The sequence below is a fragment of the Phoca vitulina genome, unplaced genomic scaffold (assembly GCF_004348235.1).
Source record: "Phoca vitulina isolate PV1807 unplaced genomic scaffold, GSC_HSeal_1.0 scaffold32, whole genome shotgun sequence".
NCBI classification, from domain to species: Eukaryota; Metazoa; Chordata; class Mammalia; order Carnivora; family Phocidae; genus Phoca; species Phoca vitulina.
This window is the reverse complement of record NW_022589735.1, coordinates 22,202,239-22,274,327: the sequence shown is the minus strand read 5'-3', so window position 1 is coordinate 22,274,327 and position 72,089 is coordinate 22,202,239. Positions and strand designations below refer to the sequence as shown.

The 72,089-nt window shown below is 43.3% G+C and overlaps 2 protein-coding genes across 3 annotated transcripts in view; both read right to left on the bottom strand.

The window, feature by feature from the left end:
- Positions 1-13,156: 13,156 nt before the first annotated feature.
- Positions 13,157-38,036, bottom strand: FEM1C (fem-1 homolog C). The gene is made up of 3 exons (XM_032425220.1): positions 37,740-38,036; positions 36,178-36,911; positions 13,157-17,841 (listed from the first exon to the last, which is right to left on the bottom strand). The coding sequence occupies exons 2-3, from the start codon at positions 36,719-36,721 to the stop codon at positions 16,532-16,534; spliced, it is 1,854 nt and encodes a 617-aa protein (XP_032281111.1). The 5' UTR covers positions 36,722-36,911; positions 37,740-38,036; the 3' UTR covers positions 13,157-16,531.
- A 26,451-nt stretch (positions 38,037-64,487) lies between these two features.
- TICAM2 (toll like receptor adaptor molecule 2) overlaps positions 64,488-72,089 on the bottom strand; it is a 12,263-nt gene continuing 4,661 nt past the window's right edge. Inside the window, exons 2-3 of one of the 2 annotated variants that reach the window (XR_004301914.1) lie at positions 65,903-67,677; positions 64,488-65,420 (exon numbers count right to left, since the gene is read on the bottom strand). Coding sequence is in view for 1 of the 2 variants with exons in the window: in XM_032425199.1 (XP_032281090.1) it covers positions 66,905-67,621 (717 nt within the window). In the remaining variant the exon portion in view is untranslated. Of the gene's footprint in view, positions 67,678-72,089 lie in introns of both variants that reach the window. The other variant, XM_032425199.1, reaches the window with a different exon arrangement.

The window sequence follows — 72,089 nt, the reverse complement described above, 5'->3', positions numbered from 1 at the left end:
CTGAGTACAAGGGTTTCTACCCTGAGCTACTTAGGAACCCAGTTACCCTCCCCGGGGAGACTCTCTCGAGGGTGGAAGGTGAGGAAGGGTATCTGACAATGTGGTGGTGTATGTAACAGGAACATAATTGGAAGGGACCCTGCAGGTCCCGACCATGTCACCGGGGCTCCTCTGTCGTACCAGACTTGCACAGTCGCTGAGACCGTTCCAGCAATTCTCAACTCCCTGTACCCTACCGGTCTTTGGCAAGAATGCACACGCACTCGAGAACAGGGCGGGAGCACCTGCTCTTCAGCAAAGGAAACCACAACTCAAGGCCTTCTGAGAAATCCAGGCCTGCGTTTTGACGTTATGGAACCTGCCCGCTCTCACCAGCTGCTGGGGCCTCACCCTATCCCAATACAGTCTCTACAAATGGGAGCCCATCTGGGGGAAGGATCATGGCAAGAACGCCACATTTTGGGTCAGAAAAATCTAGGTTTGAAGTCATGAGCACTTGACACTTCACAGCCTGGTGACTTTGGCCAAGTGGCCGATGAGCTTATTCTCTTCCCCTGCTACAGGGGATATGATACCACCCACTTCACGGGCTCTCCAGGGGTGTCTGCAGGATCCGGCCGCGGGGGAGCCTGGCCCACGGCCGGTGCCCAAGAGCTCAGAGCGTGGCAGCACCTTCCCATCCTTCAGACTCCGGAGCTCTTCCCTCTGTCCTCAGACACTCGCAAAAGAAGGATCCGGCAGCATGCCCTATATGCTTTCTCCAGCATCGATATCTAGGCTTGGAAGGTTTGTTTTCTTAGCCTCACATAATCAGATGAGTTCTGCCTAATCAGCCAGAGATGTGGTCTTCCTTGGATAGTAACAGCTTTCGATTTTGCGAACACATTGCCTCTGCTGCATTTTATTCTCAGTGCATCACTAAAATGACAAGCTGCTTGCCTCAGAATGTATCAGGAATTCTGTTTCTTAGCAACACCCCTCCCACAGGCAATAGAAGACAGAACATAATTCCCTTTGGGCATTGGGAGTCGGCTCGGAATACGGAAAATGTGGCCCATCTCCCTGTCGAGGCAGAATCAGAAATCAGTTCGCCACCTTTGAAAGACACTACAGCGGAGATCTCTCAAAGGAAAGCTTTTGAAAAGCTTAGCACATTTCTCTTCCCGGCCCCTGTGGTTACGGGCCTTATTTTTTAAGGTGTTACAGAATTTTCGTGTATCAGTTTGAGCCTTGCTCTGCCTGATTCAAAATTAAGAATGAAGCTTTTCTGGTGCTCTTTCCTGTTACTACCTTCAAGTCCATCTTCCAGGAAAGTATAACAGCTTTCTTAGCTGCCAATACCAACTGCCCTCTTCCGTTTTATAGTCTGGATTTCAGAAAATAAAAATTTTACACTTGCGATCAAGTATACGATATGCTCGTTGTGAACGTCAGGTTCGTCTAAAGGTTAGATCCAAGCGAATCTAGCATTCATCTTCTCACCTACTTTTCCACCAGACGGTAATATTAGCTACTACATTTATGAGCAAATTATGTGCCAGGTGTTCTGTTTAGCACTGTAAAGGCTTTATTTACTCCTCGTAAAATGCTTGTGAGATCGGTATTATTAATTCTCATTAACTACAGAACTGAGGCTTCAAAAAGTTAAGTAACCAGCTCAAGGTCACACAGCAAGTAAGAGAGACTCATGCACTTAAGTAATACGTTAATTTTTACTCTAGAATATTTTACTCATTAGTTTCCTTTGTGATTTTGTGTTCTGCTCATCGCTGCCTTTGACCTAGTTTGCTGAATCTAATCGAGGGAATAAATAAAACCACGTGTGATTTTTTACATTTCTAGAAAAGGCAGTATTCAGTTGTGAGCACTAAGGACACGTGAACACATTTTTAATTAATACTAACCCCTTTGATGCTGCATTTGTATGCTACAAAGAGGACATAGTGAGTGAATCCAATGCAGTAACCAACCAACCAACCAAACAAGAAACTCCGGTGAGCTCAGACTTATTTTCTGAACCGATCAGTTTCTCAGCCACCAGCGCTAGGGTAATTTACTATGTCTTCTCCGTGTCTGTGTCTGCGATTCTGTCATGTCCCGTGGGTAACTAGGAGACCGGCAAAACAAATGTGGTCACGATTATTTAAAGTGTGTTCCCATCTGATGGATCTAATTTTTTCTTAGACACCTGACATTTGAATGGCTATCATATTCTATGACTAAAAACAGTCTTGTGATTATCATTTAATAAGCCATCCTTAACTTCAGCACGAATACGCCAGCAAATGTACTCTCTGGTATGCTGTCGACCCAATCCGACAAGTGCATTACCATTTCACTCTACGTTCAATAATGTCTTGAGAGGGATCACTCTCTCTCTGTATATATATGTGTGTGTCTATATAGATATATCTGTAGATCTCTAATATAACATGTGTATATATATAGTATATATTACATATATATATATAGTATATATTACATATATATATATAATGGAATAATGCTGGAATTCCAGTATTCCGGCACAAATGGAATGACACACAAGATCCATTAAATACACATTTCTTCTTTTAGCTACCTTGAGACATCAGCCCATTGTTAGAGGTGTATGACATTCTCTTAAAGGGTCATGAAACACTCAATGCTTCGCAGACATGTAAATAGGGATAAAAATAGAACTTGTACTTTGGACACCAAAATAGCCCATGAGTGAATTTTTCTAGTAAAGTAGAGAAAATGCGCTATATGAAACTTTCACCCTCTCTTTTGCCCTGGATGTTAAAGGCAGGTTTGTGTGAGCAAAGTCTGCAGTCTGCTACAACAAAATGAAGACCTACCTTTCTGTGGCTCAAAAGATTCTCAGCCCCAGATCTTGGCCTCATTACAGGTTGCTCTAAGCAACTTTGTTTTCTATTGTGGCAGAGGAAAAACAATGTTCACATTCAGAAGTGAGTCCCGTGGGCATTCCCAAGGTTGTCTACAATTCTTAGCAAAATTATAATTCCATGCTTTTCTGATCCATTGACAAAGTACAACAATTCCAGGGAGAATATCAATATAAGAATGACCTTGACTCACCATTAACTCATAAAACTGAAAATCCTCTAAAACCCTTGGACTTCTGACCCATCAGTTTGAAAATGAGGCTGGTGGTTTTGCTTAGTGCAGGGTGTTCTCTAATTACAAACACCTGGAGATAGACTGCAGCTAAATCTACCACCCCTCCCACCTTAAAATTTTTTTTTTTTTAATATATAGCCAAGCTTGAAAGAAAGAAAAACTCTTGAGGTGCCTGGGTGGCTCAGTCAGTTAAGCATCTGCCTCCAGCTCAGGTCATGATCCCAGGGTCTTGGGATCGAGCCCCGCATCGGGCTCCCTGCTCAGCAGGGAGTCTGTTTCTCCCTCTCTCCCCCTGCTCGTGCTCTCTCTCGCTATCTCCCTCTCTCTCAAATAAATAAATAAAATCTAAAAGAAAGAGAGAAAAACTCAAGTTTCAGAAATGAAGAGGGGATGCAAAGCCAGAGATTAAGTGCACAAGCTAATACCAACATGGATGGCGGTTAGGGGGTTCTCCTGGTTAGGGACTGAGGGTTCCACACCCACAGAAGGCAGCTCCTTGAGTCCCAGTTAGACCGGGAGCTGGAAATGAATTTTGCACGTAATGTCAGGAACCCTAGAAGACTAGTCCATAAGAATAGGGGGCCAAGAAAAGCTCAGCCTCCTAGTCCAGAGAGGCAGCAAGGAGCCTTTGTTGTGTGTTCATTATTCTGCATCAGGTTAAATAACAAAAGGCTCTCATGTGAAACTAACTTGAAGCCCACACGCTGTGCACAGGATCCAAATTAATTTCACCCCTTTTGTATAGGGCTTTCGAAAATTTAATGTAAAAATGAATTCTGGAACACCTGGGGCCCTGGTTGCTCTGTAGGGATATTTCCTGGATGCATAGGTCTCACACCTGAAGAACTACCACCTGCTGAGGACAGCTATAAAAATAAAATTACACCCTTCGGGAGGAAAGGAGGTGTCACCAAGAGAGAGCACCATACACAGGAGGATTCACACCCCATGAACTCAAGACAGTCTAATGAAAAGGAATCATGAAATAGGAACGTTAACCCAGTGGATGGGAGAAACTGAAAAAGAAACAAGGATACTTGAACAAAAAGAGAACTTCTAGAAATAAAAATAGATGCAGTGAAATTTAAAAACCTAATAGGTTGGACAGCCGATGTATCTAGGAGATCTTAGAATTCGTGAAGGGAGGAACGGTTCAGGAAAATGAGAGTCTAGTAGGGGGATAGTGAAGAGGTAAGAAAAGAGACAAAGAAGAGATCACAAAAGTCTAACAATACGTCCAATAGCAGTTCCAGAAGAGAAGAAGACAGAGAATGAGGAAGAGTCAACATACAAAGATACAATGGGCGATAATTTTCCAGAACAGAAGAAAGATATGAATCTACAGATTGAAGAATCATACTCTCACAAGCAGGATAAATAAATAAATCCCAACCTAGTCACATCATCAAGAAACTGCAAAATGCTGAAGACAGAAAATCTCAAAATAAATGAGAAAAAAAAAAAAACAAAACCAAAAACCCAAATCGATCACCCACAATGGAACAAAGAATGACTGAACTTCTCAGCAACTTTAGAGGCCAGAAGACAATGGAAGAGTATCTTCAAAATGCTGAGGGGGAACACTGTTCATGGAAAAGCTGTTAATATACATCTTTAAAGTGTTTTCTGGGGCGCCTGGGTGGCTTAGTCAGTTAAGCGTCTGCCTTCGGCTCAGGTCATGATCTCGGGGTCCTGGGATCGAGTCCCGCATCGGGCTCCCTGCTCATCGGGGAGTCTGCTTCTCCCTCTCCCTCGACCCCTGCTCCTACTCTCGCACACGAATACTCTCTTATAAATAAGTAAAATCTTTTTTTAAAAAAAAAGTGTCTTCTGTATGCTAGAAAGAATTTTTCCCAAAAGGAAGTGGGCTGCATGTAATGAACAGTGCTGTTTGTGAAACTGGTAAATAAGTACGTTGGAGCCCAAAGGAAGACAAGAAAATGATTCACGTGTATGGGAGGAGAGTTAAATCCCAGGTGAGCCATCCTCTGAGGAGGGCAACGACCGGAAATTCGAGAGGGAGGGGATAGAGTGCAAACGTCCCAGGGTGTGCGGAGCTCTGTTAGGCCAGCATGTATGCTGTATGCATTTTCTAGGGCTGCTGCAGTGATTTACCACAAACTTGGCTTCCAACAACAGCAACTGACACTTCCACAGTTGTGGCCGGCAGAGTCCAAAAGCAAAGTGTCAAGAGGATTAGTTCCTTCTGGAGGATCCAAGGAAGAATCAGTTTCCATGCCCCTGTCCCAGCTTTGAGTGGGTGGCTGCCCCCAGCCCTCGGGGTTCCTTAACCTGTAGCTACAACCCTCTGATCTCTGTCCCCAACTTTGCATCTTCGTGCATGTGGCTCTGACTTCACATGGCTTTCTCCCTTCCTGTCTCTTTTAAGGCCACTCTTCATTGGATTTAGAGCCCATCCTAATCTAGGATGATCTCATCTTGAAATCTTTGCCCTATAAATATATCTGCAAAGACCCTTATTCCAAATAAGGTCACCATCTGAGTTTCTGAGTGGACATATGTTTTGGGGCGACAATTCAACCCAGTATACATGTTTAAAAAATGTAAAAGTAGTCACTAACAAAGTTGTTTTTTTTTTCTTCTTTTGAGTGGAATGTTAAAAATTCTAAACAAATAGAGGGAATAAGAAATAAAGAGAACAATCTCCCTGAAGGAGGCAAGGAGACCCCAAAACCAAGTAAAAGTATGGTAAAAGAAGATGGCAGAAATCCAAATGAATGAGAAATTACTTTAAATGTAAATAAGTTAAGATGCAATTGTTAAAAGACAGATTCAGATTAGGTTAAAAATGAAACAAACCTAAGCCAACATAGACCATTGCTGATGAAAATATTTGCAGACTTGGGTAATATTCTCTTCACTATCTTCCTCAGCGCCATAGCTTAGCCAGAAGTACTGCATTCTCATCGGATTAATGTCCTGAAATCATTTTTACCCGTGTCAACATTAAGAACAGACTATGGGGGCCCCTGGGTGGCACAGCTGGTTAAGCGTCCGCCTCTTGGTTTCAGCTCAGATGGTGATCTCAGGGTCGTTAGACCGAGCCCCGTGTCCGGCTCTGCACTCAGCGCGGAATCTGCTTGAGATTCTCTCTCCCTCTCCCTCTGACCCCCGCACACCCTCTCTCTCTCAAATAACAAATTATTAAAAAAAAAAAAAAAAACAGACTATAAACAGAGGCTACAGAACCAAAAAAAGGAAAAACATTGCTTTCAAACCAAATTTCTCCCATTCTAACTATAGCTAAGAAGTTAATTTTTCTGGCTCAGTTTCAAGATTGTTTAAAAGTAGTTTTAACAATAAAAAAAAATTAAAAAATAATAAAAAAAAATAAAAGTAGTTTTAGATGGCTTAAAAGATTAATGAAAGGTTAAAGCTGTGAGATGTATTTTTGATCCCTCATTCATCTTTATTCTTCTTCCGATTCTACATCTTAGTTAAAAAAAAAAAAAATTCTCTGAAATTCCAGACTACGGAGAACAGATCTTGTTACCAAGCCTGGTGGACGCTGACTGATTTTCAACAGTGGTGAGCACACATTCTGAATGCACAGTATGCGCCAGATTGAACGAGTTCACAATACAAAAGAGGTCACGTGCATGCACACACACACTCAAAGCTCCTACGATTTTCTGTAAGAAGTACACATTTCAAATAAGATAGAAAGTACAAATTTTAGCACAATAATGATGTCAAAAAGACGAAGAAAATTCAGTCGGTTGCACTGCGTACTTTTCCTCTAAACCTCATTTCGATAAAAAAGATGAAAAAGCCAGTCCTAACAGTGTGAACTATGGTTTGATGGCGGGGGGCGGGGGGGGGAGGCGGTGGTGGAAGGTGCACATTGTAATATAGAAGCAATTTTCATTCAAGATCTCTCTCAATTTTTATTAAACCTAAAAGTCAGAAAAACCCTCTGCCCTCCGGAACCGTTGAAAATTAGCTCTGTTTGCCTCTCCCCAAAAGACTGCTCCCTCTTCAATAGCAAGGCTGTGTTTGGACTGTTTATTTCCCCGGCTCACTGTATCGGGCTTGATGGTCAACACATTTACTGAACGTGTGACTTTATGTGATAAATTGCCCCCAAATTTATTTTCCTTCCACCATAAAGACTCCTTCTCTTCACCCTTCAGTACATTGGCAGGCTGGAGGAGTTTAAGTTCTGAGAGTCGGACCCAACAGTGTCCCTTCAGTATTTTTTTTTTGGATTTTTTTTAACCTTGATTTTCACACCACCACCGCAGAATTTGTGTAAACATGCTGCACATATGCATGTTTATAAAAGCGCAGGTACACAGGCAGCAGTCTGATCTCCCATAATACCGCAAAGACCCTATAAATATAATTAAGTCTTTCCAGGGGAGTTAGAGACTCCATGGAAGTCTTTTGAATTCCTCTTTACCGAGAAGAGGAATAAAAAGAGCCTCTGGAAAGGTATATATGTTACATTTAGGTTTTTACAGATTGGGGAGGTAAAATGAAGAAACCCATAGTTGGGGCCTCAAGAAAACCCAGTTCAGTTAATAAATACAGAGCACCATGTGTTATGAGGATTACTAGCAATTTCCTCATTTTGGCTTTCAGCACAAATTGCCTAAGGTGTTGGAGTATGCAACACATTCTCACGGAGAATAGTATCACTTTAATAAATACCCTTGAAAGGCTAATTAAAAGAAACACTCTTCCCTAACCTTGCCCCCGAACCCACTCCCGACCACCCTCGAGCATCGCTTCGTTTTTAAGGCCTATTCAACTGGCAGGAAGACCAATTTCAGCAACTGGAACTTGTGATTCTATTTCAGTAATCACAACTTCTAAATTTAACGTGAAAAAGCGAGGCAATCAGCAAAAGCAGTGAAAAGATACTAGAGTCAGCTCTGCTGAGGCAGGGAGAACAGTGTGGGTTTGGCAACAGGTTAAATGTTTGTGTTTCTACTTTTGTACATTATGTCTCTTCTACATTTCCGTGTTTTCGATGGTGAGGCACTGCTTTGCAGGCAGAATCTTCCATCACACACAAGTTTTGTTGAGCACGAATAGTGTTGCCTTAGGTAACCTTGGAAAATGATCATCTGACTGGATACTGCAAGGCCGAGGATAAAAAGAAATTTAAAAAAAAAGAAAGAAATGTATATGAGCCCTGTGTTGTGGGAGGTCGAGTTCTTGCAGGGGTACCGGGTTAGCATTTCTGAAACCACTTTAGATGTACACCAGGGTTGAAAAAAATAAGTAAAAGAATTACAGTTAATAGGAGTCGGGTTTCTCACAGACAGAAAGAAGCTGCAAAGCACAGGGACAAAGCTGGGATGAATCCCGGGGTTCTGGATGAGGAGTTGGAGACAGAAGCATGAACTCAGATTTATTTTCAGCACTACAGACAGAGAAGTAACTGTAGATATGTGTGTGTGCCTGGGTCAATATACACTCAACAAGTGCATCTGACCATCAAGGCTTGGGTTCTGAATACCATTCCCCAATAAAAAGAACGGGGCTCCTTGGAGAAATGGCCGGTTCTTTAGGGCTGGAGTGGACAAATACAAGATAAGCCTGGTGCATTTTGCATGTCAGAAAGTAAGGAAGCCTTGGGGCGCCTGGGTGCCTCAGTCGGTTAAGCGTCTGCCTTCGGCTCAGGTCATGATCCCAGGGTCCTGGGATCGAGCCCCATATTGGGCTCCCTGCTCGGCAGGGAGTCTGCTTCTCCCTCTCCCTCTCCTGCTACCCCTACTTGTGCCCTCTCTCTCTCTGTCAAATAAATAAAAATTTAAATAAAAAGAAAGGAAGCCTCAAAAGAAAAAAAAAAATCAAAAAGATGTGGCTCCCAATGGCCAAAGCTGTAATGATCTGAGCGATGAAACATTAATTATAGTATTTGATTGTAACACACAAAAATACATATCCATGAGCCTATGCTGAAAAATGACTGAATGAGGGAAAAGGGACAAATTTCCCTTCTATTAAGAATTCCAAATAATAGGGGCACCTGGGTGGCTCAGTCGGTTGAGTGTCCGACTCTTGATCTCAGCTCAGGTCTTGATCTCATGAGTTCAAGCCCTGCATTGGGCTCCATGCTGGGCCTGGAGCCTACTTAAAAGAAAAAAAAAAAAAGAATTCCAAATAATATATGCAGATACCCCGCTCTAGGAAGTGGAGCTTAATCCCCCTTCTCTTTGAGCAAGACTTGAGCTTACGGACTCACTTCCGAAAAAATAGCATACGGAATGGAAAAATGGTAAGTCTCCAACAGAGAAAGAAACCTGCCAGACACCATCATAACCAAATGTTCAAGGTTAATATCACCAGTGGTACATCACATCAGCATCATATACCCCCGGGAGATGTAATGAGAATGGTATATCACCTCTGTGGTATTCTTCCCTAGAAAATCACAATCCCAAGAAAACATGAGAAAATATCAGATAGATCCACATTGAAGCACTTTCTACAAAATATCTGACCAGGACTCTTGAATCATGTCAAGGTCTAGGGAAACAAAGGTTGAGAAACTGTTACGGACAAAGGAGACATGATGACCAAATGCAAGGTGGTATCTTAGATTGGGTCCAGGGACAGAAAGAAGTTTTTCCACTTTAGGAAAAACTGAAATACAAATTAAGTCCGTAGATTTGGCTAACTGTATTGTACCAATGCTAATTTCTTAGTGTTGACAAACTAGGTTTTCGTAAATAGGTACAGTGTACCTCGGATGTTAATATTAGGGGAAGCTACATGATGGGTATGCATAGGAATATTGCATACCACCTTTGCCACTTTTCTGTAAATGCAAAATTACTCCAAGAGTTTAAAACATTTTGTTGGAGTATTCAAAGAAAAATATCCTATAATTCTTACTAATTTGTATGCGTCATCTGTGAAATAAATAATATTCACAATTCGACTATGTATCAAGACCCTGAGAGAAATATCCCTCATTTTCCCTTAACACTCCAGGATAAACAGGTCACACTCATTTAAATTCATTCTTGACCTAATTCTATTTTCAGCATCTCCTGAATTTTAGCTACCTCCCACTAATTTAAGAATTTGCTTGTCCTGAACGAATTTAAGATTTAAAACGGAACAACAAAAGATCGAGAACACACCTTAGCATTAACTGTGTATAACTGGGAGGCAAGATGGGTGGTTTTCTTTTTGCTTAGTTCCCAAAGTCTTGGATAGTGAGTGGATATAATCATCATCATTTGGCATAGTGCCTGATACAGCAGAAATCTGATATTATCGACTCAACACTGAACTGGTTATGACAGGTACTATTAAAGAATCAAGGTGAGGATTGCTCCCAGAACCGTGCCCCAGCCTCCGGCCATAAAGGACCGGGCCCAGTGGGGGTGCTCTGTGGACCAGAGGCTTCGGCAGGAGATGATGAGCCTCACCAAGTCCGGCAACAAGGGAATTTCTGCCTTCCCTCCATCAGACCATCTCTGCAAATGGGTGGGGAGCATCCACAGGAGAGTCTGGGGAGACCTGAGGTAGCAGCTCTCCCTGGGGTTCCCTAGTTGCTGCTCTCACAGCATGCCCATGGGGGAAGCCCCCAAGCCCTGCGACCCCCACCACAGGGGCACCCCGGTCACGGAGGCCTGGACATCCTGGAGGACCGGGGGCCTGCCCCGCGTAAGTTAAGGACCATCCAGCTCCCCAAGCAGAGCCTCCAAGCCAACACCGGCAGCCCTTTGTGAACACGGGTTGCTAAATTCTGGGAACACCCACAACCCTGAAGTACCTGCAAGAAATGTCCTCAGAACAGGTGTCCTTGCAACAGCCCTGACCCTGGCTGTCCAGCCTCACTCCCTATGTTGTCTTTTTATTTCTCCCTAGATGGTCTGCATAGGACTCTGTTATTTCAAGCCGTGGGGTAATTTTTCTCTTTGGTTTTTTAATAGTCTCCAGTTAAGCCCTTGTAATGAATATATTAAATAAACACATTTTTAAAAACAGAGAATCAAGGCGCCAGGTGTCTGCTAAGTTTTTTGGTTTTTTTTAAAGATTTATTTGAGAGAGAGGGCGAGTGTGTGGGGGAGGGGCAGAGGCAGAGAGAGAGAATCTCAAGCAGTCTCCACGCTCAGCACAGAGCCAGACACGGGGCTTGATCGCACAACCCTGAGGTCATGACCTGAGCCCAAACCAAGATGACACTTAACCAACTGAGCCACCCACGTGCCCCCACGGAGCCTGCTAAGTTTTAGAACTAAGTATCATCACAAGTGATATTATCATCTACAAAGACATTCAATTATAAGGATGAAAAGATTTTTAAAAAATATCATTCCTAGGATCAATTAGTCCTGGTTATGTGTTATGTAAATAAGGGAAAGCTGCCATTAACAAAGTTATATTTGGTCTTTCGGAAAAGGAAAAGAGTAAGTTAATGGATAAGGCTCATATAGATCTAAAATAACCAAGGAGACCTCACATTAGAACAGACTGATTACTGGGAAGTTTTGCATATAATTTTTCTGTAACAGATGCATTTTTTTTTCCATTTTAAAATTTTTGGCAATAATGTCAAATACTTTAAACCACTCCACTCACCTGACTCACACCAAAGTATACAGTGGTTAATAACCACCCCAGATGTTTTAGGGGGACTAGAACTCACCCAAGTCCTTCTTCAGTATGAATGTGTGTCTTAAATGTATCCTTTCAGGTTACATTTTCAATTTTTTAAGGCAGGGCTCTGTATTCACTTTTGAAATCAGACATAAATATTAGATTAGGAAAATAAAACTGTGATAATTCTACTAAGCTGAGCTAATTTTAGGAGAGCAAATCTTACTTAAAATTACCTTTACAATAAAATGTGAGGGAACACGGTGGCACCCAGGAACCAATGATTTTTCAACTCCCACAATCCCCAAATTACTTAAGAAAGAACATTCTGGAGGGGATTGTGCTAAGTGAAGTAAGTCAGAGGAAGACAAATACCATATGACTTCACTTCTATGTGACATCTAAACAAAACACAGATGCTAAAATGCAGAGAACATACTGGTGGTTGCCGGAGTGGGGGAGGGTGGGGACAGGCAAAATAAAGGAGATTAAGAAGAAAGAAAAAAAAAAAGAACATTCTGACAGTACAGAGATGGGAAAAAAGGATGAAAAGTATCTTGAAGAAACAGTATCCTTAGGACATAAGACTTTTTCTTGTTCAAATCCTTAAAAATATAATTTTCTTATCCTTATACATTTGGAAGATTTCCTCTTAAATACTGGTGGTGGTCAGGGGGACCGCCATAGAACCAAGGGTAAGGAAGACTAAGGTTTAAAAGGGTTCCGTCAGAAAGATGACAAAGTCTGTACTTGTTACTGGTAAAGCAGGTTAATGATTCAAGTAGGGAAAGCCTATACAGCTGGAGATTTCAATTTATGGTTAGAGTTTAGAAATGACAGCCGGAGCATTTTCCGGACCTATTAAAACTTTTTGTATCAGTAAACTTACATATAAGAAAAAGACAAGGACTACCCAGGTTTTACAATTTAAAAGTGGTGGAAATAAATTGATGAAATTTACCTGCACAGTAATGTATTTATGACATACTTCTGATACCTAAAACCAAACCAGTTAAAATACAAGAGTAAGAGTTAAAAGCAGCCCCTCTCCCATGCACTGAACAACAAACAAGTCTTTCTGTATCTTAGTTTCTGTGGTCTTCACTGGAAAAGAAATCAGAACAAACTGTACAAAACCATTTTTTACAGAAGTATGAACAATACATGCCATCTCTAACAGTTCTGACTGTAAATTACCAGGTAGGTATTTTCTGAAACAGAAGCACAAGCATTATGACATCATCAACCAAGTATGAAGAGTTAATACGAGGGGTGCCCAGGTGGCTCCGTCGGTTGAGCATCGGACTCTTGGTTTTGGCTCAGATCATGATCTCAGGGTTGTGGGAGGGAGTCCCACGTCGGGCTCCGTGCTCAGCAGGGAATCTCCTTTAGATTCTCTCTCTCTGCCCCCAGCCTTCCCTCCCCCCTGCGCCCCGCTCTCTCAAATAAAATCTTAAGAGTCAATACAAATACGCTTGTATTTGGTGCAAATTTAATTTTATTAAACCTTACAATGAATGTTGTGGCATATCATTTTCCATTATGTGACAATTTATTGGCTGGCATCTGAATACAGTACTTCTGAAAAATACACAATGGGAAGTGACAAAAGGGAGAAACTAGTTGTTTAGTGATATATATGAAGGCGGGGGGGAAAAAAAAATGAAAAAAGGATGACGACCAATTAGTCTCTTCAGGATCTAACTCTAAAATGGTTAAATTCCAAGCAATAACACTGCTGTCGCAGTATGCAAAAATATGGTATTATTATCTCATCTGGCCCCCACAATTCCGATAATTACAAGGATCATTTTACCTGTAAAAGTCAACCTAAGTTTTCAGCTGGGTGATAGGATTTTAAAGAGCGACCTTTTCATATAGAATTTAAGGAGTCTTCCCAAGTCACAGTAGATGGGGGGGAGTCCTCTAAAATATTACACATTAAGGGAGTCGCTTTACAAGTCAGCAATCACTTAACTTCAAAATCAGAATGGGCACCAAGTTTATTTTTTGCTGATTTGGGTGTTTTACGCCCCTGTCAGGTTTATGGGTAAGAAAAAGGACTCTTTTTTAAAATCTAGAATCCACTTGTCTTTATAAAGTAGACTGGTATCTTATCTGTGTAAAATGACCATTTCTTTTCCAGGAATGATCAATAGAGGAACATCTAAAATTCAGCAGGCCTTACAAGGCATTTTTACAGAAACATAATCAAAACTTATCAACTCCAGCCTACAAGTAGCTCATTAAGTATTAGAGTACTCACTTGTGGTTAAAAAAAAGTAACACACGGACGTATCTTCTTGATTCAGTCAACAATTTTGAGAATACTTTCTGACAAAGGCCTTAACAGTGTCTGAGGTCACGTTTATTAACCAACCTCCTCCAAAATAAAATCATGGACTATTCTGAGCTATCAAACAATTTGTCAAGAGCTCCTAACAGCGTTTGGGGAGATGGCTAACAGAGGAGAATTGTGTCCTAACTGAAATAAGGCATTTCAGTTCTCAAGACTGACAACAGTTTTACGCGATCCATCTTTAGCGGTGGAAGATACGCCACGGGAGGAAATCCTCAGCTGCCCTGGGGTTGTTGGATTTAGGTTCACCCGTCAGGTAGTGTGAGGTGTGCCTTACCAAACTCTTCTCCCCGCCCAACAAAGGAGGGGGGTAATATTAAATCACTGAAAAATCCAGTTGCTCATCTTTTACCCCCAAATTATTGAGATCTACTAGTGTCGATTTACTGCACATACAGTTTCCTTTTAAAAAAAAAAAAAGCTCACGCATACGTACCACAAGGGTAAGAGGCAAATGATTTCAAAATGTTGATGTCTGGTATTTCTAGAAAGTGTGTCTAAATCACAAACGGGTTAATCTATGTGGCAGCTCAAACGTTCCACCAAATTTGCCCGTGGTAAAGACGGGTTTTAAAGCCTCTTCATCCAAAGGCTGGAGAGCAACCATGACCAGTTATCTCCCATTCACCCTTTTTGACAGTGAAATTCCATTCCCAACCTAGTAAAATATCTTTTAAAAAAGAAATTAAACCTCAATTATTTAAGCAGAAAGTAAGTCTAATGCTTTTTATATTTACTACTATTCATCACGAGTTTTTGTTTTGTTTTGTTTACTGAATAAAGATGAAATAAATCTAAGGTGATTCTTTGCAGTGATGACTCCGTAAATACCATGACATCAACCCTCAGGATAAAATGGGAGCAAAAACCCAAGTGGATCCACTTCATTCAACTCACAGGTACACTTGAATTTTTTTTTTCGTCAAACAAATAAGGAACTTTTTATTCAGAACAATTTCATTAAGACATTTGCAGGGCAAATGTGCCATCATAAATTTTATTCTGAATAACAATAAAGTGCTGAAGGATAATTACCTGAATCTTTTTTTTTAGTACTTTTCACTTCATCTTTTCTTAAAAGAGCCCTTTCTGTGGCATTAGCGAAGCTGTGTGAAAGAAAAAAACCAAACCAAACCAAAAACAAAACAAAACAAAAAACCATACAGAAAGAAAAGCAGAGCAAAGGTAACTTCCAGTAAGGGGACAGGAAGCACTGCAACCTTTTGTGTTTATTAACTAGGGTGCCGAATAACTGAGACCAAAGTAATTCATGCAAGTTACCTTGAAAGGAAGGACACTGTTACTGACCTTGGATACTATGGCAGTAAATTGCATACAAAAATACCTTAATTATCCTAGATGCCTAGATCGGGCTCAGCAAGCATCATGCCCCTGACATGCTGTAGCTCTTTTTGTAACTAAAAGTGATCGATCGCTGAATAGTTCAACGGGACTCATTAAAGCTGTGTGATCAACTCTGAGGTTAAATTGAAGCAAATTCTCTAACACCTAATCACATCATCAGCACAAGCAGGACAACGCTAGAGCAGCATGAAAGGTGGGTCACTTTGTAAAGATTCTTCCTTTTACTGCATGATATATTAAAATGACAGACCTAAATTTCAACTGGGTTAATGAGTTAGAAGAGATCTGTTTCCCAAATTTAGCACACAATACTTTCAGTGGATTAGAGAGAGAAACCTCGGAAGAAGAAGAAGAAGAAAAACCAAACAAACAGAAAAGCCTGAGCTCAGGGAGCTAAGCTGTAGCTCTAAAAAACGGTCATGCTACCAAGAGTACTACTTTCAAAAAAATGAACTTTGTAACCAACGTAACAGTGTTTTGAGTTGAAGCTGACCAACTGCTGCATAGAAAATGTGCTAACGGACAACAGTCAAGTTTCAGCCGCTGCATAGAGGAGATAAAGCACTTATGGTAACTGCAAATGGTAACAGGTCCATGAAGGGCGTACAACCCAGCATGGGTCCCTAAGGGGAAAAACCGGTAAGCAGAAATGGTGAGGAAATAAATCAAGTGGAAAGAGGGAAGAAGCTTGGACAAGGGAAGGAAGAAGCAGGGGAAAAAAAAGAAAGAAAGAAAGACCTTCAATTGTATAAAATTCACAAACCAGTAAAGTATAAAGACACCACTGAGAAACGGTGACCTCTGTCCCAAACGCCCAACAGCAAACAGAACCAGAACAGATAAGCCTTTGGCAGACAATTTTAGAAATTCGAATAGGACATTACATTTCTCAATAATTCACAAACAATATATTATATGGTATATTTATATTAAATACTGGGAAACCAATCCTGGAAAGTTGATGCTTCTAATGCTTTAGCCAATGACAGCACGAGGACATCAAGCTAAGTGAATGCTGGTGTTCTCACAACAGTGCTCACGTATGAGGCAACTGTCAGCGATCCGTGCTTTCAAGAGTGCGACGCGACAGTCAGATTATCATCTGTGAAGTGAAACAAAGGTCTCTAGCTTTTCTGGGATATGCCCTTTATAATATATTCTATGATTCACTATGACACGAGCAGCAAGACACTGCAGGGTGGTATGATTTATGGGCTGGATCAAATTTTTAGCGATTTCCTTCTCGTCCAGCAAGTCACTAGCAGTCTGCTTGTGCAAGTTTGTGGCATCGAAATGTGCACCTGATTTGATAAGGAGATTCATGATGTCGGGATGGTTGTTCAGAGCAGCGATGTGCAGGGGGCTGTTGTCGTCGGAGTCTCTGACGTTCACGTCGGCGCCACACTCAATCAGTATGGCCGTGACTTGCAGGGACGGGAATTTACACACGGGGTACCGGCCGACACAGGTGGTGTTCTTGTCCACGGCCAGGTGAAGCGGGCTGAAGTTGTTCTTCCCCCTCGGATGCAGCTTAAGAAACCTGTAGATAGTCTGCTTTTTGAAATGGTCCTGTTCTAGAGTACAAGGAACTTTTTCTAACAAGCAAATCAAGTGCAAAATAATGGAAAGAGCCTTATTTAACTGTAACGGGTCAGCCGGACACTGAGTTTGTTTGATAGCTCGCTCTATTTCAAGGACACTTTTGCACAGGATGCCCATAAGATCGTCAAACGTAACGGTGGTGCCCAGCAGGCCTTTAGCCCTATCCTGGAGCATAAAGGAGAACAGTTCTGCAAAAGATAACAAGCTGCTGGCGGTCATGGGGCTTAAAGGATCCAAATTGTTCTGCTGCATATCCAAAGCATACTTCCAGAGGTTGATGCATCGTTTGAAATTTCCAGAGTCTGCATAGACAGCGCCTCTGTATCGAATATAGTAAGAGGTATCAGGATGAGAAGGACCAAGAATACGTTCTCTAATTAATAGGGCCTGCATTCTCATCTCATCAGGGTCAGCGATAAGGCCTTCCAGTTCTTCTGCACTGTTCACCTCCTTGGCATAATCGTAAGCCATTATTAGTGTCTGTGGTACCGGTTTGCTAATTATATTAGTCCTATCACTGTACCTCATGTTCATTGCCTTTTTCCAGTATTTCAAGGCCCCAAGCAGATCTCTCTTTTTGTCTACAAATGTAGCTCCCAGAAGCTCTAGAGCATTGATCCGTTCTGTCTTGCTGGTCTGTGCATGGTGAGTCAGAAAATCCACAATATTTGTGTGACCAGTAACACTCGCTGAGAGAAGGGGAGTCATCCCATAACCATCCTTTTCCATCTTGGCACAATACATAAGAAGCATCTTCATGATGTCCAAACTCCCAGATTCTGCGCAATCATGCAATGCAGTATTACCTTAAGGAGAGGAAAAAAAGAGATAACATATTTTGAGGGACCAGGAGACAATGTAGTACATGTACGTAGCCTAGGAACCTCATACAAAGCAGGCGGCTCCAGGCTGACCTTAATGGGACATACTTTAATCTGAATACAAATGAGGAAAAAAAAACAATCCTCGGCACTTAAAACTAGTGTGACCCACTGCAGGGGTTAAATAAATACTTGCTAAGTTTGTTGAATAAATGACCAAATTAGGCATGAAAAGATCATCAAAGTCACTAAGGAAATTCAAAATGAATCCACGGCCTCTTGGGTTTTTTCAATAGCAACTGCAAGTGCATATTCTATGACTAAAAAGCGATGAAATGCAATTAACCAGCTAGTCAGCTTTGCAGCCAGTCACTTAAACTTTCTGGGTCAGCTTCCACATTTATAAGCGAGAAATCTAATCTAGAACATCTAAGATTCTCCAGTTTGAGTCTAACAGGAGTCAGAAATTATTTTTTCCATATTTCTGATTGCCAAATAAACTTCAGCTGTCTTAGTCAAATTCTCGGTGACAAAGTACTTTTCCTCAGAAAGCTCCCAGGAGAAAAACAAGTCCAGTAAAATGTGAAAAAACACGTGGGTGGTTCAACTGGAAATTTAAAAGGAGCCATCTGAAGTGTCCTTTCGTAATGGATTATTTCCCATTGTAATTTAATTTTGTACATATTCTCTGAAGATGTACTAAATGTTCCAACGCTGTCTTGTTCTTCCCACACGTGGATTCAAACGGACAACACACACTGGCACATCCGGAAAAGCCCGTGTGCAACATATGGAGACATTACAACCACACAGGTGTTTTAGCTGCCGAAGTTTAATGCCAAACATCTTACTACTTATCATAACAAGAATTACCACACGGACCTTTGATATTTACCTACGGTGTTTACAGAAAACTCCCACAGTGAGTCACCGGAGGCGCGGGTGCAGTGAAGAGTTACGGGAGCCCGCGACACTGGTAGGTTTCCTTAGAAAGAACTGGCTGCCCGGGGCCGGCCCTCGGCTCCCGTTGGAGAACTCGCCTGTTCAGAAAACTCGCCCTCCATGATAAGGGGGGCTCACTGTCCGTATGAACAATACAGTTTGGGCTGAGTACCTGCTTTCCTTCTGGGAGCCTGGAATTTGGGGTATCTCAGGAAAGGGTGCCTCCGTGAACGGCATCCAATAAAAACCCTGGGCTCTGAGTCTCCTAATGGGTTTCCCTGGGCAGAAACTGCTCTGTGTCCCCTGTTATGAGGACACGGCATAAAAAAGCCTGCACACAGATTCCTGTACGCCCCCACCTGTGCCTTTCCCCTTTAGGATCCAGCTGCACGTCCTTATCACACCACTGTAATAAATGTTAGCCATGATTACCATTCTCTGCTGACTCACCTCCAGATACGGGGAAGGCCTTGGGGGACCCCTGACACAGCATGGATGTTAGAAAGTAGTTTAAACCTGAACACTTCCCATAACAAATCTGTAACTAAAATTCGAAAGAGCCAGTTATTACACACTGGGACTTGAATCCCTCCACAGGTCCCTCCTGTTTAGTCTTCCATGACACCTACAGGAAGTACACGATCACCTGCATACATTTGTTCTGACTCAGGATTTCGAAGGTCTATAATGGAATGGTGTCTGATGGCATGTTTTAGCAATGTGTCTGTAACCAAGCACAGAGAGAGCCCAGAACTTCTGCCTACTAATACTAATGTTCACTTGTTCAAAGTAATCTCAAGTAAGCAGAGCTATTACTAAATGTATTTTTAAGGCTCTTTTAAATTAAGAATCGCTTTTCCTCTAAGGAAGAAACAATATAAGAGAAATAGGAGGTTTAGATGGCATTCTTCTCCATTCGGTCACATAAAATCAAGAGTGAGAATGCAAGAGAAGCCAGTTTTTTAATTAACCTAACTGCTGTATCAGAATACACCAAACACGGGGGGAAAAATGTTTTTTTTTTTTTAAATAAAAAAACCTATAGAATACTTTCACATCTAGTAATGGCAGAAGTGATATGATCACCCTCCCCAGTAATAACTTAAAAAGCTGAAAATGTTATTTTTAAAAATCTGTTTGATAGCATGTAAAGAGCTAAAAAGAGGACAACATCCAGAAGAAGAAAGAAAATCAGAGAGGTCCAGAATTTAGGGAAGCTTCCCCCAGTGGCCTCTTCTGATTCTGGAAGCACCAGTGAAAACACTGAGTGGACCTTTTGACAACTGTGCAGGGCTGGAGGAGAAAACTAGAGTCCAGAACCCACGAAGAAGGGGACTTTGAAACCCCCATACACTCCTGAGTTAGAGCTCGGAAGGGCTGCAACGTACTTAAAGACAAACTACAAACAGACCAGCAACTGGAGGAACCAAAATCCAATTTAAGATCATGTCAACACTGAATTAAAGAAATTCAGGATTGCTAGTGAAAGTAGTCAAAAGCCAAAAGCAGATACAAATACCATTTACAGAAAATATTATCTAGATATTATCTATTTACTAGGGCCCAAATTATTTTTCATATTCTTTATATCTAATGTTTGGTATCCAATCAAAGGAACCGCAACACAAAACCAAAGGAAATAAGAGCTGATGGAAAAGCCCAACAGAAGATACTGCTCATACAGTCATCAGACACAGACTTTAAAATAGTAATTATGCTGAGCAAAGTAAGAGAGATTAAAAAACAATTCTGAGAATTAGACAGAAAACTGGAAACTACAAAAAGGAACAAGATGGATGTTCTAGAATTGAAAACCTCAGTGGGTGGCTTTCCAAGCAGATTACGCATAGCTGAACACAGAATGAGTGGCTGGAAAAATCAGCCAGATGAAAATACACAGAAAGAAGCATGGGGGTGACAGGCTGGCAGAGCGGAGACACTGAGAGGCCGAGGGAACGACCGAGGGTTAACGCTCTCCAAGCCAGAATTCCAGAGGAAGAAAATGGGCCCAAAGCAATACCTAAAAGATAAAAGTCTGAAAATTTTCTGAAGCTGGTAAAGTATTATAAATGTAGTAAGTCTTAGAAACACCAAGAAAGAGAAATACAAAGAAAATTGCCTAGAGGCACAGTCCAGCAAAACTGCTAAGCACTCAAAGAGAAAAATTTCACAAACAAGGAAAAAGTGGAAATGACCTGCACGAGAGCAAGAGTTCAGCTGATGGCAAAGCTCTCACCAGGAACAGGAAGCCGGAGGACAACAGAATGGTATCTGTATCTTGAAAGCACTCAAGGAAAATAACTGCCAACTGAGAATTTTATACCCAGAGCAAGAATCAGGTGAATGAAGGACTGTTTGAGGTGAGAACAAAAAGAGAAAACCCATTATTACTGGCAGACCTAGTACTACAGGGTGTTCTCCAGGCAAAACGAGGATAAGCCACATGGAAGCACAGAGATATGGACATAAGCATCAACAAGAAGGGTAAATTTGGGAGAAATACTGACTTCGAAAATAACAAGTGACTCGCAGGGCTTGAAATACATACAGAAGTCAAATGCGTGATAGCAAGAGCATAAAAGTAATGAGGGCAATTGGAATTAAAGTATTCTAAAGATTTTTGCATTGCTTGGACAGAGATAAACTCAGAAAGTTACATTATTCCTTTGGTAAGTCGAAGTAGTACAATAACCACTAAAATAACAGAGGGTATGCATCTTATTACTACATACTCTCTAATACAGAGAAAAAAATGAAGTAAGAAAAAAATAATTCAAATGCAGACAAAAAAATGAGAGACCAAGAACACAAACCAGGTAGGACAAATAAAAATCAGAAAGTAAGAGAGTAAAACCCAAATATATCAGTAATTACATTAAATGCAAGCAAACTAAACATTCCCATTAAAAGACACAAACTGTCAGACTGAAAATAGAAATATGTAAAACTCAACTACATGCTGCTTACAGGAGACACAACCTTCAATACAGGGACAGAAAAAGGCTGAAGCGAAAAAAATGGAAAAAAATTATACCCTATGCAAAAAGGAACCATAAATAAGAAAGCTGTCTGATATTAAGATATCAGACTAAGGAGACGTTAAGGCAAAAAGCATGGTTAGAGATAAAGGGAAACATTTTACAAGGATATAAAATCCAAAAGAACATAAAGATACAATATTTCCAAATTTGTTTTTACCTAAAAACATAGGTTTGAATTATATAGAGCAAAAATCAACAGAACTCCGAGGAAAATCAGACAAACCCACCCGCACCAGACACTTGAGCCACCTTTTTCAGGAGAGAAGAACAAAACCAATACGGGGAGAGAAGATTTGAACACAATGAACAAACTTGATTTAACTGAGGTATATAAAGGAACACTGGACTTAACACCTACAGAATACCATTTTCTTTCAAGGATATAGGAAAGAATACACACACTGACCACATTCTGGCCATAAAGTGAGACTCACAAAAACAGCAAGGGACTGATATCACTGATTATCTTCTAAGTCCACAGTGCAAGTTAGAAATCACACACACACACACACACACACACACACACACACACACACCAATAGCAACAACAACAAAACACTAGAAAAACCTCCACAGATTTGAAAATTTAAACATACTGCTAAATAACCTATGTGTCAAAGAAGAAACCCCAATGGAAAAACAAAATATTTGTAACCGGATGAAAATGAAAACCTTAAGTAACAAATCCTGTGGGATGTGGCTGAAACTGTGCTTCTATGTGCACCCTAGAAAAGAAAGGCTTTAAAAAGATGGCTCAGTTTTCATCTCAAGAAAGTAAAGGAGAAAAACAGTAAATTAGACCCAGAGAAAGTTGAAGCGAATCATAAAAGCAGAGATTAATGGAGAAGAAAAAGGTATCCAGGGGCGGGGGCGGGCGCGGAACGGGGAGGAAGGGAGTTAAAATAGCCATTCACTCAATAAATCCAGTTCCGGGGGAAAAAAAAAAGGTATCCATATGTTAGCACACCATTTTTCTCTTTTCCTGAATCTGATGTATTAGCGGTTGCCCCCTCGTAATCCCCCTCGTAATCTTATCTTCATAACTAGGCAAAGCAGAGAAAATACTTATTCTACAAACAAAAAGCAGGGAAACTGGTAGTAAAACATAAACCCATGTCTCCCAATCGCCACTGCAGTGTACTGTGCATTCCTGGGGTCATATTTTAAATGCTAGTCATACTAGAATCTGATGAGTAAGTTCTATCTAATATAAGCCAAACCTCATAGTGGAACTCCACCGATCATGTTACTTTCCAACTCAAAACCTTTCATGCTTCCACAGTTGAAAACCTTTAAGATGGCTTTCAAAATTCTACAACACTGATTCTCAAAGCACTATCCGTGTAAGGCAGGGGGGCAAAGAGAAAGAAATCCAGAGTTTCAGAAAACGTTATGTGAAGTAAAGCTTAATCTTGGTTAGTGGGAACATACACAAGGTGCACTATGAGAAATGGATTTTAAAAGGCTGAGATCTTATTTGCCTACCCTACTTGTCCAGCCTCATTTTTCGTGTCCAACATGAACGCTGCACTGTGAATCTTGCCAGGAGTTGGCCAACGTTTTCTATAAAGGGCTCGATGGTATTTTTAGGTCTTGCAAGCCGTAATGCCCCCGCTGTAACCACTCAACTCTGCCATGGCCAGAAGTACCCGTTGGCAATGCATTCAATGAATGGAGATGGTCTTGTTCTAACAAAACTTGACTTATGGACACTGAAATAGGGCTTTCAGGGCATCTTCATGTGTCATAAAGTATTATTCTTCATTCCATTTTTTCCCCCAACCATTCAAACACGACATCTTCACTGTCAGGCAGCAGAGAAACAGGAGGGGGGCAGGCTTTGACGCCTGGGCCCTAGTCTGCCAACACCTCCTCTGGGACGTTGCCCGTGCCTGCAATTCACATGGCGGAGACCCTCCTCACGCTTCCCGTCCCTCCAGCCTAAGTGTCCCTGCCGGCACGGGGGACAAGCCTGCTCACTTCAACCTCCACGCCTCTGCTCTTCGTTTTTCTATAATATTACTCTTTCTTCTTTACCATTTTAACTTTTTGTCCTTCAAGTTTCAACAGCAACATCAGCCACCTAAAGAGACTTGCTTGTTGATACCACACCAACTTGTCATTTTGAGGCTGCCTGGTGAATAAATGTGTCACTCTTCCTGGTGGGTATTCCTATTACATGAACTAATACGGTATTATGTAATACCTTACAGTAAGTACAATGTTACTGCCACAAACATCAGTTTTCTTACCTAAACGGTCTATTCCTAAAGGACACAGATCCTATATAATATTTCCTTTATATCCCAACTAGCAGTTAGCACACTGCTAAGGTTAAGGTAAGAGCCTTAAATTGTTAATACTTGATTATCAGAAAAAGTGATTCAAACTTAGCTTCTGAGGATAAAATAAGTTTAAAAAGTAAAGTCTTAGAAGAGAGATCGTAACTTCTCTAACAAGTTAAGTATATGCCCTCAAAGCCCTAAAAAAGTGCTTCTGAATTATAGCCTAGATCTTGCCTCCGAAGTTTAGAAAAGAGAAGCTTCAAAAACAAACAAAAAGCTTAATTTTAAAGCAACTATAATTTTTGTCTCAGGTCCCAGTCTCTCTATATAGATGTTTTGATAAAGTTGTAATTAGTCCATATACAACTGTTACCTGCTTTTCTCCCACATCTTAGTCATTTTCTCCTGGTAAGTGACCAGTAGGTAGTCTACATGAACTCCACAGATAACACATCATCATTCTTAATGGCTTTATGGTAGAAGTTCAAGTAAGGAGGCATGTCCAAGTTCACATAAACATTTCCCTGGCTGATGGACATCTGCACTGCTTCAGAATTTTCACTATTAAAATTAATGCCTAAAAACCTAGAAGGACAGATAATACGTGACTGCCAGGGGTGGATTCTGGGACAGAAGTTGACTGCAAAGGGGCATGAAGAACTTTCTGTTCTATCTTCATTGTACTGCTGGATAAACTACAGTGTATGTTTATCAAAACTTACACAACTATATACTAAAAAGGATGGGTTTTATTGTGTATAAATTATACTTCAATAATTAAATGATGAAAAAATTAATGCCTAATTTAAAACAGAATCACAAGTATGTGACAGCTTAAGATACATCTCTAATTCATTCCACAGGAATTAGACAATCTTTTAAAAGATCCACTTTTATTTTTTTTTAAAGATTTTATTTATTTATTTGAGAGAGAGAGAATGAGAGACAGAGAGCACAAGAGGGAAGAGGGTCAGAGGGAGAAGCAGACCCCCCGCTGAGCAGGGAGCCCGACGTGGGACTCGATCCCAGGACTCCAGGATCATGACCTGAGCCGAAGGCAGTTGCTTAACCAACTGAGCCACCCAGGCACCCTAAAAGATCCACTTTTATAGTATTCTTTCCGGCACTAGGATTAATTTTGAATTTTAATTTATATTACTTCTGTACCTAGGTATATAGGACATTTTTCCATGTCTGTTCACAAACTTTATTTTCTTTTATGACAAGTCTATTTATGTTCCAGTTTCTGTAATTATTAGTCTGACTTTATTCATCTTATAAAATGATAATCAGCTATCTGCTGTATTTGCTCTAGTAACAGTTTCATTCAAGAGAGCTATGCTTTCAGGATGAAATGCAAGTTCTTGTGAAAACATATAACAAGGTGAATTTAAAAATCAAGTTACTATGTTCTTGTGACCAGTCTGTGCTAAGTTACATGCCAAAGACCAATAAAATCATATATAATTTTTACTAAGTAACATCAGTGATTTAGATTTTTGGTGCATAACATCATATGCCAAGTACTACTGAATATTCAACTCAAGCATTTTCCCTCAGTTATGTGCCTCTATGTTTCCATAATACGATGGAAGATTTGGTATTTCTACCTCATAATGTCTTAATTTTGTATCCTCAGAGTGAGAAAGACAATTAAAAATAGAACACAAAGTTCAAAAATACTACCAGGCATCTTAGATGAAATCAAGGCTATTTAGCACTGAAATATAATTCACCTTTAAAAAAAAAAGGAAGAAAATAAACACTGTATTATACAATTCTCAGTGTCTGACTCAGAACATGTTCATTTGGAGAAAAAATAAAATTTCTGACACTGAATTCATTATGGAAAATTCTCATGATTTCTCAAAAGACATGTTTGTTAAATGGACATTTAAAAATCAAGCTAATGGTCCTTAAAGTGTTAATTCAGTTAAAGTATTTATACAGAAAGTTAAAATAGTATGATCTAAATATATTAATTTTCAACTACGTAACTTAACCTTGAAATAGTGCTAAGAATAAAAAGTAGCCATATTCGTTGAGATGCTTCTGGGATGGATACTAAGGGAAGGAAATGATGCAAGTGTTTATGCACAAAAACATGGTCACCAGAGGGGAGGTGGGTGGGGGATGGGGGAAACAGGTGATAGGGATTAAGCAGTGCACCTGTGATGAGCACCAGGTAATGTTTTAAAGTGCTGAATCACTGTATTGTATGAATATTACACTGTATGTTTATAATGGAATTAAAATAACTTAGTAAAATAACAAACAAAAAACATGGTAGTATTTCTCAAGAAGACCTATCTAAAAGTACCAATCTTAGTTGCTGTTAATTCTAAAGAGACTTGCAATCTTTTGATAGCAGGCATATAAAAGATAGGGATTTGTGTAAGTGCCTAACAAAGGGGTGAGATTTTCCTAAAATAAGTAATCCCAAAACATACCAGTATTTTGAGTAATAACTAGTTGGAGCCCTTAGAGTGCCCTCGCTCCAAACCAGATGTTTGGGTTTGACTAATTAATAAGTAAGTGATTGTTTGCATGAGATTGTTACCAATCAACTAATGACTTAAATCATACAAGAACTTCAACACAGAATTTATAAATATCTCAATTGGGTAAGATTACTTAGATTCTCCAGGATTAGAATTAAGTCAGTTTCTAAACCACTCCCAATTTCTATTTTTAATGAAACAAAAATGTTCTCACAAGGGCTGTAAAATATTTTACAAATACAAAATGTCTATTATAATTTCAAGTGCTTTTTCTAGAAATATCAATTCAACAGATTCTGCTATTTTGTAAAGTCCTCACACACTTCAAGTTTTGTGTGTTTGTTTTAGTCAAATACAGTTGTGCTTCTCAAACTTTAATGTACACAGTCACCAGAGGATCACAGTAAAATGTGGATTCTGATTCAACTGATCTAGGGTGGATCCAAGGGAAGCCCATGCTGCTGGTCTTTGCTACTTTGAGCAGTAAGGAAATAGAGGAGGAATCTTACTTTCTTGTTTGCTATATAGGCATCTGCCATAAAGCTTAGTATGTAATAGCTCTATCAAGTCATATAAAGATAAGTTGAAAAGAAGGGTTAGGTCACAGCCCTGTTTTACACCACACAGAAAATGAAACTTCACCATTCCTCTTTATGCTAAATGAAAACATTAGATGCCAGAGCAGGAAAAGGGTGTGCTGTACAACTAGATTACAGTCTGACCCACAGAAACATTTCTGTCTATGTAGTAAAGGGTATCAGTAAACTCTGCAGTGTTTTCTTAACAATTTTCTTGTTTAGGTCAAATCTAAATGATCTACAGTTGAATATTTCAAAAATTAGCTTGTAAAATAAAATCCAAGTTGCTGTAACCAATACCATCAAAAGAGTGAAAAAAACAATGTAAACTGGTGCAACCACTGGGGAAAACAGTATGGAGGTTCCTCAGAAAGTTAAAAATAGAAATACCACACAACCCAGTGATTCTACTTCTGTTTACCCAAAGAAAACAAAAACACTAATTTAAAAGATACATGCACCCCTATGTTTATGGCAGTATTATATATAACAGCCAAGATATGGAAACAACCTCAGTGTCCACCGACAGATGAACAGATAAAGAAAATGTGGTGTGTGTGTATATATACAATGATAATACTCAACTATAAAGAAGAATGAAATCTTGCCATTTGTGACAAATGGATGGGCCAGAAGGTATTACAGTAAGTGAAATAAGTCAGACAAGCAAAAAACAAATATACGGTTTCGCCTACATGCGCAATCTAAAAAACAAAATGAACAACCAAACCAAAACAGAAACCCATAAATACAGAGAACTGGTGGTTTCCAGAGGGAGGGTGTGAGAGAGGATGGGTGAAATAGGTGAGGGGGATTAATAGGTAAAAACTTCCAGTTATAAAATAAGTCATAAGGATGAAAAGTACAGCATAGGGAATATAGCCAATAATACTGTAATAACATGGAATGGTGACAGATGGTAACTACACTCATTATGGTGAACACTGCATATGTTTAACTCAAATTACTACATTGTATACCTGAAACTAATACAATATTGTGTGTCAACTATACTTCAATAAAAAGGAAGGAAGGAAAAGAAATGGGAGACATTTTATAATCACCTCAGTTTTTACCAAAAAAAAATTAAGTTTGTGACCAGTACTCATTTCACTTGTTCCTCTTCTTCTTACTGGTGTATCTGACTCCCTTTCTGTTACTCTTAACTTCCCTTGTTTTCTTAAAAAAAAACTAAATTTACTTAAAAAAAGAAAGTGAAAAAAACAATCTATAGAATGGAAGAAAATATTTGCAAATCATATATCTGATAAAGGACTTGTATTCAGAATATAAAAATTACTCTTACAACTCAGTAATAAAACAATAACCCAATTTTAAAACGTGCAAACAATATGAAGACACTTCTCCAAAGAAGATAAACAAATGGTCAATAAGCACGTGAAGAGATGCTGAACATCATAGCACTGAAGAAATAAAAATCAAAACCACAATGAGATACCACTTCACACCCACTAAGACGGCTATCTCAAAAAAGAGTAATAACAAATGTTTGTGAGGGTGTGGAAAAATTGGAACTCTCCTACACTTTTGACAGGAATGTAAAATGGTACAGTTGAGCTGTTTCTTAAAAGGTTACACAGAGGGCGCCTGGGTGGCTCAGTTGGTTAAGCGACTGCCTTCGGCTCAGGTCATGATCCTGGAGTCCCTGGATCGAGTCCCGCATCGGGCTCCCTGCTCGGCAGGGTGTCTGCTTCTCCCTCTGACCCTCCCCCCTCTCATGCTCTCTCTCTCATTCTCTCTCTCTCTCAAATAAATAAATAAAATCTTTAAAAAAAAAAAAAAAAAAAAGGTTACACAGAGTTGCGATATGACCCAGCAATTCAACTCCTCCATCTCTGTCTCAGAGAAATGAAAACTTATATCCACACAAGAACCTGTACATGAATATTCGTATTAGCCTTATTCTAAGAGCCAAAAAGGAGAACCAATCCAAATGCCCTTTAACTGATAAATGGGTAAATGTGGTCTATCTACACGAGGGATTATACAATAAAGAGACTAAAGCAATAAAAAGAAATAAAGTACTGACACGTGCTACAAAATGAATGAGCCTGGAAAACATCACACTAAGGGAAAGAAGCACACCACAAAAGACCACGTATTATGCTTCCATTTATTACGAAATGTCCAGAACAGGCAAATGCATAGGGACAGAAAGATTAGCGGTTACCTAAGGTTACTGCATTCGGGGTGGGAGAGGAGGGGGGAATAAGAGTATTATTACTGGATATGGGTTTTGCGGGGAGGAGGTGAGGAAAAGGTGGTTGCGTCGACAGCCACACAACTCTGTGAACATACACTAATGTGAACACTTAAATGGGTGAATGGTATGTGAATTGTGTCTCAAAGCGGTTTTAAAATCAAAGTACTTGTGTTTCTGGTAGAAGTGTAAGTTTTGACCTTTAGAAGCAGCAATTAAAGGGTCTCTTACTGTAACAGATTTGCTGGAAATGCACAAAAATAATTCTCACCTCTCCTCTTTAGCCTACTGTGCTTGCCATCCATTCTTCTTCAACTTTGTAGCTGGGACTTGTAAGAGGCCCACTTCCAAAGATGGGGAGGGGCCTGCGATTCAACTGCAGAACAATGCTGATCCCAAGTATTTTATTCCTGGAATAACTAAATGGTACGTGTTAAGGGAAGAAGTGAGAAGGGGTAGAGAGAAACACTTCAGGATATCCAAGGAGCACTAGAAGGTTCCTCCACTTAGGATGTTTCCCTTAGCCGTGTATATCCTAACTCTAGAGATACTCAAGGACAGGAGTTCAAAAAAAAGGAATCAGAACAGAATCAAATACAAACTGTGCCAAGGTTACCATGTGCCTTCCCTTCATTAATTGTGTAAGGCACTGAGTTCGGAGCATATGGAAATTTAACAACACAGGCCCTTGAAGCTCACAACAAGGTTAAACACTAAAAACATCTGCATCTAGAGGTAAGATGAATTCTTATGACTCAAAGGGAAATCAGAAAGTGCCTGGGAGATGGGTCTTGACATCTAGTGGAATTTTAAGGCTAAGAGGAACTGAGCTAAGGGATCAGGACTAAAGCAAATATTAGTGTAATTGGGTGAAAATTACACAATGTCAAAACATCAACATTATAATTCAGACTTCATTAAAATTCCCTTTCCGGCCGTTGTTCTTCCCCAAGCGTGGGGGACAAAGGGAAGAAAGATGTTTTTGGCAGATTTGCCACTCCCCTGTGACTTCTTTACCTGGGCCTTTCCCCACCTCTATCTTTCATCACATACATTCCTGATGTCTCAATAGCATACTTCTCCAGAATGCCAAGGGCTTCCGGAATTGTGTTTTAAAGAAACAACTGTAATCTAGGAAAATCTGATAAAGATGAACTCAGCAAGGGAACCACTCATACCCAATGGTCAATAAGTAAAACAGCCTCTGTCTTAAGTTCGTGCGGCTGAAAGGGCAGGAGAGTTCAGGATCTACTTATTTTCTCCACTTCAGTTCAATTGTGAGGATTCACAGTTCAAAATCCAATCTCCAGGCCTAGAGGAACGAGATGAGTACTTCCCCACCGCACTCAATCTACACACTTTCTACCCTGGGGACACGGAGAAGTGTGCCGGGGACACAAGAGGGCAAAGACGAATGTGCACAACTCGCAGGAGCAACCTGATGAGGGGGGATTAAAATGTTAATGAATTCAACCAGTAAGTCATTTAAACATTATTACTAAATCAAAACAAACACAGATACACCACAGAAGAAAAGAAGTTTTAAGTCCCTCTCTCTAACTCTTGGAAAGCAGGTGTGTGGAGGTTGACCAGCAGCTGAGTAGAACCCTGGAAAGTCAAGAAAGAATGGACAACTTCTGCTTCCAACACACAGAAAGTCACGTACAGTAGAAGAGCCTACTGACAGGACAAGGGTCATTTTCTTGGTCCCTGATCTTAACACCAACCGTTCTTAATTTACAGGGGAGATTTTCTTACCTGAGATTCCTTTGCACTTACAGTGCGTAAAAAAAAATAATGGGATTTCTTTCTTTTTCACATTGTCTTAACTGAAATACATCTACACCCTAAAATGCCTATACTATGGGAGACAACTAATATAACATGCCTGGGGTTTGCTTTAAACTACTGCAGAAAACAAAAGGAGAGGAGAGAGAAATGTATTTTTTAAAACCTTGGCAAATGTGGGTAACTGCTGAAGCAAGGTGATAAGTACACAGTGGTTCAAGTCATATTCTTCTCTCCACTTACGCAGAAATTAGAAAATTTCCATAATAAAAAGGCAAATAAACTGCCTGAACTAGCTCTCTCTCAAACCCTTTTAAAGCCAGCTCTACTTATGAGCCTACCTGAATTTCTCCCATTTCTGGAGTTCTACCTGTACTGCTCATTCTTCACAATTATGGCCTTAATTTCTTACTTCACGTCTTCATGTATGGATTTATTTCCGTAGTGAAAGAACAACAAAACAGTCCTTGCCATCAGGGAGTTTATAATCCTTTCTCTCTTAAATCCAACCTATTTCATTCAACAAACTTCATTTACCAAATACCCACTATGAGCCACTCTAACACCACATGGATACAAACACCAGGCCTCTAGCCTTAAAGAGCTCACAATGTAACAGAATTAGAATGCAGTTAGATGGGTTCCCCCCCCAAAAAAATCCCAGTTATTTCTCAGCTGAAAACTTTTCACTAGCTTACCTCTGCATAAAGAATCAAACTCCTTTTCCTAGAAGTCACTGTCCTTTATAATCTAGTCCTGAGTGCCCTTTGGTCCAAATATGCCTACTTTTCCACTTCCTGGATCCTCCAAGGTTCTCAATGTGCCTTTCCTTATGCCATTTCCTAAACCTTTAAAACTGTATCAAATGCACTCTACAGATCTGAACCCTGACAATCCTTTCAAGGCCCAGTTCAATGTCTCCATGAAGATCACACTCCTAAAATCCATCAGCAGAGATTCACACTGCAACGTCCTTATCTTCTCATAAGCCTCCACAATGTCCAACACAATGTCTTGCCTACAGAAAATGCACAGTGATTATCTTATTACCAATTTACCTAATTACCTTGGGTATTTAAAAAGACTAACCCATGCAGGAGGACAGCCTGTCCTCTTAGGGCCAGTCTCCCCAAACCCAACTCAGAGAAGCTCTTCTACTGGTCTGTAGTACTCAAAATCACTGCCCAATGGAATGTGGGTGTAAAAGCAGAACTGAAGGGCTAAAGCAACCTTACCAGAGATCCTATTCTGAATCCAACAATAACATTAAAAAAAAAAAAAGAGGGAAAACAAAGCAAGCCAAAGATGACCGTAACCATGAAGTGCTGAAATCAATGTGGTAGCTCTATGGGCTTGTCTAATCACTTCTGATTTGGGGTCTATGGTTTTAAATAGCAACCCACTCTCCTGCTGCAAAAATCAACTGCTGTGTTAAACTGGAGAAGTATTCCTAAATATCTCAAAGTTTTTCTCCTCTTTGTGAATGCCATGAGAAAACAAAGAACCCACCGTCCCCGCAGGTAACGAGCTGGTGGTCGGTGATAAAGTATTATCAAGAATCAAATACAAGAAAGCACTCACTGTTGCTGCACTTAGCCTACTATGGTTTAAGTACCTACATACGAACCTGTCTCTCCGACCAAACCATGAGCTCAAGAGCAAGGAGTCAAGGACTGGAAAGGCTGTCTTACTCAGCTCTGGATATCCTAAAGTGTAATAGCCTGGTACACTGAGGGACTCAGGAAGTGCTCTCTGAGAGAATTAGGGAATGAATTCCATCGTTGGCTAAAACCTGTTCGAAATGCCAACAGCCTGTTAAAAAGTCATGGGAAAAAAAAAGTTAAAATAGTATATTCAAATGCCAACTGCCTGTTAAAAAGTAATGGAATGCAGAAGTCATGTGCATTTGATGTTTAAGCAGACCAAGCATAATCTACTGGTGGTTTCTTCCTGCACAACAATTTCCAACAGCTGACATATACCATTCCCTAAGAAACTATTTCATTTTATCCGTAATCTCATCACTCTTTTCTACTACTTCTTGGATAGGGCGAAAATGTGTGTGTGTGTGGGGGGGGATCCTTTCTTGATGCTCTATCAGATAGATCCTTCGCCAGTGTTCCTGCCTCAGTTTCAATTGGTTCCTGCTTTTTTATTATGCACCGACCCATTAAAAAAAAATCTAGAGCCAGTGAGAGAGTGATTATCAAAGAATGGAAGCTTCGGGATCAAAGTGGGGGAGGGTGCATATACACTTTAATCTGCCCCCAATTTAATTAAGAGTCACTGTCAAAATTAAAAGGGACCATAACAGGTAAAAAGCACTGCACACATATACACCCACATATTTACATAACATAGATATATGACATATATTTGTATGTATACGAAATTGAGACTATCTGAAAACAACTTCTGGTATAAAACTGTTTTCTCATGTTACGTGTAATTTTTTTGAAAGGCACAGGTACTAGATACTGATACAGGGGGTGGGGGTGGGGTGGAAGGACTCTAAAATTAGATCATTTGACCAAAAACAACTCTAGAATTAGATCATTTGACCACATCCTCACATACAAGGCTGTATGATGATGGTGATAAAAGGAACATTCTTCTGAAAAAGCAAAGGTAATCGAGTTAGAGACCATTCAGTTCATCAGGGGAAAATGCTCACAGGAACATGAGCTACTTACAGGACAGTTCTCGCACACATTCTATCTCCAGAAGAGTATACAAAGCAACTTTGAAAACCATAAGGGAAATGGTACCACTACTCATCTCTCCAGTGACCTAAGAGTTTAAAACAACTTCACTTAAATATGTAAGTTCGACAATCTGTATTTTGAATGAATAAAAAGCCCAAAACAAAGAAACAAAAAATCCAACAAGCCTAAACAAACAGCCATACCTTTTAACACTCTCTCTGCTAGTTATGATTTCAAAGCATTCCCGATAATAATATGGTCACATAAACAGTAACTGTTCTCTTAAAACAGCATTCTTTCAAGGAATAAATGTTTAAAACAAACAAAAATGTCACACTGTCTTCTAAGCCAACAACCCACCTCAAAGAGATAATCAGGAACAAATGAAAAAATGTCTAAGAAGGAATGTCTACAGAAACATTTTGTCTCCTACTGAAAAACCAGAAGCAACAGAAAACTCCATTAGGAGAGTATGCAGCTACTGAAATTAAAGGGCTATAATTAATGCCATTAAAGATATTACTGATTAAGCTTAAAAAAAAGGTTATAAAAGAGCATATAAAATCAAATTACATACATCTATGTATATAATAAATTCAGAAATATCTTTGGAACGATTATCTCTTAAGTGGCATTTTGTGAGATTTTTATATTTTCTCTGAAAAAAAAATTTACAGAAAATCACAATGAGCCTGCATTTTATATCAAACCTTTCAAAAAAAAAAAGACCATACTAATTTCAGTAAATTCTGTCCAATAACTACGTACTGTCCCATAATGGTGTGGTTTAGCCTCTCTGAAAGGCAATCAGACACCATCACAATGATAAATGCACACTTTGATTCAGCAATCCCACTTATAGGTATCTATCCTACAGCCATTCTCACCCAGGTGTGCAAAGACACACTTCTGTTCAAGAATATTTACAGAAGCACTGCTTGCACTGGATGTGACCTAACTGACCATCAACAGGGCCTAGATAAATTACATAGATTCATACAATGAAATACTGTGCATACACAGAATGAGGCAGTTCTGTGTGTTGGAATTGAATGACATCCAAGATAATTCAAGGTTTAAACAACAACAACAACAGTATGTATCAACTAACAGAAGGGAAAGGGGAAGGAAGAGACATAGACAAGTGTACCTATGTTCCCACAGACCATCTCCAGGACACACAAAACCCCATAAATAGTGCTTATAAATAGTAGCTTGCCAGTGGGCTGGAGGTCTAGAAATCAGGGGTGGTAAGATTTTTTCATTGTGAACACTGTCAATCAATTTGCATTGTTTGAATTTTATTTTTTTACCATACAGGTAGGCTACTTTTAATAGTTTGGTTTTTTTTTTTAATGGGGCAGCTAATTACTTTGCTGTTGTATAAATAAATATGAAGGGGGAAAAAAGGTTTCCAAGTATCAAAATATGTGATCAAAACAGCTGTTTTTAAAAGTTTCAAAAACAAAATTCTCAACTATCATTTGCTGCTTTAGGCTTATTACAATCCCTGAAAATTACACCCAACAGTAAACCTGAGCTCTTCTTTTGGACAAAGGTGTTTACACTGTTGCTAGCCAACAAATCCAAGTCTGTCTAATCCAGTCCTTGTTTTGCTCTCAGGATTGTAGCAGTTTTTAAAATCTCTTTTCTCTCTTGCTATATTTAATACATGTTCTATGTGAAAGGTTTTTCTATTGGCCACACAATAAATAGAGAATAAGGGAACAGCTTTTCTCCTTTTCAACTGGTATTAATCCTTCCAGGTCAGTGTGGCCTGGCCTTCCCTGACAGAACAACAAACGAAATGCCTAGCTAAGACACATAAGACAATGACTCACTAAATATAGTAGTTTCTACTCCACCGGTGTTCTTAAAAAAAAAAAAAAAAACCCAAAGCTAAGAAAAATACATTACATTGCAGTATATTCTCAAGTGGATTCAATGCAAGCCTAGGGGCTCAGATCAACTGCCACTAACATCCCCCCTAACTCTGGGGAACCCAGGAATTGGAAGGGACTCCAAATCCGAGACAGAAAATGCCCCTTAACATCGCGACTGAGGTCTTTGTATCACACGCGTTCAACATATTCTCAAAGACCGGAGACACGGCCAACAAGGGTGTGCTGGAAGGGACACCTCATCAAGACAGGGCTGTCAGTGTGGGCTGGCTCAGCAGCCACTGCTTAAAGAGAGGTACCAGACTTCCTGAAAATAACGACAAACACTTAGAAAGCCGAAACGAAGACGGTGAACTCACCTTTAACGCTTTTTCTATTAACATCTGCCCCCTTTTCAAGTAAATACTGAGCAATCTCTTTGTGTCCTTTGTAACACGAAATCATCAAGCACGTATGGCCGTGTCGGTTGGACACTTCCAAGTCAGCTTTGTGCTCCACAAGGTACTTCACTATTTCCAAATGGCCATCGAAACAGGCAGCTCGAAGAGGAGTGGAATTGGTTAAAGTTGTGTTGTTGACAGACGCTCCGTGATTTAACAGAGACTGCACCACCTTCAGATGTCCCGCGGCAGAGGCGGCCCACAACGGCGGGGCCCCCTCGATGGTTTCGCCATCAAAATTGACCGAGCCCCCCACTTCTATGGAGGCACTGCACTGCTCCAGGAGGAACTCCACCATGTCAAGGTGCCCATACCTGGCGGCCATCAGGAGTGGCGTGGCTCCATTTGTTTTTTCAGAGATCAAGGAGGAAACCTCCTCTTTGGATTTGCTTGCCAACAACTTGGTGAGAAGCCGGAGTTTGCCATCCCGAGCTGCGTTAAATACTGCTGTCTTTAGATCCATTTATGTCCAGGTGAGAGGCTGCGCTTTTCTTTATCCTTCAAGGCAAAACTCCCCAGCTTAACTCTATCGACACAGGCAAGAGTTACAGGAACCGAAGTTCAATGTTAATCGCCGCACCCCAAACGGATATAAAACCACGGAGAGTCTGTTGTCCTACTGCCTTCCAACATCTGACAACCAGAGCACCGAACTAGAAAAAGGAAAAGTAGCAGTTTTGAATTTTCCAGAGCTAAAGGCAAAAGCACTATTTAGGTTTTCTTTAATTTCTACTCCTAGGCGGCGGGGGATGGGGGCGGCATACTTTAGGGACTCCTCAAGCCACCCAAACACGGTGGGGAAGAATACAAAAAGGTGCACACCGACCCAAACGTTTTGGTGGCAGGCGTTTCTCTTCTATACACGGTAAACTGAAACACTACAGGCAACCGGTTTTCTCGCCTCCCTAACCAGCCTAGCTCTGTTCCAGTTTTCGCTTTGCACACGCCCAGGAGAGTACAACCGAAAGAGGCAAGAGACGCGGGTTCAGAAATGCTTCTCTCTCTCCCTTCTGCAGAGAGCGAACCAGGGGCGCGAAGGCCTCGCGGTGGCCAGAATGGGTTTCGAGAAGGAACAAAAAGGTCGGACACAACAAACCGCGGCCAGCTCACGCCAAAGCCCTCGCCCTACGGCTTCTCTTTCCTTTAAAACTACTCGAGGCTCTCAGGAAATCCGGCCGCCTTGGAGCGAACTTCGCCCGCCCCATTTTGATGCCCCCCGCCCCCTCCCCGCCAGGGATCGCAGGTTCCCGCGACCACCGTCGCCCCCTCCGTAACCTTCACCGCCACCTTCTCCAGACCCGGGCGGCCCCTCCCCGAGCGACCACGACCCCCGCCCGGGCGGCCGCCGAGCCTGGGGCCTCCAGCCCTGCGGCCGCCTTCCGCTGCCGGGGGTGCCCTCCTTCCCCTTCCCGCCAGGGCCTCCCCGCGGGCGCCTCAGGCCGCAGCCCGGGCTCCGGCGGGCCCCCCGCCGCCGCCACTACCTGCCCGGGGGCTGGTCCTCTCCGCCGCCGCTGGCCGCTCGGGCTCGGGCCACCCCCTTAAATGGAAACCGTTGTCCGCGCCGCCGCCCGGGCCGGCCTGCTCCGCCTGCAGCCGCGCAGCTCCTCCATGCCCCGCGCCCCACAGGAATGAATCCGGCCGCGCCGTTCGCCCCGCCCCGCCACGCCGAGCCGCCTCCCGCCCTCCCTGTCTGCGCGGGCTACAGCAGCTGCAGCGGATGCCGCGGCGGATGGTGTAATGGGCTGCGGGCCGGGGGCAGGACGAGCCTGAGCGAGGTTTCACATCACTGACGCGGCAGCCGCGCCATTGGGCCGGGGGAGGGCGGCGGCCGCCGCGAGCAACCGCGTAGGGTAGGGGCGGGGCGGGGCGGGGCGGGGCCGCAGGGGGCGGGGCCGCGAGCCCGGCGGAGGACGCACCAGCGTGAGGCACGCCGGGGGGCGGGGCGCCACGAGGGGGCGGGGCCACGCCGTAACGCGGCGACCCGGGGCCGTGGGGGTGGCGGTGCGGGCATTTCGCGGGCTTCTCCGCTCCCGCTTCGCCGCGCCTGTTTCGGGAGGCTGGTTTGCGGGACCTTCGGGTCTCACGGCCAGAACTTCCAGAAGGGTGGTGGCTGTTATTACTCCCTCGCACCCGTAAATGCTCTCGGACTACCCTCTTCTCTCCTTTTGGTGGAAATACACCGAGCGCTTAGATCTCGGAAAAACAAAACGAGAAAAACACTAGAAACAGAAATTTGAGAAAAAAGATTCGTTTGGGAGGCTGCCAATCATGACTTGTTCTTTTTTTTTAAATAAGGACTCTAAAAAGTAAAAATCTACGAAAAGTGGTAAAATTTCAGAGCAGCGCAAGTCAACAAGGTCGAGCTCCTGAACTCTTGCAACATTATAAAACCAGGAAATGAAAAAAAGCTAAAAAGTTAATAGGAATAAAGAGTATCATAGAGCAGGAGGAAAACTTATCAAATTTATGACGTTAAGACATGGGATGTATTAAACCAGCTTGAAGAGGAGTGTAAGCATGTTTGGGGAATGACGCCCATAGTGAATCGTGATGAGAAAATAGTGTTTGAAAAACTGATCATCCATCTCTTGAAAGCTTTATTTTGGGGAACTTAAACTTGCACCCAATTCCTTGGGTACCACTGGGGGAAAGAGAATATCAGATTAGACAGATTATCTGACCCCAGCCTCACAAAGGTAATCATTATTTTAAAAGACATTTCACACACACACACAAATCACAGCTTCATTTTTGCTTATTGACTCACAGTGTTGTCGAGAAATTTATGTAGTTTTGTAGTTGATGTAGTTCTGCATAATTGAAGTCCTAATTTTCATACAGCTACATATTTTGCTTTTTTCCCTTACCATACTCTAAAGATTTCTCATGTTTTTACAGTCTTAATAATCATTTTTTATTTAGGTAGTCAGTATACGGGCTCCACACTGGTACCCCAAAATTGAAGTTCAGGTTACTAGCATTGAGAAGAAAACATAGAAGAATAGAATATAAAGGATCAGGGCAGCCTTCTTTAACAATCTACCAACCCAGAGGAATAGCTGTTTTATCCTTAGTGTGCAGGTCACAGTTCTATACTCCCAAGGTACAAAATTGCAAAATCCCAGTTACAAAATCCCAACCAAGACCTAGCCTGAGCTGACCTGTCTCTCTTACCAAATTCAATAAGATGATGTAAATGGCCTGCAAACTGAGATGTGCACCCCCCCAGGGGATTTTCAAGGGGTAGGTGCACACTTAAGATCATTTTAAGACCACTTGTTTCTGAATCTTCAACTTGCATCTGTATTATTTCCAGAAACTGATTTGCTGTTTTAGAGAATGCAGTCAAGGTGTCTCCCTGTTTCCTTTCCCAACTGTATCACCATAGCCTTATATTTTCCAAATTGCAAAAAAAGGCAGGGGGGCATAACTCTCATTCACTGAGAATCTTAAAAGGGTGCATTATTCCAGGGTGTAAAAACTTCAGGGAAACTTTGTCAGTTTTTTATCAACTTAAAATACCGGACTGTGTTGAGAAAGTACATACTTCTAATGGCTGTGTAACAAGTTCTTCTGCGAGTCATATGATTTCCAAATAATTGCTTTCAATAAAGGATGACCTTAAGATCACTAAATGAGTGTATAAATTAGAAGGAGTTCAAAGGATTGACAAGTTCGGAACACCTTACAACCCCATCTACTTAGTAATGGTAAAAACATTCTTAGAATTTACAAAAATGAAAAACAGAAAACATTGATGCTAAACTATATCTCTTTCTTGTAAGAAGTAGTATTCAACAACAAATACATGCAGTAATTGTAAAAAAAAATTACTTATGTCTAATAATTTTAAAACTTTGTAATATATTTTATATTATTTTGAATACTTGATTATTGCTGATAAATATATCTCAGTCTAGAAGAAAATGTTTCAGCACTTAGCCACAGGAAAATTAAAAATTGAAATTTAAATGTATATACCTTTTCATTGCAGAGAAGTATAGTAGGGTGATAGAAAAAATACATTCAAACACAGAAATACATGAAATTAGGATATAATCCTGAGGGGTGAGAATATGGAATGGAGTTATAGTGTAAAGAGAAAAATAAACTAGGCAGACTACACTGTAGGTAAAGAGGCTTTTCATATATTTTTAAAATGGTGAATAGTAGGCATAATCACTATGGTGTTTACATTTTATTGGATTCATTTAAGAGACCGACTATTCCATTTTAAAATGTCAATGTTTATAGTATGCAGGAAATTGCCTCCTTTGCAACTACTTAAACTTATGATGAAAAATTTTAAATGTTAACCTAAAAATATGCAAGAGGGTAAACAGTATTTCATGTAGTAAGCAGAAATGTTTGAGGACCACTAATTTTACTCATCAATCCCCTATTGGAGGTTGTCTCCATTTCTAAAGATTTTGGCAAATTTGTTCTTCTAATTTTTTTTTTTTTTAGTTTTTACTTTTCTTAAAGAATCTCAACTAAAATTCCTTTTGTTTTTTTTGTTAAATGGTCTTACATTCTTTTTCGAAACACCTGCCTCCTCCCAACACTCTCTGAATGGGAAGTAAAAGGTTTTTGTTCGGTTGGGTTGGTTGGATAGGGACTGGTTTGGTTGTTAAGGCTTTGGATTCTGGTTTAATCAGCAATTATTGTCTTCCTAAAAGCCTCAGAATGCTCTGGGGGCTATACACCAAGAAGAACCATGGACTCAAGTTCTAAGGAGCCTCCAGATGTGCAGGTGGGAACTAGCGGACTGGAAAAATGGGGAGGGACCCAGAGGGATGGCACATAAAATGAGGCGCCACGGCCAGGAGCCAAGGTGAATCCTTGGTCTGCTCTGAGGGGAGTGGGGTGTCGCCTGCCTCCACAGCTCTGATTCACTGGGCTTGTGGGAGACCCAACGCTTTACAGGTGTCTGTGAGGGTACCTCCCTGGGGGCCCCCAGGGCACTGGGAGCCCAGAGGCAACGTCATCCCATGCCTGAAAGGGGGATGGAGACCAACTGGACTAGCAGAGAGACGGCACCCTTATTACCAGAACAACATACATTTTCAAGCGTATAGGTTTTCTTCTTTTCATGTATTGCTTTGGGATAAATTTCCAGGAGTTGGATTATGGAACTTCTTTCTGGCTTCTCATACATACTGTCATTCTGCTTTCCCAAAGAGTTAGGCCAGTCTGCGATACGAGCAGCAGAGGAGTGTGCTGCATTCACCAAACCGTGCACCCACTGAAGATTACAGTTTTAAAATTCTTCTAGGATGTGTAAAATGATGCATCAAATTTCCCCAAATTCGCCTGGCCACCCTTGTGATTTGGGGGTCCATATAATCTCCTGTAATTAGTAGGGTATTCTTTCTACAGTTTCCCTTCTGGGGATTTTTTTTTCTTAAGTTTATTTATTTTTTAATAATCTCTACACCCAACGTGGGGCTCAAACTCATGACCCCCAGATCAAGAGTCACCCGCTCCACTGACTGAGCCTGGCAGGCGCCCCTCTTCTGGGGATTTTCAAACGTTTACTTCTTGCTGGCCTCTGCTTAAACCAGAAACTTCAGTGAAACAGTCCGCTTGCACGGTTTTGATGATCTTCATTAATTTAGTCTGATTTGGGTGAACGAAAAAATACTTTTTGTTTTCAGTAACTAACTGGGCAGCAGTTTAATTCAGAAAAGCATGAAAGGAGCCTGCTTTCATGAATACAAAAGTAATACAAAAATAGCACGTAGCCTTCCCCACGCCATTCAGAAACGCCTTTATTGTATGAGAAACCTATCTTATCAACACCGATTGATCATTTGTTTAACCAAGGTGCGAAGGATTTTAATTGTTATCAATCCATTCATCGTGTGCATAGCATCACCTGTGCATCGTGAGTCCTATTGTGTACTCTGTTAGATGCTAAGTGAATACATGGATCCTTGCTTTCAAAGAACTCATGGTCTGTGGGAGAAACGTAGATAAACAGATCAGAGTGAAATATGTATATAAACAACCCCGAGGGCCCAAAGGATGGAGCTCCCAAGGCTCCTTGGGCGAGGCTGGGAAGGAGGTGTGGATCCTAAAGAATGAGTGGGAGGAGGCCCAGCCAAAAAGCAGTGCGAGAAGGGAGGGAGCCCAATGGAGAAAGCAGGGAGATGACCGGACACAGGTAAATGGCCCCTCCCTTCTTCCCCACTCGCCCCCACCCCCAGGCACAGGGTGGTACCCTAGGCAACCGTCTGAATGTGCAAAATCCCAGCTCCCCTCCCTCAAGGTGCATCACAACTCACCATTTCCCAGTTGTACAACTCCACCAGAACTCACATTCTCTGGGTCGGCTGCCCTCTTGGAAGTTTCAGGAGCTCGGCCGGGTGCAAGTAATCTACTTAAAGCAAGAATACATCCAGGGGGTACTCACCTTTTACAAAGGAAACTCGTGAGCCCCGATGAATCTTACCATCATAGAAGTAAGGCAGAGCAGAATTCTTGTAGCCGGGAGCTTTCTGGATTCTCCCTGTATATTTTGGCCTAGCCTCTCTTTCCTTCCCTGAACTATGCAAAAGGAAGAGGCAGCAACTCGATCACCAAATTCTGCTCATCTCTTGGCACTGTCTCCCTCACTGGCATGGTGCCATCATCTTACTCATCACATTATCACCAGCTAGAAATCCTGCGTCATCGTAAAAGTATCTGCTTCTTTCCTCTGTTAGCCCATTTCCTGAAGTTGTCAGGGCCCTGACCCCAGCTCTCTAGGAGCAATAGATGAGAAAGATCCTGAAGAGTCTCAAGAACTGGCTTCCACCCCTTGAGAGTCTCCCCTGATACATCCCAACCCAGCCCACCCAACAATGTCCAGAAGTTCTGACACAGAAGCCCAAATTTCTCGAAGAGGTGAGGATGTAATTGGTCACTCAGAGCAGGAAATCTGAGGATCTTGAAGAGCTAAAAAGAGGCTCCCAGGTGTGGGCAGATGAAAGAGGCCAGAGTCACCCCAGATATGAGGCCACTGTCAGAAGCACAGTCCTGTCCATCAAGGGCAGCTGCCAATGATCCATGTGTACATGACCTTTAGTCCCGGCCCTTCTTCCTGCCCTGACCTCTGTGCCTGCCACTGCCTGGCTGCCCAGGCCTATGTGGGTGGCCACTAATCAACCAGGAATTACTGCCTCACCAGTAATTCGTTGGCCTGAGCCCCAGTCTGGCAGATGCGTCTAGTAATTATCCCCCCTGAATATTTATCCATCTCACCTTTTTTTCTTTTTCAGATTTTGGCATTTGAATTTCTTTTGAATATCTGAATATGTCCCTTTTTGCAAGCTAGGAAGCAGAATTAAACTAAGGCATTCTAGTCCTCTAGGGATCCAGACCGAGTCTTGGTGATCTTCAGCAAAATGACATCATAACACAAGGTGCTAACAACAGGCTTCTAAACTCTAAATAATAACCACCTATCTACATTTTTTTTTTTCCCTTAGGAAGCAGCCAAAAGTCCAGTCCTTAAAGGCAGGATATACAGAACATCTTGATTTACAAAGGACAGAATGACCCAAATGATATGCTGGCTAATTTATGGGTGGACCAGATGCACGCGGACCAAAGACTGGTGAACAGAGAAAGTGTTTACCTTTGGGAAACTCACTCTGAGGTTGAAAAAAGTCCTGGCTGCTGTGAATAAGAGAGCAGGTAAAAAAATATTACAGATGCACCCGCACCGACACTTGAGTTTGCCAAGGTCTTCCACTAGAACACAGAGTTAGTGATGAGTGTAGGGGGGAGATGCTTACATTGTTCTCAAAATAAATGACTAGTAGTAGGAAATTTGACCCATTGACCCATTCTTCCATTCTTCCATTTGCCACCAGAACAAACTGCCCATGAGGATGATGTAAAAAAAAAAAATGGTGAACTCCGGGGGGTGCAGTTGGTTGAGCCCCCAACTCTTGATTTTGGCTCAGGTCTGAAGACCACATCTCTCCCAGACTCCTTACAACCGCATCCAGGCCATCATGAGTGAGCCAAACAGTGGAGGATCTTATCCATCCTCGTAAGATAAAAAAGCCATCTCTACTTCCTGCAGCAGAATGGGCCTCGACATTATTGTTTCTTAGGGTATGGTGCACAGATCTTAAGAATATGGACCACCTAGGAAAGTTATTTAAGGGGAAGACTCCTGGAACACATTCTTGGAAATTCAGATTAACTAGCTTCGATGTGAAACACAAGAGTCTGCGTTTTAACAAATCCAGGAGATGATTCTTCCACCCTCTAAGTTGGAGAACATGGTCTTATGGGTTCTGGTCCAACTTTGTAAAGAGAAGGTGACATCACTGGTGGGCATCCTAGCCCTGTTTCTCCCAATTACCTTAGTGTCTACTCAGTAAGACTCACTGGACAGAAAACCCAAGACAGCCATTAGCCAAGAGCAAATTCAGCCCAGGCCCAAGGATGTTGGCTATATGACTGATGGATGACCCCACTGATGCTGTAAGAATTGCTTATTGGGCAGTTTACCAACCTGGTTTACACCCTGATGAGCCACACCTTAAGTGAGAAATCCTGGGTTGAATTCTGTCGCTGCCCAGACTGATGTCACATAGGCTGAGTTCTTGTCAGTTGCGAACATATGAGACTCCACCCAATGTCTTAGGAGCCACACTTTATTAGAGAGGGAGGAGTCAGACCACTTCTAATCCAGTAGCCCAACTAGGTCCCCTATTGCCACCCCACCCTGGGTCTAGGGCACTCCTCCCCCTTCTCCCAGCCCTGGGATCAAAGCCACCACGCCTGCCCCTAAGCCCCTGAATGGTCATCTGGTGCCTTATTTCGTAAAGAGCCTTGGAAGTGAGTTTGGCTTTCACCACCCTCACCCCTTTGGTGTTTTCACCATCTTGTCTCAGTTCCAGACTCCACTTCAAAGTTGCCTTCTCCCACACCCACTGACGCACCCCGATACGGGAGCTCCCAGGCGCCTCCTTAGACACTCAGCTGGAAGGCCTCCTACCCGCCATGCATTGGGATGAATTATTAGTGACGATTCTCTCTCTGCCAAGGTGACGACCTAAATTCCGGGGTGGCTGCAACACCTCCAAGGTGCTCACGGCTCTAGAAACCACAGGCCACCAGCTGTCCTGCGGTGGAATCCGCTATGTCCCAGCGTAGAATTGTGTAAGATGGATCCCCCTGAGGATCAGCCCCACCTCATTTCCCATCCCTGTGACTTCCTGAGCATCAAGGGACCCTGTCCACTGATTCTGGGTCTCCACCCCATCTTTAGGTCCTTCCTGCAAGGGACTGGCATGGTTCACTGCTGACCTCTCTCTAAAGAGGCCAGGGCTACAACAGTCACTTTCCCTGACCCCTCCCACTTGCTTCCGGCTTCTTTCTCCTGCCACCTACTGGTAGCTCCAACGTGAACTTGTGCTGACCCCAACCCTGAGCTCAACCCTGACGCTGAGGATTCTGTTCCTTTGACTCCTGCTGAAGCCATCGTGAACACACCTTCCAATTCCCCATACTTCTGCTTGGAAACACTCTGGCCACTGGCTGCCTGAATCATTAACCAAAGCTGCTGTGTTTCCTCATAGTAGCGGCTCCTGTCTGGCTCTTCTATTGGCATTATTCTCTGCCATGAAGTTGTTAGTTCTTCAAAGCCTGGCCCACGCTGGTAGGTGGGCGCCATGCTAAGTCTCAGCCTCCCTTCCTGCCCCCGGATGGCCAGAGTAGCCTACTGTTCTCACAAGCCAATCTTGGGTCATGGGTCCTGGTCAGAAGGGGAGAAGGCCCTAAAGTGTCAGTTTTGTGAGCTCCGTGCTCTTGCGGAGGGCCCTTGAGGAACTGTCTGAAGACTACATTTGTGGTAGATCTGTGTTATAAATGGAAGTTTCCCCCTCGAGAAGTACAGATTGAATCCTCGGGAGGAGGCTAGCTGATGTGTCCTTGAAGCGGTGCATCCATCCTACTTAGGCTCATGACAATTGGTCAGTTTTCTAGGCTTTGTTGTACTTTGGCTAAATCAGTTTGCTATTTATTTTATTTTATTTTATTTTATTTTATTTTATTTTATTTTATTTTATTTTACTTTACTTTATTATTTGACCTAAGGGTTCTCCCAGGCCTTTTGGACAGGCTTCAATTCCTTAGTCTACAGCACCCAGTCCAAGAACACCCACAACCCCTCACCTTCTAGGTCCCTCCCCATTGCAAGTAACTCTCTGATTAGTCATTCATGGAGGATAGGTATATTTTGCCCATACATTCATTCACTGCTTCCCTTGGTCTCTTTGTCTCTCAACATGTATTTTGTGCTGATATGCACTATGCCCAGCAATGAGACCTGGGACACAGACCGCATGAGCAAGATCACGTCCTACATGTCCTCCTGGAGGATCGGAAGTATCTCACGTGGGCTGGGGGTAGAGCTCTCCGGAGGCTGTGATGGTTGGAGCTGTCACAGAGGAAGAGGTGAAGAAAGTTCCAGGAAGAGTGAAAGACTCAGAGGCAAGAGAGGGCCTGGCTGCTGAGGAACTGACAGAAGTTCCATGTGGCTAGGAAACAACCCAGACAGGGGAGTGGTGAGAAGTGAAGGGAGAGTTTGGAAGGAGTCAGGGCATGGAGCAGCTTGGGAAACCATGCAAGAGAAGGTGAACTCGATGAGAAGGCCATGCAACTTTCCTGAGCAGGCCAGGCAGGCCCACGTTTAGCCTCTGCTAGCCTAAAGGCTGCCAAGTAACCATCGACTTCTGTTTCTACTGAGAGCAAGCCGGACGTGATGCTAAAAACGCCTGGCTAAGTCACTGGCTGCACAGCCCAGGGGTGGTCCCGAATACAAGTCTTTCACCCAGATCTCAAGGTCTGCTTTCCGGATCAGCGAGTCAAGAGGCCTGATTTGTCCATGTTCCACTTTACTCTCAAACAACAAGTTGCAGATAGAGAAGCCCACACCTGATCTCTAATCCACGACAATACACAGGTAGAGAAGCCCACGCCCGAACTCTAATCCACGACAACACACAGGTAGAGAAGCCCACGCCCGATCTCTAATCCACGACAGCACACAGGTAGAGAAGCCCACGCCCGAACTCTAATCCATGACAACACCCAAACTCTAATCCAGTGCATCTATCTATTCAGTAGGTTCTGGGGCTAGAATCCCTTATTATTCCCGCCCAGGAATGTGGTGTGGGTGTTCTTGGACTGGGTGCTGTAGACAATATCCAGGGTGTGGGGTTTTGGGGGGTAAAACCACCAGACTGGGTCCCCTAGTTAGAATCATGTACCTCACTGCTAAGTCTGAGTCTATTTCTGCATCAGGCACCACGCAGAACCCAGTGGCAGGAAGACTCAGCCTCTGCCCAAGTTCCCAGACCAAACCAGATGCGGGGCAGGCAGATCCCAACCCCCGTCACCTACTCATCAGAAGGGAAGCCCCAACCTCCAGGAAGGGATGTGTGAGCCGAGACCCGAAAGGAGGGGTGAAAGTTGTAGCCACGCGTAGAGGCGGGAGTAGAGGTTCCAGAAATATGGAACCGGGCGTTCGTTCTGCCGCTGATGATAACAGTGAGCATTTATTTCTTGTTTCTCTGTGGAAGGGGCTGTGCAGAAAAGCTTGAGGCTGGTTGCTTTATTGATTTTCCTAACGCCGGAAGTGCTGGGACACGGATGGGGAAACTGAGGGATGGAGCGGTGGAGTAACTTGGATGAAATCGCACGGCCAGTCGGTCAGTGGCAAGTGGAGTCGGTATCCGGACAGTCTCACCGCAGAACCCAGGCTCTTAACCATGGACCATGGTCCTCCTGCTCATGCCGACCCTGCCCCGGCCTCCCTGTTCTGTGAACCAGTGCATCCCCTCCTGCCACCTCTTCTGTGTTGGGCTTCAGCCCATTGGAGTAGGATTTCATTCATTTGCTATGGGAAGATTTTTGAACAACAGGAACAATGAAACAGAACGAACGGCGATACACACTTAGGAAGGAGAAACACGGGATGTCTGCGAGCGAGCACGACAGGGGCCTGATGGGTATTCTCAGGGGTCAGGGTGGGCTGCCCTGAGGAAAGGACATTTGACGAGAAAGCTGGAGGAAAAACAGCCAACCGGTGGGAATGAGCAAAGCCGGGACAAAAGGTGGTCTGGAGGTGGGGGAGGGGGGAACCAGGAGCAAACATCATTGATCAAGGGCCTGTTGCAAAGTTAAAAGCAAAAAAGAAAAGATGTGATGAGCACTGGGTTAACTATTGAACACTACATCTGAGACTAAGTATGTACTGTATGTTGGCTAATTGAATTGAAATTTTTAAAAAAAAGAAAGAAAAGATAAAGAGCTCAAGGCACTTGGGAAAGTCAAACATGAGTGGAACGTAGTGGAGGAGAGAGTCAAGGTGGGACAAGCCGCAGGAGTACGCAAAGCCACCCCGCCATCCACCTCACTCCACCCTCAGGAAATGTCCAGACAGACTCATGATGGAGGCAAAGGAGGTCTCGCTGGGCCGAGAATTAACCTGGTGATGAATGTGGTCCTGGTGCTTCGCAGGGTGGTCCTATTAATCCTCGCAGATGGAGGCATTCATGCCCTAACTCCCTACAATTGCTCTTGCCTCTTTCCACTCATGTTCCCCTCCGCTGGTCAGAGAGGAATGCACGTAGATCATGCCGCTCCTCTGCGCTCAGGGGCTTCCCGCTGCTCTTAGGGAGAAGGCTACAGACGGTGATGTGGTTTACAAGGCCCTCCAGGATCCGGTCTCCACTTGCCCCACGTCCTTGGTTCTTACCATTCTCCTCCTCCAAGCCTTCCTTCCCGCCATCTTGGTATCACGACCCTGCATCTCTGACACACTCTTGCTCAGCACTTGGCTTCAGGCCTCACGCACAACCCTTTCCAAGTGAATGCCTACTTCACCATGCTGCCTGGAGGCCTCTTAGTGGTCCTCTGCATTTTCTCTACCTTGAAAGGCTAATTTGGAGCATGTAGTCCCATACGTGCTCCTCGCTGTGGTCAGGCCTTGGTTACCGTCAGCTCATCTGTGTGCTCCATGGGCCTGTGCCCCATCCCCTCGTGTTACCTGGTGCCGAGCAGCCATGCCAGGAACACAAGACACATGCAACAACTATTTGCCCGATTTCTCCTGTGATGCTATGTGCTCTAGGAGGTGGAGGGGAGAGAATGGTAAAAGAACAAAGAATTTTTGCAAGTGTCTCTGTAACAATAGTGTTGTTCATGGAGACCAGTTTCTCCTCGTCATCAAGAAATTGCTTGAATGGGGGCGCCTGGGTGGCTCAGTTGGTTAAGCATATGCCTTCAGCTGCAGGTCTTGATCCCAGGGTCCCGGGTTCAAGCCCCACATCAAGCTCCTTGCTCAGTGGGGAGTCTGCTCCTCCCTCTGCCTGCCGATCCCCCTGCTTGTGGTCTCTCTCTGACAAATAAATAAAATCTTCTTAAAAAATAAATAAGAATTTGCATGAGTGAAGAATTTTGAGAATGACTTCCTCTGAAGAGAACACAGGTCATTTCTAGAAGGTCTTCTAAAACTCTGCACTCTCCTTGCCTCCAGGCCCAAATTGTGTGCCTGCCACATTTTTACAACATTCCCAAGGCTACTAAGTTTGGGGAGTTAGCACACCTGCCGGATGACAAGAACACAGGCGTCACAGGCAGATAATTCAGTTCAACACCCGTGTATGGCCCATACTAGGTGCAAAATAAGACAGAGTCCCTCTCCTCGGGACCCGACAGTCTGGTGTGGGTGACAGACACGTAAACAGGTAATTTGAATTTAATGGGCAAGCTTTGAGAAAAATATACAGAGCACTACGGAGGCAACCGCCTCCGACTAATCGTGTGTCCAAACAGCAATAGCTCTCGGAGCCTCAGTTTCCCGAACTGTACAACAGGTTGAATGTTCCTACTGCCAGGGGCTTGCTTTGAGAACTGAACGAGTAACATTTGTAAAACACTCAATATAGTGTTTTGCACCCAGGAGGGACTCGAGAAGGAGTATCCATTAGATTATCGTAATAAGGCCAGCCCCGGAGTTCTCGTCCTGTCTCTGCTGACCGAACACGTGTGCGTCTCCAGCCACACACTGAATCTTCACAGGCCCTTATGCACTGTCATAACTGCAACAATGACCCACTGTCATGCTTGCCAACCAGAAGTGACAGTTATATTAGCACCAGTCCACGACTGCTACTCGAGAAATGCCCCAGAGAACATTCAGTGCTGACAGTGGGTCCAGACCATTGTTTTAATGCGAGAAGAATGAAATGTCCACATTATCGCTGTCACATCTCCCCACTGTCCTCTCTTCACTCTGTCCACTAGTCCATTTTCTGCTCTGTTGCTAATGTGATCTCTGGCCTGCTATTCCAACACCATAATCCCCTCTACTCTATCCAGAAATCTCAAAGATTCCCTCTGAATCAGAATCAGATTCGTGATTGGGTTCTAGGTTTCACTTACTAGGTGGTCCCTACCTTGACTCTGCTGCAGATCATTAGAGATCTCTCTTTTTTGCCTCTATCAGCCTTCTTGTGACTTTGTCCAAGGGTCCCACTCAAGACGGATTTGCATGGATGGGAGTGCTCTCCAACGTTATAGGATTTAAATTAATACCACTGCCGAAATTCTCCCCAAAGAGGCTTCCATGTGCTAGGCGCTGTGCCGAAAGTAGGTCGTGGTGATTTGTTATTTTAATATTAAGAAGTTAACTACCCAAATGCAAATGAGATTCAGTTGGCTTTTTCTTATTGATGAGATTTGACTATTTTAGAGAAGCCCTGGCTTAAGGAAATGTGAGAGGACTTTGTTTAAAGCATTGATTGTAAACTTTTTTTTCAGTTCTTTGATTTCCTCATGTTTCGTTCTTGAGATAATCATCTATCAGATGACCATTCCCGGTGGATCCTCCTTAGTTCAAGAAGTCATCGTCTTATGAGTATGAGCTCACTGCTGGGGGAATGACTCATAACCTGACATGTGGTGGTTAATATCTCTGTGCTTAAAAACTGGGGTACCATTTTATTAGCTTTATAAACATTTGGGTTGTAGTATGCTTATCAATATATCATGTGTTCCTATGTATCTGCCATAAATTCCTCAAGATACCTGAAACGTGGGCTACACAAAAAATCATATCATTGCTATGGGAGGCAGCATTCTAGGAATGACCTCCAATGACCCTCACCCTGAGGGCAGAACCAAGAGTCAGGAGGGAAAAACCAAGAGACTGGAGAATGAAACACAGAGTCAGGGAAGATTACTTCCAACCCCTGAAACGCAATGAAGTTGGCCCAGCTGGATGTAAAAACTGCTTTAGGCTGGGGCGCCCGGGTGGCTCAGTCAGTTAAGCGTCTGCCTTCGGCTCAGGTCCTGATCTCAGGGTCCTGGGATCGAGTCCCGCTGTTGGGCTCCCTGCTCCGCGGGAAGTCTGCTTCTCCCCCTCCCTCTGCCCCTCCCCCTGCTCATTCTCTCGCTCTCTCTCAAATAAAAAATCTTTTAAAAAAACTGCTTTAGACTGATAGTTCTTATGTGCCTTCATTTACCCCCTTGTTGAACAGAAATGCCCATAACTGTCATTTCCTGCCCAAGCTGCCCCCGGGGCACGTGGGGGTAGATAACTTGTCTCTTTAATTTCACAGATCCACAAATATAAAGGAATTATGCTCAGAACTCATTATATCCAGGAGGTTGATCAGCATCTGATTCAGATGATGAATATTTTGGACTTCTGAGCTGACCATTTTTGGATGAGATTTGGGACTTTGAACTGACGCTACAAAGGGATATAAAGCCCCCAGAAACCTTTGGAGGAGGTGTGTGTATTTTGCACGTGGGACAGACGTGAATGATTGGGGGTCGGAGGGTGGACTGAAGTAGTCAGAATCCTCCCTACCCCCCGGCCAGTGTCCCTCAACCTTGCACAAATCTCACCTTTGTGAGACGTGTGAGTGCGACGAGATGTCGCTCCCATGATTACGGGACATTAAATATCCACCGGGAGATTATGCAGCCAGGCTTCATCTCATTACACGAGCCCTTTCCAAGCAGAGTTTCCTCTGGCTGGTGGAAATCAGAGCGATTTGAAATCAGAGAGAGTCAAAGCAGGAGAGCATGTGACTCAAGGGAGAGTCTCCCTGGCCTCGACAGCTTCTGTTGCTTCCGTGTTTCCAGACTGCCTATGAAAGGGAAGGCCAGTGGTCTCTGGGAGTGGATAGTCGCACCTGGCTGCTAGCAAGAAAATGAGGACCTCAGTCCTAGAGTCAAAGGGAACCGACTTCTGCCAACACCGTGAATGAGCCTGGAAGCAGATTCTTCCTCCAGGGGAGGGAGCCTGCACCCAGCTGATACTCTTGAGTTCAGCCCTCTGCAGCTCTGAGCAGGGGACCTGGCTCTCCTCTCTGGACCACGGACACGCAGAACTGGGAGCTGACAAGTGGGTGTTTCCTTATGACATTCATTGTGGCAATTTATTATGCAGCAAGAGAAAACTAACACAATTCTTTTTTTTTAAGATTTTATTTATTTATTAGAGAGAAAAAATGAGCAGTGGGGGAGGGGCAGGGGGAGAGGGAGAAGCAAGCTCCCCACTGAGCAGGGAGCCCAACTCAGGGCGCAATCCCAGGACCCTGGGATCATGACCTGAGCCAAAGGCAGACGCTTAACTGACTGAGCCACCCAGGAGCCCCAAAACTAACACAATTCTTAAATACGCCTTGACTCTGCTCAATCTAAGTTTGCCTTTGCAGAACTCAAGTCAGTTATTACTCAATACATCCATTACTCATTGTCCTGAAGTTATGATGACTCAACAGCTAATAATCACATATCCCCACTTCCAAACTCAATCAAATCACACAATTCCATGTGCCTGAAATCCCCCAGGGAAGTTCTAATTCGTTATCATAATCCCAGCAGTGGAACTGAACGAAGTCAGCATTCTGTAGGTGAGAAGTTTCCTGAAGGACCTGAGTGACCGCAGAACATGGCAGGCCACCAACGGTTGATGCCAACAGAAGAGAGGGTGGCAGGCACCTCGTCACATGGGTGCGGGAGGCAGGCTGGAGGTAAGGCCAAGAGAAGACGTTTCAAAGATTCAGAGCCCCGGGTAAGATATTAGGAAAACAAAGGCTCAGGGATAGGAGCAAAGAGCCTGCAAAACTGGTCAGGAAGCAGCCTAGGAAGACTGAAGCTGACCCGGGGACTAGCCACAGGCGGAGACCTCACACTGATTCACACCCTGAAGCGATCTCATCATGGTGAAAGGTTAGACCTGAAAGGAGGAAGATACAGCCCACGGAGGTGGGGGTTTCAAGAGATAGATATTTACCAAGACAGCGAAGGTTTTTAAAGTGTGGTCCCTGGATCAGAAGTCTCAGCACCCCTGGGAACTTGCTGGAAATGTACATTCTCCAGGGCTACCTGTGACCTAAGGAATCAGAAACTCTCGGGTGTAGGGCTCCGCAACTGGCATTTTAACGCACCCACTGGGGCATTCTGGTGCGCAATAAAGTTTGAGAACCATACATTGGTGTCTTCACCCTTACTTTCCACTGACAAGCAACTTGAGGTCCGCAGAGCCAAGCCATTACCTCGCTACCTCTGTTTTCCCACTAAAGCCCTTCTGTCGGGACACATGGAAGGGGAAGGGAGCAGTCAAATGCTATTCATTTTGCTTTTCATCTTGAGCATATCCTGAAGCAGACTCGTTGAGCTGAATGCATGCATATTAATTCAAGACAGGTTTATAGGGGATTATAAATGATTACTACAGGAACAAGTCTACACGGAATATGATCCAGAAGAGAAGGGGGGAGAAAATGAACAAGTAGCAACTGACTATGGCCAGGCACAAAACAAAAAAGCAAAGAAATGCGAAAGCTCGAAGGTAATCCTCACCCTTGAGATCTCTCGCATGAAAAACAAAAAGATATTATAACACGGCTGTTTAGTTTCTCTGAATGAAGAAAATGGTTTTTGCAATGAAAATGAAATAAGAAATAAAATCCTGCCTTAGTTAAAATCACACATATGAGTAGTGCTGTTATGCGTGTGAACGACAGTGTTGTGTCTATTTTGCACACATCTACTCAGCAATCATCTATTCCTTTTATTATCCAAGTACTATCTTAAAAAAATGTTTTTTCAGAAGTGACATTTACTAAAATGCTTTTATTAAGGGTCTCCTTGAATAGTTCCTACGTGATGTATTTCCCAACTTGCAATCCAGAATCGAATTGCAGCTTTAATTGTATTATGACTCCTATGTCTTCATGGTTTACTATTCGTTTGCAAGTAGACATGTGGCTCTAAAATATTTCTAGAACTGGGCGCCTGGGTGGCTCAGTCAGTTAAGCGTCTGCCTTCAGCTCAGATCATGATCCCAGGGTCCTGGGATCGAGTCCTGCACTGGGCTCCTTGCTTAGCAGAAACCCTGCTTCTCCCTCTCCCTCTGTTGCTCCCCCTGCTTATGCTCTCTTGCTCTCTCTCTGTCAAATAAATAAATAAAATCTTTTAAAAATAAAATAAAATATTTCTAGAACTGAGAACTGAATTCACACTGACTAAAGCTCATCTGTGACTTACAATACCATTCCCCGTACGTTAATTAACAAGTTAGTACCATGGTCTTTTGTCATCTCTTGTTAAATATATATACAAGAATAAATACAAAGAGAAACCAATGACAGTCAAAGGATTTTCCAAAAGGTAACACTGGAATTTTTTTTTTTTTAACCAGGCATGACAAATGAGATTTGACTGCCAAAAACTCAGTGTGGATGAATAGCACACGTAGTAAGAATTCCTTTTTTATCTTTGGTACCAGGATGAAGGATATGGCCAGTCTATACCCTTCTGAGGAAAGATTTTCTTGTTCTTGGTGGGGTATTCCCAACCTAACCTCCTTAAACCAGCTAAAGAGAATTCTAGAATTTCCCCAACATGAACCATTAAGAGAAACCACGGCATTTTGCTCCCTTTATATGAAAGCACCCTCACCTTACTGCTTTTCATTCTGAATTTCAAAACACAGCATTACACAGAGAAGGGCAGGTGTGTGTCTTCTACTGTTGCACGTGGCACTGAGAAAGAACACAGAAAAGACAGCCCCTGACACCCAGAAGCTTGCCTTACACTCACAGTGAGGCCGGGCTACTCCCCATGAGACATCAACCATCTCACCCAACATCCCCCTCAGCCAATGTCACTCTAAGATCATGATAGACTGGAAACAAAATAAGGCCCCTCCATAATTTTGCCTAAGCAGAGACAACAATAAAGTCAGTGTGTCACCTAGAAAATACCGAACATCTCACTTGGCTAAGCTGGACTGACTGCTACTTATTAGCCAAGTGCAACTTTATCCTTGTTTTAACCTCCCCTCTCTCTAGATAAGATTTATTGATTCCCAATTACAGAATTGGCCCTGCTTTCTTACAGCACTTGACCTAGAACAAAGCCCCGCCTTTTTTTTAGATTCCCCACCCCCCGCAAACTACCCACCCGAAATCCCAATGCTGTAACAGGTTCTTTTCTCTTTTTTTTTTTTTTTTAAGATTTTTATTTATGTATTTGAGAGAGCCAGTGAGAGAGAGTACAAGCGGCGGGCAGGGGGTGAGGATGGGGTTTGGGGGGGCACAGAGGGAGAAGCAGGCTCCTCACTGAGCAGGGAGCCCAATGCGGGGCTCGATCCCAGGACCCTGGGATCATGACCTGAGCCGAAGGCCGACGCTTCATCGACTGAGCCACCCAGATGCCCCTAACAGGTTCTTTCAAATAGGCTTTTACTGAATGAAACGCTCCATCATTCCCAAAGAGGTGCGTTCTCCGACTCTGCGGTGGGCAATAAATCCAACCTAACTACTGGTGCATTTGTTTCCCTCATAAACAACGGAAATGTGTTCCTTACAGTTCTGGGGGCTAGAAGTCTGAGACGGGGGTGCCAGCACGGTGGAACTCGGGGGAGAGCCCTCTTCTGAGTTGCAGACTGCTGACCTCTCACTATATCCTAACAGGGCAGAGAGTAGAGCTGCAGGTGCATTCCTGACGGTCAGTCAGGATGCCCATGATCCTTTAATGCCAATCATAGAAGGAGTCTGGAAAGCAACTAATGACTGATGCAGTGACTCATCTAATAGTTTGATACGCTGTGCTCATTCACCTAGTTGTTACTCTGTACTGTTTAATCCCTTAAGAAGTCAGATGGCATTGACTATTTGCTTTATACATTACATACATGCTTAGATCTGGTCAATTTAGTTATTAAAAAAGAAAGAAGAGCGGTGCCTGGGTGGCTCAGTTGGTTAAGCGTCTGCCTTCGGCTCAGGTCATGATCTCAGGGTCCTGGGATCGAGCCCCTCCATCGGGATCCTTGCTCAGTGGGGAACCTGCTTCTCCTTCCGCCGGCCACTCCCCCTGCTCGTGCTCTCTCGCTCTCTGTCAAATAAATAAATAAAATCTTAAAAAAAATAAAAATGAAAGAAAACTCCATATTATACTAATGATCAAATGCTACAAAATAGAAATCATGCTAACTTTGACCAAAAAGATTATAATAGCCTCTATTACTGAGCACTTACTACATGCAAATATTATACTAAGTGCTTCATACAATTTAGCTCATCTAAAACTCAATAAATAGGCTGTATCTATGACTAACAGAATGACCAAGTAAAAGTGGTTTAAAAAATGTAGAAAATGTATTATTCACGGTGCCCACAGAGCTCCATGATGTTATTGGCACAAGGATGTCAACAAGGACGGCTTTGCTTTCTGTCTTTTCTGAAGTTTTCCTCAGTGTGTCAATGGCATCCCTCTTTTTGACCGCAAGCTGGCTAGAGTCGTATTGGGCTTCACACCACATAAAATGGAAGGGGAGAGGCAGGAGGAGAGGGAGAGAGAGAATCCCAAGTCGGGTCCACACCCAACACGGATCCTGATGCGGGGCTCGATCCCACCACCCTGAGATCACGACTGGGGCCAAAATCAAGAGTCAGACGCTTGACTGACTGAGCCACCCAGGGGCCCCCCTAGCTTTAATTTGTATTAGAGAAGAACTGTTCCTCCCACTGAGTTGCATTGGGTCATGTGTCCAGACCCTAGTCACAAAGTGGCAACTGAGAACATGAATATCTAGAGTTTTCAGCCTCAGTAATTGGAGGTGGGCTCCATCAGCAACTGAGGGAGAGGAAGTAGCTATCAGGTAGGAAGGGGCAGCACTGTTCACAGGTGCTATCATTATCTCCATCTTACAGAGGTGTTAAGTTCGAGCTTAAAGAGGTGAGGTAATTGACCCACAGCGACCCGGGTAGAACGTGCATTGCTAGAATTCGAATCTAGCTCTGCAGCATTCCAAAGCCCGGGATGCCATGTCAGACGGACCCAGGTTTGTAGCTCAACTTTGCGTCTTTTCGTTGGTGACTTCGTACTACAATTACTGTCCTAACCTCCTCCGTATAAGTGAATAGTAAGCCGATAACGTACAAGTGCTGAGCACAGTGCCTAGTCCTGTCATCACTGTCTTTGTCATCAGTCAGCAGCATTATTACCGAAGGGTACCGAGGATGCCCCCCACTGGGTGGAATTTCTAGGTGGTTGTTCAAAGTCCAAGAGCTCCTCTTCTGTCTTCCACAGTACCTGGTACGAGGCATTTACTCTGTTGCTGTGGCCATACTTCCTGGCTTGTGTCTTTCACTCATATGAACGCTCCTTGCGAACAGAGACCACATCTTACTTATCTTCCTATTTTCAGCCTCTTGCACAATGTATGGCGTGTGGTATGTGCTCAGTAAGAGATTTTGAATGGTGGTGAGGGTAGGAATAGCTCTCTATTCAACACGTGGGAACTAGGAATCCTATTTCTCAACCTTAGAAAAATCCTCACTTCCCAGAAAAATATGCGATTACAAATATCTTATACAGGGACGTCTAAATGACAGGCTCAGCACTGAATGGAACTACATATATTCAGAGAAAAATTCTTCTTGATTTTATTATTTGAGAGAGAGAGCATGGGCAGGGAGGAGAGGGAGAAGCAGACTCGCTGTGAGCAGGGAGCCTGACATGGGGCTCGATCCCAGCATCCTGAGATCATGACCTGAGCCGAAGGCAGACTGCTTAACCGACTGAGCCACCCAGGCGCCCTTTTGGTTCAGAGAAAATTTTTATCCTCCTGAATCCACAAACGGAAAGGCTACTATTATATAAATCTTCTTTCATTTCAAACCTTGATGTACATTCGTTGATTAAAATGTATAGTGGTGCATCAACAAAATTTCAGCTCAAAGAAGTCATTCAAGCATCCAGAAAAAAACATGTGTATTATAAATTTGAAATCCTTAGAAAAATTAGGAGGAACATCTAAAAACTCAGCAATAAAATACTTTGGGACTAAGAGGAAAATGCATTCTAGAACAATTTCAAATAAAACCAAACTTAAGAGAAATGTTCATTTCTGAAAGTTGCCTTCCAGTTCTCATGTTTCCCTGTATCTGAGGATACTAAGTGTAATTCCTCAGCACAGGATGAGTAGCAGACAGTTTACAACACTCACCCCGAGAGCATGGAGATGCACTAGGGGAAACAGATACTGCTCTGCATGTAATAGGTATTTCAGAGGTAGTGAAAATCAGGCAGCCATATTGGCATCCTCCCCGGCTTTAAACTCTGACATACACAATGTACATACACAAAACCTTGGTTGGCATTTTCGTTAAAAGCTCCCAGGATGGTACAACCGTGTTGCTCTTTGGCGTAAGATGTTCTTCAAGGGGAAGACACCCATCTTCAAGATACCAAATCTCCTTAAACTAAGCCATAAATGTAATGCGGTCCTAATAAGAATAACAAAAGGACTTTTGCAGGATTATAAGCATATTTTAACATTAATCTATCAAAATTAATGTTTCACACTCCTAGGAAAGAGTAAACATGCAAGCAGAGAAGAAAATTCTGAAAATGAAGAGCAGTGAGGGTGGATTAGCTTTCTCAGATGTTACAGCGTATTATAAAGTGACGATAATTAAAACGGTGTGATGAGTATGCGTGAATAAATTGACAGATTAACAGCAAACACTATGGAGCCTAAGAATAGGCCCAGAACACATCCATGAACACTTAAGAGGTGAAGGGATGGCATTTAAAACTATCAGAGAGAGTGGGGCGCCTGGCTGGCTCAGTCGGTGGAGCGTGCGACTCTTGACCTCAGGGTTGTAGGTTCAAGCCCCACGTTGGGTGTAGAGATGAGTTAAAAATAAAATCTTAAAAAAATAAATAATCCAAATAAATAAAACTATTGGGGAGAGACAGATGATCACAAAAGGATGTTAAGCAACTGGAATAAAAGTTATTAAAAAAAAAAAAGTTATTACACCAACATTTCACACCTTACACCAAAATAAATTCCACAAGGGTCAAAGACTTCAATGTGGATGATAAACCCATTAAGGGACTAGAAGAAACCAGATGATAATGTCATTTTATTTATTTTTTAAAGATTTTATTTTTAAGTCATCTCTACACCCAATGTGGGGCTCGAACTTACAAACCCCGAGATCAACAGTCACATGCTCTTCTGGCTGAGCCAGCCAGCCGCCCAAGGAGGATAATTTTAATAATCTTCACATGGGGAAGTTCTTCCTAAGAATGAAACAAAACAAAACAAAACAAAACAAAACAAAAAACCCTAGGGAAAGAAAACACACTTAGCTTGACCCATGGATGAATGGCTGGGAGCCTTCCAGGCCTTTAGCAAATATAAAATCCAGTGAAACAAAGAAAGTATTAGAGTCCTGGGGGTCAGCGACTACTGATCCTTCTGTCACCTCCTGCCTTAGAGCACAGCCCCTAAGTTCTCTCCCTTGGCTCTGCTCCAGTGAATGGATGTCGGGACTGCACCAGCCACCAGACATGCAGCACGGAGGAGGCCCACAGTGAGGGGGGATGAGGCCCACAGTGAGGGGGAGCTCATCTTGACATTTTTTTTAAGTTGAAAGCAATAAATCTGTTCTTGTTTAAGTGGCAGATGGACTATTCCTTGGCTTTTGGCAAACTTTTCAGGGAAAAGTGAACCCATATGGTCTGGAAGGGGGAAAAAAAAATAGGGCAACAACCAAGATCTGGATCTAACTGCTTAGCTAATCACTTAGCAGTCGGCCAGAAGTCATGGGCCGGAACAGGACGACGGGGACTTCCTGGAAAGCCTCACCCACCCTGTCTTCAGCGCTTTACCTGAGTTGACTCATTTCCTTTTCACAGCAGCTCTAAGACGTGAACTTAGATAATGCGTCCTCACAGGCTGTCCTGTCATCAAAACATATGGCATTGTAGGTCATAGGAATTTTATCTATAGTATCATCTACTCATGAAAAATAATTTTACAACTAGCCCCTCTCGAAACTCACAGATCATAGTGTATGTGAATGTCTACATTTGTTCCCTTAGTCAGTGTTTTGTGACTCTACGAAACCACCTTGTCTTCCTAAAGGTACATAGCAACAACCCACAGTTATATGTATCCGGGAGTGCTGCAACACTGATTTTCCTGAAATAAACGCAATGTCCACTTATCCTGCTCCTCTCATTCTTCTTCCTCCCTCTAAATCAGTGTTTCATTTACCATCGGCAACCTCTAGCCTGCGCAAAGAAAGCAAGTAAGACAAAGCAAAACGAAGCAGGGGTCCTATGCAAAACTGAGGATAAAATTTCAGCCTAATGAAGACAGAAGACTCAAAAGGTTAGGAAAGACAGCTCCGTGGAGTCAGGACACGTATCTCCTGACTCCCAGTCATGAGTTACTCACAGTAGGCAAAGACTAAAAATAGGGCAACCTCACTACACACAGACACTGGGGTTTAATTTAGAAATTGCTATGTTTTTGTTTTTTTTTCTCTTTGCACCACTGACCTCTCCTAAGATTCTCCACCATGAGAAAGCAGGCAGATCCACTGAGAAACAGCATCATGGAGCCTAACAACCACCACCAGGCTTTGGAGCCAGACCGTGGGACATTCTAATGACTCCATCGTCTTCCAGCCTGTGAACCTGGGGCTTAGGACTCGTGTCTCCAGCTTCAGCTTCCTGGGACTCGTATTGCACATGATCAGACTAAGCATCTAGGAACTACAGAATATTGCACATAATGTAAGTTCAGTGCCTGACACCGTAGGTGATAAAAAATGAAACCTATTATTACCAGCAGATATTTTTCTAAATTATCTTTTTTTTTTTCATTCCTCAATTCATTGTATGTGTAAAGAAATTCCTACAGCACTGAACATGACTGCAAGTGTGTGCTAACTGAAAAAAAAAGATTATTAGCTATTTCGAACATACAGAAAAACATGGAAAATAACATACTGTCGCCTATGTGTGTACCGTCAAGAAAGAGTGCCACTTGTGTGTTTTAAGACTTTATATAAACGGTTATCAGGTGGTCCATATTATTTTATAGCTTGCTGCACCCTCCCCAGCACTGTTTTTGGGACTTAACACATGTTGATATTTTTTTAAGCTTTGTTATTTTAAAAGCTCTAAAGTAGTCAATTGTAGGTACCTGCCATAATGGGTTTCTGAATTCTGCCACTGTTGGAGATTTAGATTGCTTCTAGTCCTTCACTAGTACAGAGAATATTGCAACAGATGTCCTCCGTATACCTGCTTCTTTCAATACCTGTGGGAGGCTTTCTCTAGGGTACAATTCCACAGCTCCAGGGGAAAAATCACTAGATTTACAAGATAGCCCCATTTTCAACATCACTCGCTACTGCCAGACTGTGTTCCGAATGGTTATAGCATTTTATTGTTGCGGCTTGCGGGGGGCGGGGGGCGGGGGGGGTGTTGTTTGCTTTTCATTCTTTATTGAGCTGTATCTTAGACACCATAAAATCTACACAAGCAAAGTGTTACAGCTCAGCAGACTTAGTATATTTGCACAATTGTGCAACCATCACAATATAATTTCAGATTCATGTTTTTATTTATAAATAAAGAAATCTGTAAAGCTGGTTATGCATCCTGGCCGTGGCCACAAAAATCCCCGGGAGGAGCTAGTCGGTCGAGATTTCCTTGCTTTAAACTTGTTGTTTGAGGAGGTAACTGGCAGGGACATTCCCAACTCGATTATGAAGAAGAAGAAAAAAAAAAGTCTTTAAATGCAGGTTCCTGTTATTTGCTAAAAACAGCATTCCTATTTATTCACCTCGAGTAAAGTGACTCAGAGCTAACTCTATTTGAAGACAAGGAGAGGAGTGTGATTCCAAATGAAGGCGTTATTCACCACCCCCTAGCAGCCCCCCAACAATTCTGGCTCATGCCAGAAAGGGAGGGAGGTGTGAACGGAGTACGGATATTGGAGTAAACAGTTGTGAAAGCTAGTGCATTGGCAAAGAGAGCAACTCTTATTTCTCTCCACAGCTTCACTTGTTGGGCTTTGGATTAAATAATTTCCAATGCTCTGAGTTATTCGTTAATGGCACATTCAAGTATTCTTTACTCCAACTTGAACTTCATGTATTAACAACATGGATTGCCAAGTAGGACTTAGAGGACACATTTCTTTAAGACTATCGTTCCTAGGCAGCCACGGAAGGTTCAAAGTCGAAAGCGTCTCTCTCCTCGGCGGCATCTCGTGAGAAACCTCAGGTTCAAGGACAACGTCCATTCTCTCTCGCTAGTTCAATCCCGTTCGTCCCCGGCTTAGGGAGATCCATTTTCAGATGCTCTGATTTCACTCCGTCAAGTGCCTGGCAGCTTTCTGAAATTTCCTCCTTGCCCTTCTGACCTTCCCGCAAGTACGGAGGGACAGTCACGTTCTGGGGACGGCCCAGCAGCCGGTGGCGGAAGACCGGGCTACGTGCAGGAGGAGAGGCAGGGACACAGGACCGACCGCCCAGGGCAGCTGAGGCCTCAGCCACACCCGCCATCCACAGCTCACACAGCCCTGCCATCAGGGGCTCCTCTGGGTTTGGGATGGGATCTGCACAGCTCGGCTTGGCTCGTGGAGACAAGGCCCGCTTTCTCTTTAAAATCTGCTCCCTACGAGTTGCCAGGGTTCCAAAAGTAGGGTTGGGGGCAATCCTATCTGCCCTCCCCCCACCCAGCGTCCCATCTTACTGTAGTAGCCTGGCTAAGCGGGAGGTCCTTCTCCTGTGCTCCACGTGCATTATTTCACTGAATCCTCAGAATAATCCCACCCGCCAGGTATTCTTAGCTCTGTTTTTGGATGAGGACCCTGAGACCCAGGAAGTGAGGGGTCTCGCTTAAGATCACAATTTATCGAGGGAAAGGGTGGGGGTCTGACTCCACAGCAGTGGTGCTTCAGGGGATGGGGGACGGGAAGCAGGGGAAGGGGTCCACCGGGTGCAGGTGGAAATTTTTAAAAATAATAAAACCTGGGGTGCCTGGGTAGTTCAGTTGGTTAAGCGTCAGACTCTTGGTTTCAGCTCAGGTCGTGCTCTCAGGGTCGTGGGATCGAGCCCCACACTGGGCTCCACACTGGGCATGGAGCTTGCTTGGGATTCTCTCTCTCCCTCTGCCTTTGGCCCTCCCCCTGCTCTCCCCTAGCTATATAGATGAGCAGCCAGGGTACTCTGAGGGGGCTCAACCGGGACACTGAGGACGGCAGGACCAAAGGATGAGAAGATCCTGGGTTTTTCTGTTTATTACTGTGGTAAAATATAAATAAAATTTACCATTTTAACCATACACTTCAGTGACAGTAAGTACATTCCCAATGTTGTACAACCATTGCCACCATCCATTTCCAGAAACTTCTCATCACCCCAAACAAAAGCTCTGTACCCACTAGACATGACTCCCTATTCTTCCCTCCCTCCAACCCCCAGTCACCTCTGTTCTTCCTGTTGCTATGAATTTGCCTGTTCTGGGTACCTCATAGGGTAGAGTCCTATATATAATATTTGTGTTTGGCTTTTGTGTCTGGTTTTTTTTTTTTTTCCACTTCACACGTTTTCAAGTTCATCTAATGTTGGAGCATGTATCAGAATCTTCTTTTTGAGGTAGAATAATATGCCGTTGTTTATAAGAACTTGGGGGTTTTATTCATTTGTTTGTTTTTAAAGATTTTATTTATTTATCTGACAGAGAGCGAGAAAGCACAAGCAGGGGGAACGGCAGACAGAGAAGCAGGCTCCCAGGCTGACCAGGGAGCCTGACTCGGGGCTCGATCCCAGGACCCCGGGATCATGACCTGAGCCAAAATCAAGAGTTGGATGCTTAGCCGACTGAGCCACCCAGGCGCCCAAGAACTTGGGTTTTTAAAGGACACCTTGGAGTCACCATACCTTTGGGGACCTCTTGTTAAGTTAGAGAAGCTTACCTTATGGTGTGGGTCACGTGGCATTGGGTTTCTGTTTCCTGCATCTGGAAGGATCCTAACAGACCTGTTCGGCACAACCCAGGCCCTTCTGTGAAGCTCCAGGGTGGGCAATGAAGCCCAGAGAGTCCTCCACGTGGAAGCTCTCCAGCGTGAGGCACAGTGTTACAGAATTTCCGTGTGCGTGTAAATCTGATCTACACATACGTACACACACACAAACATACAACCAAGGCTGCACCTTGACTTCTTGTCATCCTCGGTATAGTTATTTGGTAGTTCTTTTTACAGCAGTTAATTGCAACATACACAGTTATTCAGGACTTCACATTTTTCTTCATTACAAAAAATGTATTTCACTCCAGATTGAAGGAGACGCTGTGCCTGGTACTCTGTGGAGGAGTACAGATTAATGCCTTTTTTTCAAAATACTTTCCCACAGTCTTCCCTGGAGTTGGAAATAATCAAGTGTAGTCAAGGGTAATGAATAGAAACATTTATTTAAAAAACACCATCCAGCATCCATGGCTCCCGCTTTGGTAGTAAGCAGGAAGGGTGGGTTAATGTTTTTTTACTATATGAAATTGGAGATAGATGAAGCCGCAGAGGGGGAAAAAAAGCGTATTATTAAAACTGAAAAAGAAAAGTGAGTAGTAAGCTACTATGATAGAAAGGGACTTTAAGCAAATGTCACCGCACAATGAAAACAATCTCTACTTCAAGGAGTACTATAAAGTAGGAGGTTTGACTTACTTGCAGGATTATGGGAAAAGTTCCTCGCAGAACATTCGGTCATGGCTATGAAGAGGTGGAGGCAGAAAGATGTGAGCAGACCCCAGGACTAGGAGGAGACACGAAGTGAGGATAAGGAGAAAGAAACATCAGGCAGAACGTCTTTACTCAACAATCCCTACAAAAAATGTATTTTAAAAGAATCTGAGTAAGCAAGTATTGTAATTCAGTTTTGACTATGAAAGTGTAGCAGATAGCATTGGAAATCAATTATGCTGTCAACACATTAGCATATCCTTTCATTGGGAGCCTATCTTAAGCCTCCTGCAACTTATTACACATCACATTACAAAATTGTTGTTTTTTTGCTTGTCCCCTTTTCTGGTTCCTAGTTGTTCACATTCTGAGAGAGGACAAAGGCCCTTCAGAGCTCCATCAATTCAAGCCTTTCATGTCACAGATAAAGGAGGAGAAGGTCACATTCAGCCCCAGCAGCAGACTGGACAGGAACCAGGTCTCCTGGTCCCCAGCGGCCGCTCTGCGCGTTACAACATGACGTGACTCGCACTCCACCCCGTCGCCCGTCTGTACCTGAGGGCTCTCCCTCAGCCGCAGGTGGGCCAGGAGGGCACGAGGGGACGGGACAGGGCTGGGTAGGCCTCTGCGGGAGGCTGTGATGCGGCACACAGAACGCGTCTCCTGCTTCCATCCTAAGTCTGCGGATAATCTACGACGTACAGACGCGCACACGCTGAGGCTACTCTGATCACCGAGCTGAGAAATACTTCCTGGGTAGAGCCCTGTGAGTGAGAGGAATTTTTTAAAGGCTGCCCTGAGAGAGATGAAGAACACCGAGCCAAGGACACACACACGTTTCAGAAACCGTGCGCATGAAGCCCTGGTTACGGATGACCTAACAAGAGCTTGAGGCTCTAGGGGACCTCAGGACAGGGCTCCCCGGAGTCCCCTAGCCACAGCGCCACCAAATGGGTGGCTACTCAATGGTAGGCACTGTCTCCAAATCCCCCAATTCCAGCCGAAGGAAAAACAGCAGTCGATCGGATTCTTGTAAAGCGCCCCACCACTCTCGCATCGGCTTTTAATTTCGTAGGCATCGTCACTCAACATTCTGAATGTTCTCGTCGGGGCCACGAGACCAGCCACGCTCCGCTGGGGCGCTTCTGAGAGGGGCCTCCCCAGGAAGGGCGGTCAGATCTCCTGGGGACCTTCTGTCCCGCGTGTCCTTTGCGAACAAATGGAAGCGTCATCGTATCTGTACAGCATCTCTCACCGAAGTCTGGTTTCAAGGACTGACACAAGGGATGCAAATGAAGGCTATCCTCTGTGACACGCACGGACCCAGGAAAGGAAAAGAGGAATGTTCTCGAAGCTCGGACAGTCTCAAGTTTACCCGAAATATGGAAAAGTACCTCCAAAGGCTACGTGGTGTCCCGCAGAAATGTATGGTGCTTGAGCGCCTGGGCTTGTGTCAGCTTCTGTCAACTTCTTGCCAGAGCTGGGCCTTCTTAAGCGGAGACGAGCGGTGGCCTTTGCCAGACGAGAGCCAGCCAGCCGCGTGTTGGGGGCTCCGTCTCAGGAGAGGGCCTGGTGGCGGCCACTGCTTCGGCTCTCCTTCCACAGAGTCTGCTGGATCTGATACACGGACTCCTGGAAGATTCTTTCAACCTGGGTGGGGAAGCCCCGACTCTTTTCCTCCAGGGCATTGATGGTCCGCAGAGCGAAGGGAGTCCTGTCGCGGGGCAGGGGCTTGTGCAGGGGCCGCAGGGGGATGACCGAGTTGTACTTGTGCTGCCTGTTCACCGAGTTCATGAGCGACGTGTAGAACTGGAACTTGCACCAGGTGTCTCTCAGGAAGTTCTCGGTCAGTAACAAGATGGTCCACGCAGACCCGTTCACGGCGTCGTCCAAGTTCTGCAGGTGCTGCCGGCCGCAGGGCATCTCGGCAAAGATGATCCCGGGCTTGATGCCGAAGTCGTTCTCCAGCACGTTCTGGACTCTGAGGGCCTCGTCTGTGTCGTCCTCCGCGTGCAGGATCACGAACTTGAGGAACACCTCGTCCTCGTCCTCGTCCTCCTTCTCCGACATGTCTCCCCGGCCCTCGGCTCCCTCGTGCTCCCCAGTGGACGCCGGGGCCGCGGGGCCAGGCTCAGCCAGAGGGCACAGGGAGAGGTCGTCGGGTGTCTTGGAAGCTGACTTCTGGCGTCTCTGACTCATTTCCACCCCGGGGCTTTTACCCCAGGAGAGAGAGAGAGGGCAGGGGTCTATTTTAGACTTCCCGACACCCATCATAAATATCTGAGGCAGAGGACGAGAGCTTTACTTCTTTCTCAACATTTCTTTTCATTCTACAAAGAGAAGAAATAACAAAGCGGGCGAATGTTGTGAATGTCATCCAAACATTACAAATGGAAAAAAAAATGTTTTTTCATTCAACCTGAAAGCCTCAAAGAGATCATAATATAGAGGTCCTGAGGAAGAAATGCCAATCGGATCTTGGGGAAAGGAAACCCCTCGTCTTCTATGAGCTTCAGGAGGACTACCACGGATGGTCAAGGGGGAGAGGAACAGGGAGTCCCTTTAATGGAACAGGAGACCGTTGGAAATCTGACATGGTATTATAAACCTCCAGAATAAAGTCAACTGCTTTGGTATTTGAGTGAGACAAGACGGTACCATGCCAGTCTGTCCCTATGGAGTTTAAATCCAACTTCTTCTTCTTTTTTTTTTTTTTTAATTTTATTTATTTATTTGACAGAGAGAGACACAGCAAGAGAGGGAACACAAGGAGGGGGAGTGGGAGAGGGAGAAGCAGACTCCCTGCTGAACAGGGAGCCCGATGCGGGACTCGATCCCAGGACCCTGAGATCATGACCTGAGCTGAAGGCAGACGCTCAACGACTGAGCCACCCAGGTGCCCCTAAATCCAACTTTTTCATTCTCGAGTTATCGTGTAAACTAGAAACAGAAAAGTCGAGAGTGACAGAATACTCAAATATTAAATACTCAACTTATTTTCATATCAAACACAAATACAAAACAGAACACAAATACCAAGATGACCAGCTGGCATTTCGACTAACTCAGCACAGAGAGAAGATCTGAAAGGTCGAATGAAACGACGTCCGGGGTTCACTGGCTTGGAGCTCTTCCGTCGGCTGGGGCTCAGGCAGTGGCGTGGGGCTGGCAGGGCGATTATAGTAAGGGTTGAGGAAAGTAAGGAATACCTTCTTCTAGCTAATCCTGGGAATGCTTCAGAAAACTGAGTACTCAGCTCGGGAAAAAATTAACTTCTGGGTTTGGGAGTGAAATCTGGAAACAAAGGCTACGGATCTTCTCCAGTGAAATCAACAAAGAATCATTATAGTCTATCCTCATTCTGTTATTTCATTTATTTATTTATTTTTGAGAGAGAGCGAGTGAGCGAGCATGAGCGGGGAAGGGCAGAGGGAGAAGGAGAGAATCCCAAGTAGGCTCCACACTGAGTGGGGCTCGATCTCATGACCCCCAGATTATAACCTGAACTGAAATCAAGAGTCGGATGCTTAACTGACTGAGCCACCCAGGCGCCCCTTGTTGTGTTATTTTATAAACATTCTGAAGTCAGAGTGGAAGAATTAGATCCGCTGTGAAAGAAAAGTGCTTCACTGAATCTGGTTTAAGCAAATCTTCAGCAGTGTTGTTAACAGAACCCCTAAACAGGCAGTTTCAAGAGGGATTCTTTTATCAAAAGATAGAAAATTTAGAACAGATAAATACAGGTTTCATACTTCAAAAAAAAGGGCGGGGCTCTATTCCAGAGCTTTTAAATTTATTGTTTATGAACAAAGACCAGAGTTCAAGTCAAGAATTTAATTAGGCTTACGATCATCATGACATAGATAACACAGCTTACATGTACCAAGATAATTCAAGGTTAGAAGAAACCACTCAGCAAACATTGTGAAGAACTGTTATGGGAAGAAAAGATAAGGAAAAACACAGAGCATTTCTTTCTAATGTACCTACGGAGTGAAAGGGTTTGCTACTCCCTCTGAACAGTGAGGGGATTGCTGGCTACTCTAGTAAATGTATCATGTCTGTACTTTAAATTCTACTCCACAGTATATTATGACAGCTACCGAGAGATAGTTTAAGGCATACCTCTCAAACACTAATACATACATTCCAAATAACAAAACCGCGTGAATTTGGACTCTTCACTGGTTAGGATTCACTGCTGACTCTGTTATTGTGTTACGGAAAAAGGTGTCACTCTGCAAAGCTGAAGAAAAAAACTTCTCCTGCATATTAAATAATAATTGTCGAGCGACGTATAGAATTTTTGAATCGCTATGTTGTATGCCTGAAACTAACACAACACTGTATGTTAACTATAATTTCAAAAAAATTGTTAAAGCGTTCAGAAGACCCTATTTACAGTGTCAATTAAAATGTTAAACCAACCTAAGACCATTACCTTCCTCACTAGCCACTGCAGGTAAATATGGTTGGAGTAAGACAACAGATATTCATAAAAAGTGTCCCAAACTACAAACTACTAGGGTAAAATGATGTGTCAAGCCAGACTCACGGAATCTCTTGACATGAACAAAAATAAGTAACACAAGAAGAGAACTGCAACTTTAGGTCTCGTTTTTCTTAAACACTGGTCAGCAAAAAAAGAGCAAAAGCTTCCAGAAATCTATGATGGTGCTGTTCCAACCCACTCCAGAGCCCTCCTCCCCAGTCCAGAGAGAGGAGGGTGAGCGACAACGTCTGGAAAACTTCACTATAACCTTCTAATGTGGAGGCAGAGAGCAAGAAGCCGGCCACGGGGAAGAGACGTGCACAGCTGTGAGCCGGAGGGCGGCCTCTGCCGGCACCACAGTGCTTCCTAGATGGGCAGATGACCTCCATCCGGGACTGTGGTGCTCAAGGCTGGAAGGACCGGTGAGAACATGACTGTGCTCCCGCCGAGCCAGACTCCATCTACCAGAGGGCTTTCCCACAACGCAAGGCAGGCATGAAAGGCTGAAGGAAGGAGCCCGGGAAGATTCTGGAAGGTCCCCTCCCCATCAGCAACAGGCAGATGCAGACTGAAAACACCTTCTTCCCCTCAGTGAAATGGAAGGAGCATGAAGGCGGCTGCTGGGGAGAGGCACACGGAGTCACTGGTCACAGGAATGAAGACGTCTGTGTATACATTTTTTCATTTACTTTTTAAGAAAAGGTAGTGGCTGAAATACCTAACGACTTTGAAAACGTTGATAGTGAAAATTCTCATTTCCCCATCCCGCCTATTGCCTCCATGGCCTCCTACCGGTGACCATTTATTAGTTTCTTCTATATCCTTCCACTGTTTCTTTATGAATATATATCTTTTTCTTTCCTTTTCATAAAAAAGTATCATTTACACGTGTAAAAAAACACACACACCCACTGCAAAACAGCAGCGGACAGAGATTGCTTTTCCCGTTAATACTCTAAGCTCAGAGCTTTCCACAGTAGCAATAACTTCTTCATTCTTCTTTATAACAAAATCTTCCACCACGTGGTTGTACCATAATTGTTCCCTGTTCTCAGATATGTGAGCTCTTCCCAGTCTGCTACTATTACGAACAACGCTGCAGAGAGCAGCTTTCTATAAAAGTCATTCCATAGGTGTGCAAGTTCATTTGCAGAGTAATCTCCCCAAATGGGATTTCTACATCAAAGGACAAATGCGTTTGTAATAATGAGAGATTTGGCCAAATTACTCTCTGTAAGACTGAAACTTTTGTGTGTGTGTGTGTGTGTGTGTGTGCGCTTTTAACCTGAAAGAATGACATCCCTACCTCCACCCCTTGTCCCAGAAAAGATCTAAGACCAAAGCTGCTGACAACAGCCCCACCGAGCTAATGACATCCTCTGAGGGCAACAATTCTGTGGAAAAAACCCATCAGAATGAAGTCCTTGAGCTGAAGTTCTGAAGGGAAGATCAACAGGTCCTAGATAAGAAGGAAGGGGAGTCCAGAATGTACTCACCTTGTATCTGGCCAAAGAGGGTCCCAATAGGATCCCCCACATTAAAGGGGAGTAAGGTGAAAAGAGGAGTATGACAAATGTGCATTCTTGGCAAGTAGCCATACAGACTATAGGAAACGAAAAGAGAATATTAAGAAGAATAATAGCATGCAAAAGACAAAAAAATTCCATTTTCATCAAGACTGTGCTCTGGGGGCGCCTGGGAGACTCAGTCGGTTAAGCATCTGGTTCTTGGTTTCAGCTCAGGTCATGATCACAGGGTTGTAGGATCGAGCCCCGGGGTCCTCAGGCTCTGCGCTCAGCGGGGAGTCTGCTTAAGATTCTCTCTGCCTCCCCCCCCCCCCCCCCCCCGGTGCACCCCCCTGCTACTAAATAAAAAAATCTTAAAAAAAAAAAAAAAAAGACTATGTGCTCTGGAATCTGACTGCCTGAATGTAAATCCCAACGCCCTGCTATAAAAATACTGTGTGACTTAGTCCAAGTTGCTTGGTATCTTTTTTTTTTTTTTTTAAAGATTTTATTTATTTATTTGAGAGAGAGAATGAGAGACAGAGAGCATGAGAGGGGGGAGGGTCAGAGGGAGAAGCAGACTCCCTGCCGAGCAGGGAGCCCGATGCGGGACTCGATCCCGGGACTCCAGGATCATGACCTGAGCCGAAGGCAGTCGCTTAACCAACTGAGCCACCCAGGCGCCCAAGTTGCTTGGTATCTTTGTGCTTTAACTTCATCATGTGTATAAAATGGTGATAATTAC

Bases quoted from the DNA above. Each gene is read 5' to 3' on its own strand.
- FEM1C (XM_032425220.1), bottom strand. From the start codon at position 36,721: ATGGATCTAAAGACAGCAGTATTTAACGCAGCTCGGGATGGCAAACTC. The intron at 17,842-36,177 runs GTGAGTTCACCG...CCTCTCCTTAAG, and splicing joins TAATAGAAAAAGCGTTAAAG to GTAATACTGCATTGCATGAT.